General features: G+C 32.8%; 2 protein-coding genes across 3 annotated transcripts; one reads left to right on the top strand and one right to left on the bottom strand.

Annotated features, from left to right (window-relative positions):
* Positions 1-16602: 16602 nt before the first annotated feature.
* On the top strand, positions 16603-18159 carry LOC115874423 (salivary glue protein Sgs-3-like). The gene is made up of 3 exons (XM_030889588.1): positions 16603-16746; positions 16816-16866; positions 16929-18159. The coding sequence occupies exons 1-3, from the start codon at positions 16683-16685 to the stop codon at positions 18104-18106; spliced, it is 1293 nt and encodes a 430-aa protein (XP_030745448.1). The 5' UTR covers positions 16603-16682; the 3' UTR covers positions 18107-18159.
* A 4603-nt stretch (positions 18160-22762) lies between these two features.
* On the bottom strand, positions 22763-52624 carry LOC115874422 (cell surface glycoprotein 1-like). Of its 2 annotated transcripts, XM_030889587.1 has the most exons (8): positions 52342-52624; positions 44700-44918; positions 43774-43896; positions 42412-43377; positions 34600-34914; positions 29669-29860; positions 27564-27767; positions 22763-23469 (listed from the first exon to the last, which is right to left on the bottom strand). In XM_030889587.1, the coding sequence occupies exons 1-8, from the start codon at positions 52466-52468 to the stop codon at positions 22835-22837; spliced, it is 2781 nt and encodes a 926-aa protein (XP_030745447.1). In that variant the 5' UTR covers positions 52469-52624; the 3' UTR covers positions 22763-22834. The 2 variants fall into 2 exon arrangements, with proteins under 2 accessions (XP_030745447.1, XP_030745446.1); XM_030889586.1 differs by having other exon boundaries at positions 42412-43896.
* Positions 52625-72089: the final 19465 nt, after the last annotated feature.

Genomic DNA, 72089 nt, shown 5'->3' with positions numbered 1-72089 from the left:
TAATACGGAAATGTAAATTTTTAGTTTAGGTTGGTTTAGGTTCTTTTTTCGTAATTTACTGATAATATCAAAGAAACAGAATGACTAAGTTGATCGATTTCAAAGATAAACGATAAAATCTGACAACGGCGTATTTTATTTATTCTAACCTATGATTTTAGGACGCTAATCAGCTGTGCTAATCAGGCTTAAACATAAACAAATCTGATTAGTTGTTTTCTTGCATTTTTGCCTTTTTAAAGTGTGTGTTTCAGAGTTTTTCGATATATTATCGTTTTGAGAGTTTTTAAGGTTTAATTTTAGTATCGTTTTTGTTTTACTATGCGTATCAACCGTTTAGGCACAAAATCCCTGGAATTTTTACAATTTTGCGTAAAGTATGATATACATAATATAGTCGATTTTCCGAAATCAAATGTCGATTAGTGTTCACTAAAACTAGTTTTAGTTTAGTTTTTTCAATTTTGTCATGAAACAGTGACGTATCATTAATTCGCTCATTAATTTATGAATAATTAATTGTCGTGCTGGACAGCATTCATTGCAAACTTACCACCAGGTTCAGTATTGGTCTGGTTGTACCAAAGATGTCGAAGAATGGGGTTAGAAGAAAACAATAACAGGCATTACTTCAGCCACATCGTTGAAAGATCCAGCTCCAAAATCCCTATTGGCATTTTTATCCTGTAAATACAAAACCAACAACTATTGTAAAACCCGCGGATGCAGAAAAGCAGGATTAAAATGTTCAATGATTTGTGCATACTGCAATGGGAAATCCTGTGACAACGTCACTGAAGTGTCACGCGACGAATCCGATGAAGAGGAGTTGGACTTGCCTGTAGATATCCCTCTGGCAGCTGAAAATGAAGAGTTGGACGTGTTGAGAGACCACCCTGATGAGCCCAGCACAGCAGACACGATCGACATCAATGAGCCAGATCCGTCGGGCTTGTGCAGATAAGTTAAAGTTTTTAATTTTTCTAGTGGAGTAGGCCTCCGGTGAGACCACGTTAAAATAAACGCGCCATGTACTTTACCTCTTGGGTGGTGTGGAAACAAGTAAATATTTTCAATAATTAAAATTAATTATTCATAAATTAATGAGCGAATTAATGATACGCCACTGTTTTATGACAAAATTGAAGAAATTAAACTAAAACTAGTTTTAGTGAACCCTAATCGACATTCGATTTCGAAAAATCGACTATACATAATATATCATATTTTACGCGAAATTGTAAAATTTTCAGGGATTTTGTGTCTAAACGGTTGACTTGAGCGAAAATTTTCATAAAACCTTTTTTATAGAAAATTATTATTATTCTCTTTAATTTTGCTCTCCTCAAATTTTCGCGAAAAACGCATAGTTTTCGAGATATTCACAAAATACCGATTTTGGGCGCCATCTTGGCAAGATGGCGGCGCCGGCGGCAAGTCTGGAAATGTGCATTTTATAGATTTTAAGGTTAGGGACCCCAAAACCTATAAACCTGCAAAGTTGCAAAACTTCCGGACTTTTTTCCAAGCAAAAATCCCCAATGACTGAACTAATACTTCTATACTAAATTTAAAAAACATTCAAGAGTAACGATATAAGGAACCAAGCGAAGTTCATTAATTTGGTTTTAACATTGATGGCAAGTTCATTTCGCTCTTAAAAATTAACCAAGGTATGTATTGACATGATCCAAAAAATAAAATGCTCAGGTTCAGACATGGTTCTAACCGTAAAATTATATTTTAGAAAGATTTACACATGATGATTGCACAGGGTGTTGTAAAATTAGGGTAAAGAAACAATCCCTCGATTAACCCTGTATAATATGCCAAATACTAAAGTATATAAAAACTGAATTTACGAATTAAACTTGACGTAATTATATACAGTTTGCCAAAAAATTTATGAAAATAAGGCTAAAAATAACAATAATATAACACTTTAAATTTGACAAAAAATTCTCCGTTACGTTTTTTTTGCATATAATATAAAAAATTAATATAAATTTATTACAAAATACATTCTACTCCAAAATATATATAAAATATTACCTGTTAAATCTCTACAAAAAATATTTTTCATTATTATCGGGATTATCAGAAAAAGAATAATATACATCTATCTAATTTTCTTCCAACTAAAAATTACGTTAATATTTGTCTATCTAAAAAGATTTAGGTCTGACAGTTTTATAAGTATTATTATTCACTTTACGAAGGACTCGATATTCTCTTTGGACATTTTCCATATTTTGTCCTTAATTTTTTGTCCAGAATTTGATTAACAAAGATAATCTGTATTATGTCTTAACACGAACAGTATTAACACTGCAAACGCAGATGGGGGACTACACCACAAAGAAAAAATTCGAAAATCATTCTGAGCACGGAAGAATGGGGTCTACACTTAGTTACTCTACACTTCCTTTATTTTAATTTTACTTATTTACATTAAATTAATTACTTACTTCAAGTATTAAAATAGGCAGGACACATTCAAAAGAACCGGAACTAAAATTAACCCAAAAGGCCGAAGATCTCCGGGAGGCTACGTAAAAGATGGAGAAATAAAATCGAGAGCGATCTTAATACCATAGGCTATAAAATCTCATGGACCGTGCAGGTTGGAGCAACAGCTTATTGCAAGTCAGCTAAAACCCCCATGAAGGGTTCTACCTGTAGAGCTACCGAGTAAGTAAGTATTCCCGTCCACAAATAAGCTGGTCTGAAATATTTTTTGGAATTTCCCGAAAATATTTCCCATTGCAAAACACTTCAAAGCAAGTGGCTTAAGTGTTTCTAACAGAGTATGTTTCTGGATTTACCTTGCCATTATTCCCTGAAGTGACTAAAATTATACAGTGCAGCTATTTGCATTTTTTACTTTTGACAAAAGTCGCTAAGAAAACTTCACTAAGGCCCGTATTTATATGTAGTTGCGTCTCGAGACGCCAAGACGGTCTTGGGCTCTTGAGAGAGGAATCCACAGAATACACGAGCAAACGTCATTTTGGAGATTGCGATTTTCATTTTGGATAGTTTATGTGATCTGTGGATAGTTTCTTTTTAATCTAACTTTTTTAGTAAACAAAATAAATCCCTTGTAAATCCGTTTTGTCTGATTAAACAGTTTTGAATATGTTAGATGAGTTTGAGGATATTTTGGACCATGTGGAAGAAGAAAATCGTCTTCGAGTTGCAAAACAATACATAAGGGATGCAGGAAATCCAATAGAAATGTTTAGCGAGGGGGAATTTAAATACCGATATAGGTTTAGCAAGGCTACAATTACTCTTGTAATTGAAGACTTGCAAAAACCTACCAATCGTGGTTTACCTATTCCCCCCGTTATTCAATTATTAATTTGTTTACGGTTTTATGCGACTTCTAATTTTCAGATAGTAAGTGGAGACTTGCATGGTGTTAGCCAACCTACAATAAGACAGATTATCAAGAGGGTGTCCATTTTAATAGCTGAACATTTGAGTGAATTTGTGTGACACAACCATAAATGGTTGAACAGCATTATTATTCCAATGATACTGGCTTCGGCTTGTGCAGATGATGACAACAAATGGGATACATATATTAAGAATATAGAAAGAGCTATAAATACATCTGTGAATAAATTCACTGGCGAAAAAAAAACACCTGAATTATTATATGGATATATTCCGAGGATTGAAGATGGACAAGTGAGGTTATTGACAGTAGAGAATGAAAAGTACTCGATTACCTGAAAAATTGAGAGAAGAGGTCAAAGAACATATAGAAATGGAACAAAGGAAGTATAAAAGAAAATTTATAGGCTAGCAGACTAGCAAAAAAAAAGAAGAGAGAAGAATGTCATCTAGACGACAAGAAATAAGGAAGCAGTAAAAATGCAATAATCATAGAATGTGTATTGTGAAATTTTATTTGAAATAAAACTATAAAACATGGAGTATCGTCTTTATATAGAGTGGTCAACTCAATAAGAATACAGAATTTACACCAAGCAATAAAATCTTGAAAATTATAGGTATACGGTGTATACATCCAATATTGTATATTATGTGATATGATATTTATGTAAATATTCATGATGAAAATAAAAGACAATTTTTTTTAGTTTTAATGTATTAGTGGGAAAATTCTGTGTGACCAGTTAAAACAAGCACTTAGCTGTCTGGTCATAGTGAGCGTAAAACTACTAAGAAATCATATATTATTTAATTATAGAAAAACAGTATTTTTAAGATAACTAAAAAAAGACTATAAGGAATTACTTACAATTATGTTACATGTAAATATATAAATACTAACTTAACACTGATAGAAAAGTAAATAAAATTATTATATAGGTACTAGTTACCTTGGAACATTACTTAACATATTACATAATTACTAGATATACATATAATTAAATACATTAATTTGAAAAATGTTGAATAAGATTTCTTCAAAAATTTAACCCTCTTCCTTTTTATTTATAATTGGAATGTGTAAATTAGCATCTTCAAAATTATCTAAATTTTCCCTTAAACCAATATTATGAAGAACAGCTGTTGCACAAATAATAGCAACAGTTGTTTTGTAAACCTCGGAGACATGGAAGACGTTTTTTCCAAGTCCAAAGAGCCTTTCAACATTTTGCGTTCTTCTATGGGCAAAGTTATACCTGGTTTCTTGTTGATCCTACCTAGCTGTAGAACAGGAGTCAATAGAAATGGCCTACATCTATATGCATTGTCTCCAAGAAGTAAACCAGGAATATCACTCCTTTCCATTAGCATTCTTAAATTACTTGGATCGAATACAACACTATCATGACTTGACCCTGGATATCCAACTATAATATTCATAATTTCCCTTTTGGGACCTGAATATTTAGACTAAAAACTTTTGCAATTTTGAAATACTTCCACATTATTGTATTATTCTTGATTATCTGGCTTATTGTACGTTGGCTAACACTACGCAAGTCTCCATTTACCATCTGAAAATTACAAGTCGCATAAAACTGTAAACAAATTAGTAATTGAATAACGGGGAGAATGAGTAAACCACGATTGGTAGGTTTTTGCAAGTCTTCAATTTATAAGAGGTAAAATAGTTTCTGTAATTGTAGCCTTGTTAAACCTATATCGGCATAAATCCCCCCTCGCTAAACATTTCTATTGGATTTCCTGCATCCCGTATATATCTTTTTGGAACTCAAAGATGATTTTCTTCTTCCACATGGTCCAAAATATCCTCAAACTCTTCTAACATATTCAAAACTGTTTATCAGACAAAACGGATTTACAAGGGATTTACCATTTACTTTATTTACAAAAAAAGTTGGGTTAAGAAACTATCCACATCCACAGATCACATAAACTATCCAAAATGACAATCTCCAAAATGACGTTTGCTCGTGTATTCTGTGGATTCCGCTCTTAAGAGCCCAAGACCGTCTTGACGTCTCGAGACGCAACTATAAATACGGGCCTAAGTCCATTCTTTATCCAATAACTCCGATTAAAATAAAAAATTATAATCTTGTTGGGAATCCCACCGCTGCTACCAATGTTAGGCAATCCCACCGCTGCCACCAAAGTTAGCGAATCAAAACGATCAACGCTGGAGAATGTTGCTTAAATTATTGATAATATGAAGATTTTTTCTTTAATGTTGAGACCACTTATTGTCCCTTTGTTTTAATCATTGATGTTGCCTGCTGATGCCTTAAGAACTTTGGAACATTTTTTTCTCGGAGGAATCTCCCCACGAAACATGGCACATGTTTTTTGAAACACCCTGTATAACACTACATAAATCTTTTTGGAATATACCATTCTTCGGACAAGATATATATATTTTTTGACAATTGGTTCTTTTATTCTGCAGTATATTTTACTCAAATTTTGCGTATCGGATTTTGCGTTTATGGTATTGTTATTTTTTTGTATATATATATCATTTCTAAAAATAATAATTTGATGAATTAATTTATGTGAACCAAAATATTAATCCATTTTTTACAACAAAAGAACTATCGATTGTTTCATATCCATATCAATAGAGGATCACAGGGAGGAAAAAAAAATAAAAAAAAATGCACCAGTCGAGCAACCAAAGAAATATATTGGTGTGTCAGTCTATGTGTTTGTTTAATATTGAATAGATGTATTAGTAGTTGCTGTGTTAAAATGTAAATATATAAGTTGTTTTTATGACGTCCAAGTTTATAATGTAAGTTTTAAATCTTTCTATTTTTTGATGTTTACTAGTGATGTATTTTACTTTGTAGATGTTTTGATAAAGTTCTAATATAGATCGAAACGTAAACTTTGATAATGTGTTTCACTGCAGAATAAAAAAATAAACAAATTTATATACGGACCATAACCCCAAGAACCATTTGTCAAAAAACCAAAACCAAACCAAACCAAACCAAACACTACATAATTCGGCACATGACAATAATTATACAATTATATATTGTTTTTGTTACAAGAGGACATAATCTGAACAGAAATTTATATTATTATTATTTTCAGTTAATAATCAAGACCTATTTTGCCATTTATATAAATAATACATAATATAATATAAAACTTTAAAATCAAATAATAAACAGGCATTATACCTTTGATTATACTATGATATTTTTAAACATATATTTTTCTCAGACGAATACTACTTTTTACTTAAACTAATGTTAATTATAGCATTAATAAATGTGTACACTACCTTCCAAATCTAAAATAGATACATGTTATTGATATAAAATTAAAACATATTATATAATAAATATCTTACCCCAACGAGTAAAGCATAATTACAAGCCAGTTCATTAATAATAACAATCTTCTCCACTTTGGCGGACTTTTTTATCATCATAAGGAGAGTTCTGCAGTTATTTTTATTCCATGTATACCATAGTAAGCCACAGAGTTTATAATGGAATATTTCCCACTGTTAATATGCAATAAATGGGTAAACAAATTATCACAGCTAATTCAACCTACCTGATCTTCCGATGTCTGCCCATTCTTTAGGATAATAATTGAAAGGAAAACAACTATCAAGAATAAAATTATCATAAGAAATACATGCATAAAGGACTGAAAAAATGATCTAATACTATAAATGTTCACATAAGTTATAACTTTTACAACCTTACTTTTAGAAACAGATAGAATCCAATACTGTAGAAGAACAATATATATGTCTCATACTTAATATAGGCAACAAAAAGAAATTTGCCATAAAATTGATAGAATCTGCAAAATAAATTCAAATACTATAACTAAACGTTCTCCAACCTAGTGTGAGTACATATCAATGTAAAATCTCTGACGAGGGGTAGGGGACTCAAAAAACTCGCAATCTTTTAGGATGTTTATTTCAAAATTTAATTTGATTTAAAATTGGGGCGATATGTTTCGGGATTCAATAGTTAGGAGGAACTAAAAAAGTTCTCGAAAGGATTTTTCCAACCTTTTATGAGAATTGTTTTTTAGTTACGCCTCTTGCAGAAACCTAAATTGAGTATTATTGCCCTTTCTGATTGTAATTTAGTTGTTTAATTTCCAACTAAGCTTACCATAAGATGTCTGTGATTAAGTAATTGCGATAAAAATAATTTTTAACCATTTTTTAACAATTTTTTTTAACCTTTTGAATTTGTTTGAGATTGTATTTTACAACCTGACCTCTGTACGACTCTATCAGAATAGTTTAACTATACTGATTGTAATTTGATTATTTTAGCTTTCTGGACCTGAGGATGGGAATTAAATGAATCCTGAAACATGTCGCCCCAATTTTAAATCAAATTAAATTTTGAAATAAACATCCTAAATTGTGAGTGTTTTGATTCCCCTACCCCTCGTCAGAGGTTTTACATCAAATACTATATGTTTAATAAAAAAAATAAAGCCATGTGAATTAAATATAATATATAGTTGGATATCAAATTGTTTAAATAGTTAAATAAATGAGGCGTCAAGTTGCAAAACCTGCCTTATCCATTTTTTAAATGACCTAATGACACGTATTAATAGTGGACTCTAAAATCTACATAAAAATAATCCCGAACTGCAGTAAAAGTGGCCTGTATAAAACTCACTAGAAATTACGTTACTGCAGCAAAATCCGTCTTATCCACTTAAATTTGCTTTTTATTCTCATTATTGTTACAAATCGCGCGCATTTTTTCATAAGCTTTTTGCAGAAGTACACTATTACTACTGATGTCTTTTCAAATCCTTACTTACTTTTATTAAAATAGTATATTTTAAAAATCATGTTGGGATGCATACACCGGATGATCGAAAAAATGGCGTCCAGTTGGCTAGGAAATGACCATCGATGACATTCCCCATAAAAATTTACATATAAAATGACAGAGTTCTTCATTCCATAGCCAATATCTATCATACTGCTACAAAACCCGCCTTATCCGAATTATTTTTGTATTTTTTTCTGTCTATTAATTTAAATATTAACTATTTATTAATTTGTTAATCAGTGTAGTTATTAATGATATACAAAACAATGATTCCACTCAATGGACAAGTTATTCTGTAAATTAACGCTTCAAACATTTGCTAAAACAGTTTTTGCTTATTATCTCGAAACAACGTTTGTGGAATAACGCTTTGTCCTACGTGGGAGCAAAAAGGGCGCGATTCGGGCGGTGCGAGCGACGCGTATTTATCAAACAACGTTTTCTTACGAAGCTGTCCTAGGTAGGAGATTTGCGTGACTGAAGCGGCATCGCAGACGATTGAAATATGTCGCGCGAGTCGAGCTCATCGCCCTCAGTTGTCGCACGCGTCGCTTGCTCGCTTTTGTCGCCCACGTAGGACGAAGCGTAAGCCCACGGCCACACAGAAAGCGTTTTTTTGCGTTTTAAGCGTGAAGCGTCTTTAGCTACTAAAACAAAATAACAGGATTATATAGGAGTGGCCACACCAAAAGCGTGTAACGTTCGGCGTGTCTCGCAAAAAACGCAAATGAAAACAAATCAGTTTGTTTTCTGTAGCGTCTTTAGCGTTTTCTAAGATGAGACCCCGTCATAGGCGGACATTATATTTAATAATACAATAAAAATAAATTAAATAGTATGCATTTTCTTTTCATTTTAGGGTATTATCTAAAAATATTTTTATAAAGAACATCCACTGTTTACGAAGATTCTATTAAATTCAAAAATTTGAAGGAAATGTTTGAAAAAGTGTAGCTTGAAATCTTGAAAAAGTAATAAATTAAATATTTTCTTACGCGTAAAAAATAGTTTTTTATGCGTAAAAGTGTTTTTTCTGCGTAAAAATTTTTTTTTAACAGAAACAAATAGTTTTTGACACGTAACAAATAGTTTTTTTTAACGTAATTTTTTTTTGGGTAAAAAAGTTTGACAGGTAAAAATTAGTTTTTTACGTGTAACAAATAGTTCTTTACACGTAATTTTTTTTGCCTATCAAGAGTTTTTTTACCAGAAACAATAAGTTCTTGACGCGTAAAAATTAGTTTTTTACGTGTAACAAATAGTGTTTTACACGTAAAAAATATTTTTTTGTTTGGGTAAAAAAGTTCTTTTACCAGAAACCCAGAAACAATAAGTTTATGACGCGTAAAAAAATATTTTTTTTTGCGTAAGAAAGTTTTTCTACCAGAAATAAGTTTTTGACGCGTAAAAAAATAGTTTTTTACGTGTAACAAATATATTTTTACACGTAACAAATAGTTTTATATGCGTAACAAATAGTTTTATACGCGTAAAAAATAATTTTTTACCAGTAACAAATAGTTTTATACGCGTAAAAAATAGTTTATTACGTGTAACAGTTTTATTCGCGTAAAATAATAAAAATAGTTTTTTATGCGTAACAAATGTTTTTTTACGCGTAATTTTGATTCACTTTTACAAAATTTGTATTATATTTTTGATAAACACGTGTACTGATCACAAATACACGTCGCGTCACTACGTATTTCTAAACCGTTAACACGTTTCGTTACAATAACGAGCTCGTGTGTCAAAGCCGTCTCACTAGCTCGTACGTCACGGCCTTGAATTTTTACTCCCAGAGCGCGTAAAGAAGTTTTACTCCAAAATGTTTCATAAATCATGACCTAAAATTGCATTAGCAACTAGAAATATTTACTATTGTATTATATAATTATAATTATTTATTATATTATATTATAATTATGACAAGTACTAACCACAACACTAAAATATAAAAAAAACTATACACATATAAACTAAAATTCGTAATATAAATGGTTTGTCTACGAATATATGCCCCGGCCCGTCCACAATTCAATCCCAGCATCTTTTATCTTCGTCTTTTCAACGCTAACGGCGCCGATCTCGCCTATCTCTTTCTCACAGGATTGATTGTTGGACGGGCCGGGAATCCAAGAGCTTGCGACGTTACTAATTGACATCTTGATAGAAACTGCAAACCTGCCGCGTCTTTTGCGTGTTTTTAATGGACACAAATCGATAAAAACGCTTAAAACGGTAAAATCGCAAAAAACGCTTGAGACGCAAAACGCTAAAAACGCTTTCTGTGTGGCCGTGGGCTTAGGATTATATAAAGTGATCTGGAAGGAAGCCAAAAATGAAATAACATACAGGGTGTTCCATTTAAAAAAAATCATACCGATCCACTCACACATTTTTGAGCCGAAAACGAATATAGAAGTTAAAATATTTTCCTGAAATACATCTTAGTACATACTTTAGGTTTGCACATAAATAAAATTCCTAAGTTTTTTATTCTAGGAGCTACAGATGCCCGACGCCCTTTTGCCGAATCCTCTTTATATGAAGTATAGGCGAAATCAACAGAAAAATTAAGTTAGCATGGAGCAAGAACAGTTAACCTAATAGGACTGCTCATTCAGCTGAGAGTGTCTGCCAGGTGCATACGTAAATTCTTAGCTTTGTGACGTCATTGTAGTCCTTGTCATGATGAATTTATTTAGTTTATTTATTTAAACACCTTATATGTATGCAGCATAGAAAATTAACTGTATAAATCATATAGTCTATCCAACGAGAAGATCCTTGACAGTGATAGATGTGTCTGTCATTTTAATTTCAAAGTAGTTTATTTTATTTTACAAAGAAATAAGCTGGTACAACTGGAACGCATAGCAGGAAATATTTAAAATTTGATTGACAAGATGACAAGTGATTACTTCAAAATATTGTGAAGAAAACTGTATAAAACTGAAAAAATGTAATCGAGTTATTTTATTTAATAAAAACGGTATGTGTTAATACAAAACAAACAAGAACAAGACACTATATACCAAAAAAATATAAACAAGAACTATTATTTACTTTCAAGCTTTATGAAACTACCCGCATTTTGTAATATTCCACAGGAATAAATAAAACAACATAGGTAAATAAAACAAACTATTTTATTAATAATAACACCTACCAAATTTTATACCTTAAAGGTTGATTAATTAACTTTAATCTTAATTATTTTAAACCAGTACCTTTTGACATTATTTTTCTGCAGTACTAAAATCCATTATTTACCTATCGTGTGATGTCGATATTTTACAGCAACTCCAGTTTTTAGTATGTGTTTAGTTTGATCCTTCTACCATATACGAGATGCACTTACATATCTACGACGAAATGGTATACAAACTTTATCGATGGCAACTTCATTGGTGTATGAAACTTTCTGCCTGGGCAGCGAGTATTAACCATAAACTGTGCTCTGGGTCTACAGTTAATTTTCACTCGATTTTTCCTCCACTTGACTTCAAAAGACACAAAACACACGTAATAATACGAATCAAAATGCATCATCTTCCAAAACGCAGGGTATTTAACAAAAGTTGACACAAAATTATAACCTATAATTTATAATTTGGCAAGACTTTGACAAGCGTCAAAAATGACAAAAATCTTAAGGCGAATTCATACGCATCGGCGTCCGTTTGTCGTTCATCGTTCCGTCAAACCAATAAAATTGAAATACGATCTGTCATTTTTTAAATAAACCAATAAAACTGGTTAAAAACAAGACACGACGCATGACGGATTTATATTTAAACCCAAACCAAACCAAACTTTTTTTAGTAAAATAAATAGATTGGTATGGGACGTCATCTGCTTTTCTTCTGTCATCGTCTGTCGAAATCTTACCTGAGAAAAAAAACAGAGTATATTAAATATTCGCATAATGCATTTATAAGAACAGCAGTTCCCAGGATCACCTTTTTCAGGCATTCTTTTTAGAGTACTTCCATATATCCTTTAAAATGATTAATAAAAAATATCGTAGGCACTTACTAAACACTTAGACACAATCCACAACACAAAATGAACGTATTTATAAACTCTATAGCTCTAAAAACTTTAAAAACACCTTTTTCACATTTAAAATCGACAAAATAATTAACTCAAAATTTCTCAGCTGTTATTTTTGTTAGTTTACCATAGGCAACCAATAATACACAGTATCATGACAAGGACTACAATGACGTCACAATTGTCAGCTGAAGAGGCGAACGTACACGTCTTATGAGGATGAGCAATTCTATTAGTTTACCGTTTTTGAGCATGGAGTACCTATGGAAGAAAGTTAATCATATTTAAATGTAGAATACCACATTATCTAAAGAAAAAAACATTCGACCAATGTATACTACCAGTCATGGCTATGCATGCGAAACCTGGACATTTAAAACGGACATTATAAGGAAACTACAGATCGCACAACGCCCAGTGGAACGAAATATGCTGGGAATAGCCAAGAAAGGCCGTAAAAGAATAGAGTGGATACCAGCAAAGACCCAAGTAATATATATGCAAACTCAACAGAATCAAATCAAGTGGCAATGGACGGGACACCTGACAAGAAGGATGGACAACATATGGACCACAAAAATTACAGCTTGGTACCCTCGAGAAATGAAGAGACCCAGAAGAAGACTAAACCTGAGATAGGACCATGATATTAGGAAATTAGCAGGAATAACTTGGGCCCGCATAGCCAACAATAGACACCAATAAGCCCAACAACAAGTATCTCCCAAGTAACATTTTAAGTTCCTTTAGGTTATATATTCTCAAGGTTAGTTATATAAAGGTTTAATAAATGTCTCATTGGTATCTTACAATGTTTTGATTTATACATATAAGTGTAGCGTTGGTTACTTATCACTAATAGTAACCTTGAAATGTTGTTTATCACTTTCCTTATAAAACTAGAAGTTCTTGTTACTAAAGGTTTCATAATAAGGTTTTATAAAGGTGTACACATCTATTTTATATAACGTCTGGTATTAGGTGTTATAAAGATACGCAAGATATACACTATATAATTAAAGGCGTTATTAAGAACCATTATGTAACCAATAATACTATAAGTTATATAATTGTTCCCTCAAATCGTTTTTTTGCACCTTTCAAATGTTTGCATGCTTTATATAACCTGTAGTTACCGAATATCAAACCTAATAACATAACCTCAAATTTTTAATATAATCAAAACAAATAATATATTAGCAAGCAAAGCAATTCGGTATTATAATGAATAATAAAAAAATAAACTGGACAAAACACAAAAATACATCTACGTTCAAAAGAAAGGTTCTTCAGAATTTTAAAAAATAGGAATAATCCAAACCTCATTCAAACTACATCTACCAATATTGAAAGCCAACATGCAAATTTACCATCCACAAGCAGAGATCAGGATCAACCTGAGATATTTCCAACAGAAAGTTGCCAAAACGAGCAGGAACAGGAAGATGCCTGGTTAAGGCCAGGTGGATGACACTTCTTATGGGAGAACTGGCAATGGTTGAAAACTTGACTACAAGCGATTTTCTAGGAATCTTCCTTACCGATAAATTATTGACAAGAGTGACAGATAAAGCCTTGACGTTCTTTCAGTATTCGAGTTCATCTCTTTTTCTTTCTAAAGTGTGCGTTGAAAGGAGACAAAAACAATTTTGGGTGACCCATAATTTGTTATTCGAATACCACTTTTCTCCTTGTCGGGTCGTTGACGTTGACTTGTCGCCATTTTATTTCTTTTGTTTACATGCTGCATTTTGCTTTGCAAATTTAATACATAAATTATTTAGGCAAATATAGGTTTTTAATAAAACTCCTCGGACTAACGTGTAGGTAAGTGTTGATAATTTTTTTTTCATCTTAACATGCTCATTGTCGTTCTCCTGATTTTAGGTGACAGAAAAGGATCATCAAATCAAATTGAATTTTATATTTTCCTTCCTATTTATCCTTCCTAAATATCAACGAGATGAGCCATCGGAAGAAAGGGACCATAGTACAAAACAGAAAGGTGATCTTTTTTCTTTCCACTTCGGATATTGAAATTATTATATACTGTAGTCGTGTTCGGCATTATGCTCTGAGAAATATAGATAAACAAAGAACAACAGATATAAAGCATCCCAGAGGAAAAGAGAGGCAATACCTGTATGTACTCTCTCTGATATTTGTGAAAGTTACAGCAAAGTATTGTTGTAAATGTCATCTTTTTGATCGACCTGAAAACTTCGAGCAAAAAGATGACACTTTCAACAATACCCTGACAGATATCAGAGACGATACAGGTTTTTCCTCTCTTTTCCCCTGGAATACTTTTAATTTATTATTCTTTGTTTATCTAGATTTCTCAGAGCACTATGAACGAACTCAGCTTGTATGTTTGAAATAATCGTCCAGTTGGCTTAAAAATGATGATCGAAGACATTTCCCATATAATTTTACTTTCAAAATTATGATATATCTTTTATTTCTAAGCCATCTATGACGCCATTTTTTTCAGTTTTGTTATAATTAATTTTGTCTCTTGATCTACTTGTAACATTATTCTTTTAATTTTATTAATTTATTGTGGTGAAATTAATTTCTGTTGTATATTTGATATTGATATTAAACATATTTTTAAAAAATGGTGTATTTTTTGTGTTTTTGTGTATGTAATAATTAAAAATAAATGAAGAAATAAATTTTTTTATTTTTTTAAACTTCCCGCCATGCGTGACAATTTAGTCCGTAGTTCCTACAAGCGAAATTGGGGGCGCTAGTAGCAGTAGAGTTGTCAACAGTGTCAAATTTAAACGTCAATTTCACTTTCCAATATTTAGCAAGGCGCTCGCACTTCTTCTTGTGTATGTGTTTTGTGGTTAAGGCATTCTCTACCATAAGAGAATGAGCTTTGCGCTTTAACATTACACATTCTGCACTTTTTTCTATAGTCAATTCATTCATAACTGTTCTACCAAAGTACCAAGGGACCCTATAGGACTCTTTTGCAAACTCCTACCACTTTAAATATAGATCAAATTGAACCAAAACAGTATTATTTCAATTTTATGAGGTTATGTTTTGTTTTCTGCACATTTTCTGTCAAATTGCTGTAATGTCAAACTTCGTTCGCAGGGAGTCGCTACAATCGACACCACGGGTTACATAAAGATTTCTGGGTGACTAAAAGTAGCTATAAACACCCCGGCATTTATAATGGTGATTTGTATCACCTTTAATCGTATAAAACACTAAAATTGGTGTTTTAAATAACCCAAACTCATTTACGCAACCTCAAGTAACCAAATTTATATAATGGTTGATGAGTATGTTATAGACCCTAAAGTAATATATTATAGCACTCTAAATATAATGGAGGCCATTATTAATGATGTCTTCATTTTTGGCTACAATGAGTATTTCTAAGATAACGTTGAAAAGTGGTACAAAACTATATTTTGGCCAGTTGCCAGTTATTTCTATATATTAAAAAAGTCGTATGTTCTATTATTTATATTAATAAATTTGACTTTCATTACAAAAATTTTACCATATTTTTTTGTTTATAAAAAAATATATTAAATAATTCTGATTTTGGGGGCGCATATGTTTTTTGGAGGTAAAATTGATTTTCACACAGTAAATTTAATATCGCATATGTATTTAGTACTCTGGCTAGGCACAAGAGATTTTATCAAGCCAGTAATTTCTATAAAGTCATTTGCATAACGCGAACGCTTTTGTAGGCTATGACAGGGATGGCATCATTTTGTCTCTTGTGTCTGGTCTGGATTATCTGCGTAGGACAACTTGGAGCAATAAGATCATATCTGCTTTTTATGTTAAAAAAAGAGGCAAATATTAAAGTAGTTAATTAGAAAGAACCAAGTTTATTTTCAAAAAACGCGCATGCACGATATTTCTATGGAGGTAATTTCTGGGAACCTTCTCAACACAACTATATAACTATTATATACCCTTTTTCAGTTTTATAGCGGTAACTCGATAGGATATATAAAGGTGTTGAGAAAGTTTTCAGGACTTTGGGAAGTTTCCTAACACACTTATAAAACAAAAAATGTTTCTTGGGCTAACTATGTGAGGCATCAGGTACACCATTATTAAAAATGGTTGAATAAGCTAAAAATGATGATGATTTCAAGTTCTGTATTTAAACGTGGAGATAAACATTATTTTTATGAAAAATTTCTCCATTGTCATACTGATGCTTAGAACTATATTTTTTTTCTAAAATTAGTTTTATCTATAAATAACAAACAAATATTTTATCAAAACACTTAAACTGCAGATAATCACAAATTCATAAATGCATTTAACAAAGACACTTCTATTTATTTTACATATTTCGGCCTAATAATAACTAAAATGTACGTTACTAAATTTCTGATAGTGTTTGTCTTGGGATTCTTCATAGGGCCAGTCAGCTTAGGTAATGCATACTACATTACAATTAATAAATTATATATTTTTATATTGTATCTATTTATATGTTTTGTAGGTATTATTCCAGATTATCTATTGGCTGAGGGCGACGACTATGAACCAGTCCGTAAGTAAATAACTCCAATGAGTAAATATATAGGTAAAACATTTTAATTTTTATATTTTTAGCTACATGTCCAGCTCATGACAACGGCACATCAATCTATTTTGCTGCAGTAAATTGCTCAAAATTCTGGGAGTGTTCTAACGGTGTACCAAATTTAATACCTTGTCCTACAGGGCTTATATTTGATGATGTTTTAAATGTCTGTAATTATCCTTATCTTTCCCACTGTACCGGAGAAGGGTGGTCTACAACTAATAGTCCGACGTCACAACCAATTACATCCAGTACTCCTACAAAGCCTACAACTACCACTCCTAGAAGTACTTTTCCAACAACGGTTACGAGTACTATAGTTACTACTCCATCTACAGCAAGACCTACTACATCTACTCATAGAACTTCGAGTACAACAAGTAAATTACCAGTTACTTCTACTTCTTCAACATCAACAACACCTAAAACTTCTCCTACAACTAAATTAACTTCTACTACACCTTCTACTACTACACCTTCCACTACAATACCTTCTACTACTACACCTTCTACAACAACACTTTCTACTACTACACCTTCTACTACAATACCTTCTACTACTACACCTTCTACTACACTACCTTCCACTACAACACCTACTACAACACCTTCTACAACAACACTTTCTACTACTACACCTTCTACTACAATACCTTCTACTACTACACCTTCTACAGCAACACCTTCTACTACAATACCTTCCACTACAGTACCTACTACTACAACACCTTCTACAACCGAAACTCCTAAAACCAGTACCACAAAAACTCCTAAAACTACTACCACAAAGCATCCTAAAACTACAACCACAAAGCATCCTAAGACAACTACAACAAAGCATCCTAAGACAACTACAACAAAAACTCCTAAAACTACCACAACCAAGCGTCCGAAAACAACAAAAGAACCTAATAGTTCAGATAGCTGCAACTCATCAAGTAGTTCCAGTAGTTCTAGCAGCTCAAGCAATTCTAATAAGTCTAGCAAATCGAGCAAGTCTCACAGTTCTAGTTCAAGTAGTTCGAGCGAATCTTGTAGTAATAGTTCAAGTAGTTCATCAAGTGAATCCCATTCGTCTAACGATGAAATCCAAGCTAACTCGGATGAAATTGATTTTGCTGGAAATGGAAACAATGCACCTGTAAATGATACTGTAGATATTGAAGGCTTTTATAAGAAATTGTTTATGAAACAAAATATATTTTAAAATGCCTATATAATATGGCTTGTTTTAAATAAAATATTTTTCACCAATCGTTCAAAATAAACTTATATTATTTACTTAATTTACACTATACTCTGTTTTTTTTTTTCTCTCTCAGGTAAGAATTCGACAGACGATGACAGAAGAAAAGCAGATGACGTCCCATACCAATCTATTTATTTTACTAAAAAAAGTTTCTAATAATTTTTAAGTTAACTATGGATGGGTTTAAATATAAATCCGTCATGCGTCGTCTCTTGTTGTTTTTAACCAGTTTTATTGGTTTATTTCAAAAATGGCAGATCGTATTTCAATTTTATTGGTTTGACGGAACGATGAATGACAAACGGACGCCGATGCGTATGAACTCGCTTTTAGATTTTTGACGATTGTCAAAGTCTTGCCAAATGATAGGTTATAATTTTGTGTCAACTTTTGTCAGTTTTGTCAAATACCCTGCGTTTTGGAAGATGATGCATTTTGATTTGTGTTATTACGTGTGTTTTGTGTCTTTTGAAGTCAAGTGGAGGAAAAATCGAGTGAAAATTAACTGTAGACCCAGAGCACAGTTTATGGTTAATACTCGCTGCCTAGGCAAAAAGTCTTATACACCAATAAAATTACCATCGTTAAAGTTCGTATACCATCTCGTCGTAGATAAGTGCATCTCGAATATGGTAGAAGTACCATAGTAAACACATACTAAAAACTGGAGTAGCTGTAAAATATCGACATCACACGATACGTAAATAATGGGTTTTAGTACTGCACAAGAAAAATAATGCCAAAGGTACTGGTTTAAAAAATTAAGATTAAATTAATTAATCAACCTTTAAGGTACCTATAAAATTTGGTAAGTGTTATTAATAATAAAATAGTTTGTTTTATTTATGTTGTTTTATTTATTCCTGCGGAATATTACAAATTTGTATTTGTACATAAGTTATATTGATAAATATAATCATAAATGCGGGAAGTTTCATAAAGCTTGAACGAAAATAAGTAAGAAATGGTTCTTTTTTATATTTTTTTGGTATGTGGTCTTGTTCTTGATTGTTTTGTATTAACACATACCGTTTTTTATTAAATTAAATAACTCGATTACATTTTTTCAGTTTTATACAGTTTTTTTTCACAATATTTTGAAGTAATCATTTGTCAGTCAAATTTTAAATATATAATTTCTTGCTATGCGTTCCAGTTGTACCAACTTATTTCTTTGTAAAATAAAATAAACTACTTTGAAATTAAAATGACAGACACATCTCTCCCTGTCAAGGATCTTCTTGTTAGACAGACTATACTACCTTCTAGACTCGTATCAGTAAACTTTGATTATTATTTAAAATAAACGTACTCGCATGTTTAATTCATAGAATTAATGAAGTGTTTTTGTGATCGATAGTACTTGAAGATTACTATATCGAGAATACAAAAACTTTGCCCTTTTAATCAGATTTTAACTATTATAATCTAATGTTTTATCCAACTTATGACTGTAGTGACTCATCCTTAAGCGCAGTTCACACGCAACGATTTATCGTACGATTTGCTTGCGGCGACAAAACGTTGCAGGTAAAACGTACAGACCAAGTTGTAGGCACATTATACAACAACATACTATCGAGAAAAACGGCGTTTATTAAGTACAATATAAATAAAAGAAGAATTAAATAATAAAAATAAACTATTTCCGTTATACTTGACACAAAGTGGGTTTCTATATTAAAAGAGCAAACATTTTGACTTTTAAGTGGTCTCCAGATATTCCCAGAAATTCGAAAAAAAAACACATTTTTTAAATACCTAAACTACACACTTTTTACATATCTTTAAATTATACTACACTTGTTATATATTCTTGGCTTTGCGTAGATTAGGTAATACTATAATACTGTAACGTTTTTAGTTCGTTACATGTCTTTTTTATATATAATATATGATGTCTGGCATATCGTCACCCGATTCCGTATCGTTAGGGCCTGATGATTTATTTGACGAATTTTTACGTTCTCTAGTCCACAACCCTGTTTTCGTTTGACACAACCCTGTTATCGCTCTGTGGAGGCGCGCGCTGTCAACATCGCTTCTGTCAACTCTCTGTGATTTAACTTCACTTTTGGTTAGACTGTTTTGGCCTGTCAGACGCCATTAGTCCCAGTTTTTAAGAAATGGTGATTATTTAAATCTTGCTGTGTAATCTGAATCAGCTGCTATTTCGAAGCTACAGGTAAAGATGAGATATTATCCTTTTAGATTCGTTACTATTACTGCGTATTTTTAGGGTAGAGTTGCGGATGCCCCAACCTAACTTGTAATTGTATTTTGCTGGCACGTTGGCGTCCCTTTTCTTTTGTCCTCCAGAATGTCACATGGAAGGAAGGACAGGTTCTTTATTATTTAGTGAGCCCTCGGAAGTAATTCGAGGTAGGTTCATTTTGTTTATAAGATCTTGTTTGGTTTTAAACAAGAGTTTCATATTTTTAGGGTCCAAGGTACGGATAGTGTCTTATGTACAGACATTATCTTATGTACAGATGTCCTGTGGACGAGTGTCCCCAGTAAGAATGATTTTTTTCTTACATATAAGTGCCACAGCGTGGATGTAGCTTGAGTCCCATGCTGCTTCACTCCCATTTCTAAGCCTAGTCAGTAGCTACGGCTGTAGTGATTCACGGTGTCCTCAATCTGGCCCCTTTTGTTGTTTTGGCCAACAGGATGGCCGACAGACAGTACAGAGATGCTGGACCACCTCACGCTGCTACTGTTTGAAGCAAGGTTACATAAAAGAACAGCTAAGTGTATATTTAAGTTCTAGTTTTACATTTAACATCTAAAATATTTTCAGTCTTAAACAGTAACGTACATTTTAAATAATATCGTACAGACTATATTTAGTGGTTAGATTATTAAGAACATTTATGTCGATTTAGTAGTTACAATATGATTTAGATTTTAGGTTTCATTATATTACGCCTTGTAATAGTATTACTTTCTATAGATATTATTATTGCGCTATATTAACAGATGAATAACGAGACATAGATTCTAGAATCTACAGGTTGCAACATATCAGATTTAACACCGCATAAAATTTAACAATTTAAATAAAGTAATGCTACTTTTCTTATATTTTCTATAACGTTACACGCATTGTATTTTTTCATAGTCTTTTCATAGAACATATTTAATATTATTTACATACATAGTTTTACTCAACAAATAACCACTATAATAATTATTAAAATTGTACAATGCTATTTACCATCAGAATTCATCATGAATAAATATAGTCATCAGTTTTAAGTATTATACAACTGTGTTTTCTTTCTCTGTACACGCCTGGCGCCCAATATCTATTTTTTTGTTTATTGTTCTTAATTAGTTTTCTTTCCAGTGAAATACCTTATCCACGACTGCTCTCCGATGAAAAGCTGCCGTTCGCAGTGGTAGTTGTTTAAAAAACACTACAATACTATGGGTGCTCTATCTTCCATCTCACGAGGTTTACTCTCGTAGGGCAGTTTCTAGTGACGACACCAATTATGCGTACTAGGTTCTTTTTGTGCTCTAATAGTTGTTTTGTCTTTTTGCTATCTACCACCGGCCACAATCTTCGAGCTGTAGCGCAGTCCTCACGGTGTTGCCACGTCTCTTGCTGTTTAGCCTGAATGGTAATTCCTATAGCTTCCTTCAGTGTGTTTCCTGTCCTCTGGCTCCCTCTTTGGCGAGTCTGTCCGCTTCCTGGTTGCCCACCACATTGCTGTGGCCTGGCAACCAGCAAAGAGTGGTCCCGCCCAGTCCCGCCATGACGCAGCCAGGACAGTGCTTCTCGGCAATCCATCACACTTTTTGATCTCACTGATTACGCACACAAACTTTTTTTGTCGAAAAATAAAATTCGAAGAAAACATAATAAATCCAAGACACCTCCCATATCGGATCGCAGAGTGAGTCTTACATAAGTGCAAATATTTTTATTTCGACCCCAGAAACACGATTCTGGCGTTTGGCGAAAATAAAATTGAAAATTTGGAATTTTTTGATTTTTAGTTTTTTAGATAGATAAAAAATATAATTTCTCAATGATATGACAACATAGGTAGTAAATTAAATATACAAGAAAGAAAACTCAGAAAAGATCCAGGGGTTCTCAAAATTTAAGCAAAAAATCATTTGTTTTTTGGAAATTTTCAAAGTAAGATAACTTGGTTATTTTGGACTTTGATTATTGGAAAAACAGTGAAGAGTAAATATGTTTCTTTTATCGAGTCCTACTAGCCCTGAAAATGTTTGTACTTTATACGACTATGATTTTGTCGTTTACTGGTCAAATAGAAACTAACTGCATCAAAACCTTCGACTTTCTAATTGAGAGGGTGATTGCAATAACCAAGCAGCTCCACTTTTTTTAGAAAATAAGATTTCTACTCAATTACCCATTAATAATAGCCTAATCGTTCTCTGCAACAATCAGATATCTCCATTTAACAATACATAAATGACAACGTTATTTGGAGCTGCCCTGCTTTCAGTTCTCAGCAAACAAAATTTCTTAAAATGGAGCTGCCAGGTTATTGCAGCCACAATTATTTAAATTCTTTCATCAAATTTCAACTAAAGTTACTGGGATAAATAGAAGAAATTAAAACAAACATCGAAACTCCAAAACGTATATATTAATTTATAATAAAGCTTCACATATTTATTATTAGTATAAAAATAAAAAATTTACCCTCCAAAACTGTACGAATACGAATACGAATTATGGAACGATTGCCCAGTATTCCCCAATCTAAAACTACTCATCATAGGCGGCTGATACCGAAGTTTCTCGAACGTCTTCGGAACCGAAGGATCCCAATTACACTTAAAGTAGTTCCCAGCTATCGGGTGTCCCAAACTATACTGCTTTGCAAAGTTCCTCATCGAAAACCCTTGCCTAGCCGGCAGAGAATAAGCAGGTATACGAGGTTGATTGAAGTTAATCTGTCTGGCTTGTTTGTAGATCATGTAGGTGTATCTGTGGGGTCCACTGCCTTTCTGTGGACACGTTGGCATGTACTCTGCCAGAGTCTGACCTTGACGTATGTTATTCCCGGGAATATTCCCCACGAGCCAGTGGTTCCAGCCTCCGGGTCCCGATTCTTTGGATTTGGGTGCGTCCGGGTCCATCATGCAAAGGGTGTAGAGGGAGTTCTTGTCGGCTTCCCAGTAGATGCTGGGTGGGTTCTTGGTTTGGGAAGGTGTGAGCTCTTTGCCGAGGTCGACTTGACCACCGCTGGGGAAAGCGACTTCTGCGAGTTTTTCGGGACATCTGTCTACAACGTCTGGAACTATTTTGTCGCCTTTCATGGTTTTGAAAACTGAAACGGTACTAAATATTAATACTATTTATATTTTTCTTTTATTATTTTTTTTGTTGATGCTTTAAAAATGCCTTTGATACCCTATAATATACGGGGGAGTCTTAAATAAGTATATTTCGATCCCTACAACATAGGTTTATGACCATAGACTTAAAATAAAATATAGACTACACTATTTACATCTCAACGCGGACAAACAACCTTTTTTGTACACATGTTTACTTCTGGGTACAGTCGACCGAGCCTTCCTCATCCAGCCTATGTTGTCACGTCTTTAATATTATCAATATTTTTTTTCTTGTTATACACATATATTGAGATATTAATACTACAGTTTAATAAAGTAGGTTTTAATATTCCATAGATGTATTAAATAGTCCTTATACTACTAAATTTATACTGTTTAATAAGGATAAGTTCTTTACAATATGACAACACCGATTAGAGGCGAGGGAGCCTATTCATTCATTTATTACCTTGCAGTACGCGTCGCACGTGTGCGGTAAAGCTTTGTTGCCGCTATCTCCCCGGCTGTATTAACGCATTTTCTTAGCTTGTAGTCCTTAAGTGTTTATTTTATTGACTTTTTCTGTTCAAAAACTATAAAATATGGTTCGCCAGGGCCAAATTTGCAAGAAATTTGACTTAAATAATCCATTTAAGTCTTGAAACGACTTTTGACCAGTAGGCAACTCTCAATTTACCCATTGGGAGTCAGTGGCGTTGTTGTAGAAAGGCGCTTATTTAGATAATATTTTAGTAAAATGTAAAATCTGAATTTTTTCTTTTACATTACATTATTTACTTACTTACATTGTAACAAAATCATAATTATAACCCTGTTAATAATTATTAATGTTTTTATTAAAAATATATTCCGGTTTATTCTAAAATTATCTTCAGAATCTAAAATAACATACAAGAATTTTAAAATGATATTACATTATGAAACAATATTTTTTAATATACCGGGTCGTCTCAAAAGTGGCTCACCCCTATAACTTTTTTTATTTTTTCAGATAAAAAAACAGATTTGTATATTAGTAGGTATAAGATATAAATTAGGATTTATTGACGTATTCAGTTGTTTTTGGTCTCTTCCTGTTTCACCGAAATGATTACATCTTTTGATTTTTAAAGGCACCTTCGGTATATTGCTACTTTATTCGATAAAAAATGACACTCTGAATAGAATGACATATCATATGTCAACTTTTGACATTGTCACTTAAAAACATATCCTATTTTAAATTTCAATCCAGTTTTTTTCAATCCACTAAGTTTTAATCAAGGAGCCTTGGAAAAATAGTTTTGATCGTCTAATAGGTTTCGTGTCTTGTCTAGGCCGGTTAAAAGATGTACAAATCGTATTTTTAATCATACATATGTCAATTTTTTCAAATGGAACAAGGGTGACTCATTAGCATATTTGGAAAAAGCATTTTTTATGAATATATTGATACCACACACTTGGTATTTCGAGTCAAATTGTCGTTATGAACCGCGTGTTACAATTACAATTAAACCATATGCGAAAATGTCAAAAGTTGACATATGGTATGTCATTCTATTCAGAGTGTCATTTTCTATCGAATAAAGTAGAAATATACCGAGGGTGCCGTTTAAAAATTAAAAGTTAGAGTCATTTCCGGTGAAACAGGAAGTGACCAAAAACAATTGAATGCGTCAATCAATCCTAATTTATTTCATATACTAACATACTAAATCTTGTTTTTTTATTTGAAAATATAAAAAAATTATGGGGATGAGCCACTTTTGAGACGCACCCGGTATAATAAAGACAGTACCGAGTTAAATAAATGTAGTTTTTATTTTATCCACTTTCTATCACCTTCCTTGCTTTAATGGAACAGATTTATGTTTTCTCTAATTTACATAATAAGACATCACTTAACCAGAAAAAAAATTACAACAATCATATTTTTTTTTCTCTCCCTGTCGCCGATTCTATTATATCTGTGGAATAGATCCTGTTTTGATTAATATTAGGGTTTGTAAATATTTGACTAAAATTAATAATTTATTATTAATTTCAAAAATTACCTAATTTCGATTATAAAATTTCTTCTATAACGTGTATTTTATTATTTTTATCCTTTTGGACTCTAAGTTGTTTTTTCTAAACTTTTATTTAAAAACCTGTCCTAAATCTTAATAAAATATAAAAAGTTTAAATACGATATATTTTTAATTTAATTATAGCTTCATTAAAATAAAAAAATTACCCGGCTATGATACGGAGAGTTCAGGTGTACTTGAGAAACGAAAGACAGTGTTGTGTTTCTCGGCAGAGTCGTCAGGGAACGACCGTTACGACAGAGACAACCTATCTATCGCTCGTGTCGCACTCGTTATAACGTAAAACAATAACACAACAATAACAAGACAGTGTCTGACCGCATGTTCCAACTATTTATGAATGAGATGTTCAGTCTATATTTTATTTTAAGTCTATGTTTATGACATTTTTTGCGTAACATTTTATTGAAAATTTTGTCTTTTGCGAAAAGTTTTTTAGATTATTTTTAATTTTCAGTTAATGGCAACTACTGGGTACTATAAGCGTTACCAAATAAAAATTTAGTTGCGTCATCGATGGCGCGATTGTTAAATTCATTGTTGCCAACCATGGACATATTCGGCGCCGGACTAAGTAACTGGAATTTAAATTTCCCGCTGCGGATTCAGGTGGTAGCCCTGCTGTAAAAAATCTCAAATTGTCACATTTATTTATTTATTTCCTGACATTGTCATTCATTTTGACACTTTAGTTTTGTGTTACGAGTTTTTGGTTTAAGTGAAGTGTGTTGTGATACTTACTTTAGCTTAAAAATTTTTTACTGGCAAATCCTTGCAGTCGAAAATTGTTCTTTTTAGGACCGCTTTTAGTCTGAAGTGAACAAGATGCCGAAGCAGCATAACAGCCGTTGTAAAAGACTCATCGCAACATTATTAGAATAATTTGAACGGGAAAGCGTTGTGCCGGTCAAGCTTAATCAGGTGACTAAAACTTTATTTGGTATTATCTATATATTAAATTTAAAAGAATAAAAACCCAGAAAAAATACAGTGGTTCTGCAAACTTAAGCAAAAAATCTGAAAATATGAGCACTTATTTAAAACTCGCCCTGTATATTATTAACCCAATATTATCTTAGACAGCTAGGATGCATACAGAAAGAGTAACAGTTATAGGCAAAGACGTTTTTGATAAAAACTGTTTCCACGTGATGGCTCAATGCAAATTAAATGTACTATAGCCGTGGTCCAACATAGCTGGACGCTAATATGATGGATGAATTATTTTAAGCAAATACCCCCGTGAATAGGCGAATAATATTCTCAACTCACTAATTCTTTTGTAGATCATCATACCCATTTAGAAAAAAATAACCAATCTTTCAAAGCCACACACATTCTTGTAGTAAATGTTGATATCGAATTTGACAATGACAAAGTCATATTTATCCACGACTCGTCTATAATTTGATTATTATACATGAGTTAATAAAATAATAATAATATTCATTATTCACAGGTGAATAATGGTTTCATTATTCACCGTTTCCACGGATATCTCGATCCAAACTCCAAACAAGAGCTGTGCTCGATCCAAGCCAGCTTGGAATGCGATTGTACGCACAAAATAAAAAACAAAGACTTACTCGTTATACTCGTTCAATATTTTTTTGACATTAAAAATATAAACTTATATTAATATTATCTAATTTTTTTGGATAGTCCTGGATAAAGTATAGTATTCTACTCGCATATAATGGTTGTTATTCACTTGGATGATTTAAATAAACTTCATCCGCGTGAATAACAGCCACCATTATATGCTCGTTGAATAATGTACTATTTTGGTATTTTATTTGTAACTTTTTCTGGCCCGCAATGAAAGCTAGATTCTAGACGAAGGTACAACTTTAAAGCCTCTTCAAAAAAGCCTAGTACAACTTTTGCTGGGAATCATCTGGGGAGATAATATTTGACCTTTTTAAAATTTACATGAGATTTCCTATGTCTCGTGTTCTTGTGCATCACACGGTATATGATTAAAAACTTACTCTTGTCCCTTGTTTTGGCTCCAGGACTGATACAATACTTCGAAGGCCAATCGCACACCATCTTCATGGGGTGGAAGTTCAGTCCCAAAGGACACTGGAGTTCCAGAGGTCCCGATTTGGAACAGGCGTAGAATTTGCTGCAATCGGACGGATTGGGGAACAGACCTTTTTTATATTTGGTTATGCATTCCTTCAGGGTCAACTCTGAAAAACAAATAGCAGAATATTTCTATGTTCACCGATTATTGGGAGACACTGAGTATATTATAGTTATTTATGTATCAGGGAAATTATAAGGACAAATTTTTCTTGCCCAAGGTTATTAACACTTTGTAATTCCCGTGGCACATAGAAAATTTTATTTCTTACTGAATTTAAAGCCTTGGAAAAATTATGCCTTGCGGAAGGTTTTCGATGGGCCACCCTGTATATGACATTAATGATGTAAATAAATTATTAGAGTAGTTAGATAAGTGTCCATTTTCATTTTATATTATTACTGAAAATCTCTATTGTATTTCATTGTTGTTACCTTCAAAAGCCCAAGTAGCATTTTCACGACTTGCGACCACATGTTTACTAAACACAACGTTGGATTAGTTACAAAAAATAGTTAGCTCCCTACCTTGGGTATTAAAATAAATTTAAACGTTTTTATAACGTTGTGCCGACGTTGGACTAGTACTACAGCAAAGTAGAAGCTTTTGCGACGTCGAATAAACGTTGTCTTGTAACCTTTTTTGCTTAAGTGATCTTTAGGTGATTCGGACAACGTAGTTACAACGTTGAACAATATAGAGTTTTCCGACGTCAGTTTCAGGACCTATTCCAACGTTATGCAAACGTCGTCTGTTTATCTAATTCCAACGTTGTTTAGATTTCCTTATTCTTACGTTGGTAGGACGTCGAGTCACTACCTTTTTGCAACTGTATTGAACCATAACCTTAAATCTTAAATTTTCACTTCATTGTTCTGTTCAGTCAGACAGTTCAGTGCTGTTTTTGTTTTTATAAAAAAAAAACTTAATTAAAATGGGACATAAGAAAGGTACATATAAAACTAAATTTAAATATACATCGACATATATTACCGATAGTTTGTCCACTCCTTCGTTTATTTAGATTATACAAGGCGGCACAAGCTAGATTCTAGGATGACTAAATTAGGCAATCTTGCGACTAGTATACTACCTGTTAAGGCCGAACTGCGACTTTATTAGTCGAGTATGCGACTACTCGAACTACTCCATCTTAATCTCCCAAAACAACAAAGTGAAAGCCGCCATGTTGTTAAATAAGAAAATGTTTCGTTCCTAAAATAGCAATTCCTGCTTTTTGAATACATTAACTTGAAATATTTGACCCTAAATATTACTCGGAAACTCGTACGGTATAATTTTTTCGACTGCGAATAAATTATTCTCATTTTACTAAAAAAAAAAATTCAAGAAAATTTTTAAAACTTCTTTAATTTTAAGGCCCATTAGTATTTTTCAAAGTAGAAACAATACATTTATCAATAAAGTTGTTTGCGTTTAACTTTTTTGCCTTGGGTAACGAGTTACAGAGTCGGTTAAAGTGTTTCAATAATTATGATCTTCAAACATCCTCCACACTTAAATACTTTTGTTTTGTCTTCCTTCACTGCCATCTGACATATGTCTCTACCTAAATCATAAAAATAATATTTTTACTATAATTATCCCAATTTAGGATAAAACGCGACTTAGACGCCATATTAGTTTTGTATTTCTGTGAATTAGGATTTTAAACAACGTTGCAGTTTGTACTAAATTAGGCTTCTAGCCAACGTCGGTATCCAACGTCGTTTCGACCCAAAAATTATTCTCCAAACTAGTGCAGACTAGGGTTGGCACGAGGTTGTGCCGACGTTGCGCCCCGACGTTTGGTCGCATGACAGAACGTTGTCCCGACGTCCAAATGCTGCTTGGGAGGTAGAGGGAAGTATGACAGCTTAATTCTCGTTAATAATGTCCCAAGGGAGATATGACTCTGGTGATATGATAGTTAGCGTGACCAAGACGATATAAGCTTGTATTAATTCAGTAAGAAATAAATAGTATTTAAATATGACTAGTTGATACCTGGTGGTGGTGGTGGAGGTGTAGGTTTAGGCCTGTTGCATCCAAAGGAGCTCTGGTCAAATTCCAACCCTTTAGGACATGTCATCAATCGTGGAACGGTCTTGGTACAGATGTAGAACTGCGTTGGATCAGATGGATTGGGGAAGATGCCGAATTTGTACTTCGTGATGCATTGTTTAAAGTTGAGACTTTCTAAAAAGAAACAATAGATAATACCAACTGAATCAACTGTGTAACGTTTTTAGTTCGTTACATGTCTTTTTTACATATAATATATGATGTCTGGCCTATCGTCACCGGATTCCCTCTCGTTCAGGCCTGATCATTTTGTTGGTACGCTTGGCTTAATTTTTACGTTCCCTAGTCGCCAACCCTGCTATCGGTTCACTATTCTGCAGTGTTACCAACTCCGGGATTTTATCCCTAAATTTGGGGAGAAAAAATCTATATGGGGATTTTTTTAGGGAGTAAAATTTTTTGGGGGTATTTTTAGGGATAAAATTTCAATGGAATTTTACCGCTACCAAAGAGGAGATAAGACCGCTACTGCTATTTTTGAAAATTAATAGGAAAGTATCAATAAAACAAAATAATTTATTTATTTTAATCACCGAATCTTGGAGAACAGTTGTGGGGATTTTAGTTGTTTGGATTTAAGAAGGTTTGATATTGCTTTAATCTGCTTTAATGGAAAGTTTCGAACAGTTGGCTACGTTGCTGTGATCAGACGTTTCAGGGTGCAGCCACACTATCCTAAAAACGGCGTATCGGCATAACGGCGTAATGACCTTGAATAGATTTCCAGTAATTCTATTGGCTGAAACATTCATCTGTCAGAAATTTTATCTGTCAAAAATTTCAGCCGATACGCCGTTTTTATGATAGTGTGGCTGCACCCTCAAGGTCAACCACTTAAAACACAACAAATTGTTTATTTATTATTATTTATATTTTAGGGTTTTTTCGGGATATTTTTTTAGGTTTTTAGGGATATTTTGGGGATTTTTGATGCGAGTGTTTAGATTTTTTGGGAGATAAATTTTTGAGAGTTGGAAACACTGCTTTTCTGTGGAGGCGCTCGCTGTCAACATCGCTTCTGTCAACTCTCTGTGATTTAACGGCACTTTTGGTTTGACCCAAGGTTTGACCGTTTGGCCCTTTGAATAAGAAGACTAAGGAAGGAGCATATCAAAAATCTTAGGTACACCGCGATGGGCCTCAAATATGGCCGACTTAAATTCCGGTTTATCAGTGTCGTTCTAATTTTATTTAAAAAATGTAAAACTATGATGTAGGGTAGACGTGGGGTAGACTCAATAATTTGTTGTTTTATTTTACGTTGTGAATAAACTGGTAGTTATTAAAATTGTTATAAAAATATATAATTCTAATAAAAATAGATAAGTTATAATAAGTATTTATTAACACAAACATCGATACGCTACTGAAGCAGGTAAGTCAAATTAACGTATCTAAATTCTTTGACATCTAATCTTTGACAAGTAATAAATAAAAAGCTAAAATGCAAGAAAAATATATAATTTTAGTTAATTTAAGTGAATTTCATAAATGATCAGTTTACTACACGTATGTATATTATATAGTCACTTACTAGCGAAAAGTTGTTCCATTATTTCACTCAATTTTTGCCGAGATCTACCGCACGCTACACAACCAACTATTTTAGAGTCTTTTTCGATAAATCGCGATAGTCTCACTGTTAATTTAAGTTCTGCCACAATTTTCATCTAGATTTACTACCTTTTTACAACTATGAGTAGTAGAATAAATAATAAATAACATAAAATAAGCTCCGTAAAGACTGACAAATCCACAAAATTTCAAATCAAATTCAAATGTGTCAAATGGATCGTCAAACAGAACTGTCAAGGATCCCCACCCTAGAGAGCTTTTATGGTGGCTTTTCCGCCCACCATGCATGAATACATGGATAGCATTATGCTCCTTCCTTAGTCTTCTTATTCAAAGGTTTGGCCTGTCAGACGCCATTAGTCCCAGTTTTTTTAGAAATGGTGATTATTTAAATCTTGCTGTATTATCTGAATCAGCTGCTATTTCATGGCTACAGGTAAATATGAGTTTGGTTTGGTTTGGTAGGGTAGAGTTACGGATGTCCCAACTTGTATTTGTATTTTGCTGGCACGTTGGCGTCCCTTTTCTTTTGTCCTCCAGAATGTCACATGGAAGAAAGGACAGGTTGTTTATTATTTATTGAGCCCTCGGAAGTATTTCGAGGTAGGTTTATTTTGTTTATTAGACCTTGTTCGGTTTTTAAACAAGAGTTTCATATTTTTTAGGGTCCAAGGTACGGGTAGTGTCTTATGTACGGACATTATCTTTATGTACGGATGTCCTGTGGACGAGTGTCCCCAGTAAGAATGATTTTTCTTACATATAAGTTGCCACAGCGTGGATGTAGCTTGAGTCCCATGCTGCTTCGTTCCCCAGCTATAAGCTAGTTAGTTACGGCTGTATCAATTCATGGTGTCCTCATTCTGGCCCCTTTGGTTGTGTTGGATGGCTGAGTACAGAGATGCGAGACCACCTCACGCTGTTACTGTTTAAAGCAAGATTACATAAAGAACAGCTAAGTGTAGATTTAAGTTCTAGTTTTACATTTAACATTTAAAACATTTACAGTCTTAAAACATTACAAGCAATAACGTACATCTTAACTAATATCGTACAGACTATGTTTAGTGGTTAGATTGTTAAGAACATTTATGTCGATTTAATATTTAATATAATAATTAATACTAAATATAATTTAGATCTTAGGTTTCATTGCATTACATCTTGTAATGGTATTACTTTTATAGATATTATTATCGCACTATTTTAACAGATGAATAACCAAACATAGATTCTAGAATCTACAGGTTGCAACATCTTCGATTTAGCATCATATGGAATATATCAAATTAATTAAAGTAATGCTACATTTCATATATTCTCTTAAACTTAACATGTTTTGTATTTTATCGTAGTTGTTTTCATTGATATTTAGTACGACTCTTACCACCACTTTCTTTGACATATAACCACTATATATTTATTAGAACTCTACAATGTCATGTATCATCTAAGAACATCATGAATAAATATAGTCATTAGTTTTAAGTAATATACAACTGTGTTTTCTTTCTCTGTACATGCCTGGCGCCCAATATTTATAATTTCGAGTTATTATTGTTAATTAGTTTCTTTCCAGTGAAATACCTTATCCACGACTGCTCTACCAACGAAAAGCTACGATAATGTTTTAAAAAAACGCTACAACTGAGTAATAATAAAATCAATCACTATATTCTAAAATACCTTGGCAGATCAGCAAATGATTATAAACTCTCTCAGTTTATAATCATCTGCTGATGATGCTAGCATGGTTAGCGAAACGCGCGTCCAGTGTAAAAGTAAATGTGTTTTGGTGTATTGTGGTGATTTAGTGTTTTATTTTGCTGTGTAACACCAAAGGTTCCAATCCTCAACTGTAATGATTTGATTTTCTTTTCAAGAAGGGGGGCATATGTGATAACTAATAATGAAAGTACGAGGCATGTTTTTTAAGTAAGTACCGTTTTGCGATTCCGCCGCCGCAGCGCTACGGTCGGCGTTCCGCGCATGCGCGCTGGTGGATCTCTTGTCTATGCACAGACGCCAGTACAGTCTGATTCTTCATTGTATACGTTGTTTATTGAGTGTTTAAGATGCCTCCGACAATCGTAAGCCCCGCCGATTGTGAAGTACGGGCTGTCATACGATTTCTTAGTGCTAAAGGCGTAAAACCGATCGATATTCATCGTGAGATCTGTGAAGTTTACGGACAAACCATTATGCGTGATGGAATGGTAAGGAAATGGGTGAAGCATTTAAAGATGGCCGCACAAATGTGCATGATGAAGAACAGGAGGGCGTCCTTCGGTCGTTAATGAAGATTTGGTGCGAAAGTGGACGAAAAGGTGAAAGAAACCAGACGCTTTACAATTTCATCATTGTGCGACTACTTTCCTCAATGTTCTCGTAGTGTTTTGTATCGCATTGTGACCGTGAACTTGAATTACCGGGAAATTAGTGTTCACGTTGGGTTCCGAAAATGTTGACGGATTTGCACAAAACCCAACGTTTAGGCAGTGCATTGACTTTCCTTGAGCAGTACCACAATGAAGGTGAAGATTTTTTAGACAAAATTGTTACTGGTGACGAAACATGGGTGGCCTACGTCACACCAGAATCGAAACAACGCAGTCCATGGAATGGCGACATTCATCATCACCCAAAACAGTGAAGTTTAAGCAAACAATTTCTGCCCGGAAAATCATGTGCAGTTTTTTGGGACAGAAAAGGAGTATTGCTAGTGGAGTTTCTGCCTCGTAATGAAGGACAAATCGGCTGCAGCATCTTATTGTGAGACATTGAACGAATCTGCGCCGTGCAATCCAAAACAAAACCAGACAGGTGGCAAGTTGAGGTAAGGGTATTGCTTTGCTGCATGATAATGCTACCGTCCACATGTGGCTAATCGGACCAAAGATCTCATCAAATCTTTTAAAATGGGAAACTCTAGATCATCCTCCATACAGCCCTGATCTGGCGCTCAGTGACTAACATTTCTATTCCTGCACTTGAAGAAACACCTGGGCGGTCATCAAGGCTTCAAGACGATAACGAAGTCAAAACAGTTGTGATACAGTGGTTAACCAGTCAGGCGGCAGAATTTTATGAGGAGGGTATTGAAAAACTGGTGCCACGTTATGACAAGTGCCTCAATATTCACGGAAATTATGTAGAAAAGTAGATTAAGGTACAGGCTTTCATGTAAAAATAAAATTATTGCGATATCTTTGCACGTTTTTTTTTTAATTCCAAAACGGTACTTACTTAAAAAACATGCCTCGTATTTTCTATATTACCTGGTCCAGGTTGTGTAACTGGTTCCTTATCAGTGTCTGGAGGTGCACTGGTTTCTTCCTTAAATCTGCTTTCCAATGTTGCCGGAGACTCTTGTTTAGGACTAGGAGCCTCAGTTTCAAGTCCCGGTTCCGTCGGTTCTTCCGGTGATGGTTGCTTGGGTTCCTCGGGCGCTTTGGTGACCAATCCCGGTTCGGTTGGTTCCGATGGTACTTCGGCACATTGCGGGTCTTTACTAGGATCGCAGGGCGGTTTTTCAGTTGCTGGGGGTTGAACGCATTCGCTTTGATCAGGCGATGTTGGTGTGCAGACTGGTTCTAAGAAATAATTTTATTATACAGGGTGCTACAAATTCGAGGTACGAGCATTGGTATCCCGGAAACCGTAATAGATACGAAAATGGTTAAATTGCGGCAAAGTTGCTCCTTGGGATGTTCACGAAGATGCCATAAAAAAAGGTTTTAAAAATATCAGGGATTGAAAACGGATTTTTTTTCAAAATCAATTTTATTTTTTTCTGTCGTTACTTTTAAAAAAATCAAAAAACTAATTGCACATTTTCATAACCACTTTATTAGAGCTATCTGGCAGTATTTTTAGATTTTGAAATTAGCTGATAATTTGTGAGATACAGAGGCCAACTTAATTTTTTTAAATACGGACCTGCATTTTTTATTTCAGATTTTGAAAGAACTCCGTCTCCTACAATGTGAAATGACATGCCACAATTTATTTTTTTTTTGGTTTGGGTACCTTAACAACAACAAAACTATTTAATTATTATTTAAAATAATTTTAAGTCCGACTCTGGTTTTTAAATGATTTAATCTGATTATATTAATTGCAACAATATTGATCAGCTAAATGAATAAGGATAATCGAGCCAATTAAAAGATTGAAATAAATAATATACAGGTCAACAATTTAAAGATATTATTTTTAATTTTTTTAGCCGACCATACCAATAGGTATGGTAGGCTATTAGGATTGGCAAAAAAAAGTTTTTCTAATTTCACTCAAAATGAATTATTTGGGTCATAAATGACCTAAATACAAAATATTTTCGTGGTGTCTGTCTGTCTGTCTGTCCGTCCGTCTGTAACACTATGGCCCGGTTGTACAAACGGAGTTAATCCTGAGTTCACGATGATCTTAGGATCAACGGGTAAAAGACGTTGTACGTTATGGGTTCAGGTGCTGAACGTCCGAATTTGGGCGTTCGAGGCCAGTTCAAGTCGTTTTAAATGATTATTATTGGGTTTGCTGGTAAGCAAAATGTAAATAAATAAATAAATAAATTAATTTATTGCAATCAAACATAATGGATCATCTGTGGGAAGATATTACGGACGACGAAGATTTTTTGGAATTGGTTCATCATGTTGTACATCCTCGAGCCCCACAAGTCTACAGAGATCGACCAGATCATTTCAACATTTGGAATGATACAGAATTTAAAGCAAGATTTAGGTTGGAGAAACAAGTTGTTAGATTTATAATGGATGAATTATCTGAACAAATCTCATCTGTTACAGACAGGTACAGTTTGTTACTAACCTGCCAAGTTTTAAGATGGACATAATTTATTTGTTACTCCTTTAGAAACCAAGCAGTAACCCCTACAGAAATGGTATGCACTGCTTTGCGTTTTTTAGCCACTGGGAGTTTTTTACAAGTTGTTGGAGATTTCGGGGGCATCCATAAATCAACAGCCAGCCGAAAAATATATATGGTTCTAGAAGCAATTGCTCAGTTGGCACAACACTTTGTAAGAATGCCAAGAACTGAAGCTGAAGTAACTAATGTTAGAAAAGGATTCTTTAATATTGCTAAATTACCAAGATGTGTTGGCGCTTTGGACTGCACTCACGTAAAAATTCAGTCGCCTGGGGGGATAGATGCTGAAAGTTACAGAAACAGAAAAGGATTTTTTTCATATAATGTTCAGGCTATTTGCAGCTCTGATCTCAAATTTCAGGACATAGTGTGTCGCTGGCCAGGCTCTGCCCATGATTCCAACATATTTAGGAATAGCAGAGTCAGAAATGACTTTGAAAATGGAGTGTATGGTGACAACTTACTTGTAGCTGATAGTGGTTATACAATAAAACCATACGTTATAACACCTCTATTAAATCCTCATACACGAGCAGAACATCTATTTAATGAGGCACAAATACGAACAAGGAATCCTATTGAGAGATCGTTTGGAGTTTTAAAAAGGCGATTCCCGATACTTTCTTTAGGAATACGCTTGAAGCAGGAAAAGGTAGAGGCTGTTGTTATCTCTACAGTGGTCCTTCACAATATAGCATTATCAATGGGAGATGTGGAGCCTCCAGAAATCAATGAAGAAATTGCAGCTGCAATAGAACTGACAAATAATGTCAATAATGACATGGTTGGACATGTACAAAGAGGAATCAACTGGGAATCAACAATAGTGTTCGTTACACATTAATAAATACCTACTTTCAAAATTTGTTGTAGATATTTTCTAAAAAATGCTATATAGGAATGTACAAATATAAAATTTATCCTGTGGTAGATTACCAAAAATAAACATCATTGAAAATACAAATCTTGATTGAGAACAAAATAAGCTTAATTAATTAATTAAATCTTGCTCCTAAACAGAAAATCTGAAAAAAAATATTTTTTAATTGTTTTTATATTTACTCAGTTTGAAGGTTATGCTGTTGGTTTTTTCTTTGTAAACTCTAGTTCATGAAAACGGGAACTGGAACAACACTTGAGACTCTGAACTACGTTCAACGGTGAACTATAGATCACTGCAGTTCAAGAAAACTTCTGTTGAACCAGTCGTTGTACAACCGGCCCTATAACTCAAAAACCGCTGAACCGATTTTAACCAAATTTGGCACAAAAATACTGTGGCACCCGAGAATCTGGCCATTAGTTTTTGGTGGGGATGGGGGGTTGGTAGGGGGTATAGGAGGGGGTTAAAAATTTAAAAAAATCGTAACTCCAAAATATGGAGTGTAGAGGTAAGGAGAAACAACTCTTACGGGACTTTTATTGAAAAAGTGGTAACAAAATGGGAAGAATAAGGGTTCGCCCAATGACCACAGTGGCGCTAAAAACGCATGAATCTAAAAAATGAAAAGTAACCATAGATAACCAAACATTACCCAAAAAAAGTTTTGTTTTGATTTTTTAGACAGAGTTTTTGAATATAAAATAATTATTGTTTATCAATATTTTGTGATTTATTTATTATTTAACAATGGTTAAAGTGTGTGTGGTGCGAAGTTGATTGAATAGCTGATGGAAAAATAAAGAGCAAAGGCAAAACATTATCTAACCCAAGTAGCATTTTCACGACTTGCGACCACATGTTTACTAAACACAACGTTGGATTAGTTACAAAAAATAGTTAGCTCCCTACCTTAGGTATTAAAATAAATTTAAACGTTTTTATAACGTTGTGCCGACGTTGGACTTGTACTACAGCAAAGTAGAAGCTTTTGCGACGTCGAATAAACGTTGTCTTCTAACCTTTTTTGCTTAAGTGATCTTTAGGTGATTCGGGCAACGTAGCTACAACGTTGGAAAATATAGAGTTTTCCGACGTCAGTTTCAGGACCTATTCCAACGTTATGCAAACGTCGTCTGTTTTACTAATTCCAACGTTGTTTAGATTTCCTTATTCTTACGTTGGTAGGACGTTGGGTCACTACCTTTTTGCAACTGTATTGAACCATAACCTAAATTTTCACTTCATTGTTCTGTTCAGTCAGACAGTTCAGTGCTGTTTTTGTTTTTATAAAAAAAACTTAATTAAAATGGGACATAAGAAAGGTACGTATAAAACAAAATTTAAATATACATCGACATATATTACCGATAGTTTATCCACTCCCTCGTTTATTTAGATTATAGAGGGCGGCACAAGCTAGACTCTAGGATGACTAAATTAGGCAATCTTGCGACTAGTATACTACTTGTTAAGGCCGAACTGCGACTTTATTAGTCCAGTATGCGACTACTCGAACTACTCCATCTTAATCTCCAAAACAACAAAGTGCAAGCCGCCATGTTGTTAAATAAGAAAATGTTTCGTTTCTAAAATAGCAATTCCTGCTTTTTGAATACATTAACTTGAAATATTTGACCCTAAAAAACACGCAGAAACAATTTTTTCGACTGCGAATGAATTATTCTCATTTTACTAAAAAAAAATTCAAAAATTTTTTTAAAACTTCTTTAATTTTAAGGCCCATTAGTATTTTTCAAAGTAGAAACAATACATTTATCAATAAAGTTGTTTGCGTTTAACTTTTTTGCCTTGGGTAACGAGTTACAGAGTCGGCTAAAGTGTTTCAATAATTATGATCTTCAAACATCTTCCACACTTAAATACTTTTGTTTTGTTTTCCTTCACTGCCATCTGACATATATCTCTAACTAAACCATAAAAATAATATTTTTACTATAATTATTCCAATTTAGGATAAAACACGACTTAGACGCCATATTAGTTTTGTATTTCTGTGAATTAGGATTTTAAACAACGTTGCAGTTTGTACTAAATTAGGCTTCTAGCCAACGTCGGTATCCAACGTCGTTTCGACCCAAAAATTATTCTCCAAACTAGTGCAGACTAGGGTTGGCACGAGGTTGTGCCGACGTTGCGCCCCGACGTTTGGTCGCGTGACACAACGTTGTCCCGACGTCCAAATGCTGCTTGGGAATATAGTATGTATAAACTCTTTGCATCTTTTATTCAATGTTGTAATGAATTAACAAATTGCAGGTAATTTATTCTTATAACGAAAAAAAAAACTATGCATCAAAGAATATTTTCTTCTGATGAGGTTTATGAATATTAAAATCTGTTGAAGTTTGGCCATTATGTGTTGGTATACAATTTATTTATGATGTTACAGTAGTTAAACCATCCGAGTACAAAATATGTTTAAAATCCACTATTCTTAATGAATGACAACTACCAACTTGAGAGGAAGCTAAGAGAAAGGTTCTATTGTGTGGACTACAAGGAAAAGGGACATATACATGAGGATCTGGAAGGGCTATAACATTACGTCTCAAGCCATGGGACAATAGGAAACGAAATTCAAAGGAAAATATTACAATACGTGGGATGCAAATTATACTGCAAAGAATTGAGAAAAAGAATTATTAAAAGTAGTTATTGTTACGATAGTTAAACTATCCGACTACCAAATATATTTAAAATCCACTATTCAGAATGAATAGCAACTACCAACTTGGGAGGAAGCTGCGAGAACGATTCTATTGGGTGAACTACAAGGAAGACATGAGCATCTGGAAGGGCTATAAAATTATATTATTTCACGTTTCAAGCCATGTTGGAATAGCTGGGAGTGAAAAAGAAGATAATACTGCACACCATTCTTGTCTAGAAGTAGTTGATATTAAGGTAGTTAAACCATCCTACTATCGAACATTTAAAATCCACTATTCTGAATGAATGGCAACTACGATGGGGCAAAACGTAAATAAATACTTGTACAGTATAAAATTATATTATATTGGCTTAATTTTTATACTAAATAAAGTGTGTTACGTTATTTTAGACCTGCATTATATTTATTTAAATCCCATATCATCAATTAAACTTTTAATAAAGTTTTCCTAATTATAATTAACATTAATTTTAAACTAAAGCTTTTTCATCTTGAATGAAATTTACGAAATAACTTATGAGAAACAATAAAAAAGAGGCTCAGTCTATTGCTTCTGAATAATCGATAATAAAACCACATATTGACTTACTTTTATACTAAATAAATGTAGGTATGGAGTTATTTTAAAGCTGCATTATATTTATTTTAAACCCATCACCGATTATTACTTTAAATAACATTTTTTTTAATTATAATTACCATTAATTTTAAGCTAAAACGATCAGAATATTTTTTCGTCGTCTTGAATGACATTTGCGAAATAACTTATGAGAAACAATAAAAAAAGCCTAGTCTATTGCTGCTGAATAAAAATCTGTAATTTATTTCATGCAACATGAAAATAAAATTGTATTTTTTTGAAACCCGCGGCTTCGCGTTTGCTTCACGTCAAATATTTATGTCTTGAATCATCTGTTCTAAAATGTTCGGCGCATGTCTTAAATTTTAGGATCTTGCTACAGCAGCGCCATCCTAATTCTTCCCGTTTTTTGACATTTTTTAATGCACGGAGTTATTTCTCCTTACCTCTACACTCCATACTCCAAAATTACAGTAGCTAAGATTAGGAATAATATTTGCAACAAAATTTGTAATAACATCAAAATCAGTCAAAGTCGCAGTTTTCGAGATATTAACATATTTTAGTATGGACGGCCATACGTGCCTCCCGGCGCCATTTTTTTATTTTTTAATTTGAAATCTCAGTGTACGATCTAATAATATGCATAACATTAATCGTAGTTATTATAAATAAATCGACTTCTACAAACTAGTTTCTAATGCTCTACATGTTCGAAAGGGTTACCACCTTCCCTATTACACAGCAACCCTTGAAATTTTAAAACTCTTTTGATTGCATGTTGATGAACATCCTAAATCGCAATTTTACCCCAATTTAATCATGGTCTGCAACCTCGAATTTGTAGCATCCTATATAGAAAAATCAATAAAATTTTACGTAATTTTAATTAATCAAAATATTTGACGACATAGATAAAAAAATAAACTTAGATTGGAATTATCGGCTTCTCCGAAGGAAAACACAAAATAAAATTGAAAACAACAAATGTTAGATTAGAAAAAATTAATAAAAATGCAAATATCAAATTTACAAAAAATCTCATAAAAATCGCCAACATTTGTCACTACTACTCCACTACTAAATTCCTCACATAAAAATAATATTTTTCATATCAACAAAGGTCCGATTCTGCTTTGTTTCATATTACAGGGTGTTAAAGTCATAATATTTTTTCGATTTATTATGAATTTCTTTCAAGTACTTCTAGCATTTCGAATAAAATTTTGAGGGTAAAAGTTACCATAAACGTGACATATTTTAAAGCTAAAATCCAGGGACGTGCATATGGGTTACCACTTGAATAATTTTCTAAAAAAAACATGTACGCCACTGACTTTTTTCTCTATTTAGCGAAATAGAATAAGAAATGTAATGCCAATTAAAAGTTGTCTCTTGATATTTTGTCGATTTCGACCTCCTTGATGAGATAAACGCAATTTTATTAATTTGCCTTGGTCCAAGTCTAATAGCAAAAAAGTACCTATAAACATGGATATGGAAATGCATAGTTTTAGAGAGTTATAAGATGTTAAAACTTTTTAAATATAGGTTTTTTGTAATTATCTTAAATACCATAATTTTTTATTTCAAATTATTGTAGGATGTACTAATAGTAATAATAACTAACAGTAATAATATTTAATAATAAATTAGGTAAAATATATAATTTATTAATTTTACTTTAATTTTATTAATTGCGATTAATAAATTTGCATTTATCTCATACTAAAGTACTTGGAAGAAAATTATAATAAATCGAAAGATTGATTATTAAGAGTTTAACACCCTGTTTAACACCACGAAACATTGCAGAATCGGACCTATGTTAATATGAAAAATAAATCTTATTTTTACGTGAGGAATCTCCCCACGAGAGATGGCACATGTTTTTTGAAACACCTTGTATAATTCTATACGATGAGGACTTTTTCTGTGACACTGTATGTTAATTAATAGAAAAATTCTCTTAATAAAAATTAACAATTATTTTAAAAATATTATTAACAAAAAGCCTATCTTTTGTGTGACCTGTATATTACCTGTTTTTTCAAGATCACTAGGTGTACTGAGTTCAGAAGGTTTGGGTGTAGATTCACCAGGACTTGCTGGTTGGGAGCTTTCGCTAGGAGTCGCTTCTGTAGGCTTAGAAGATTCACTAGGCGTGCTTTCTTTAGGCGTCGATTCTTCAGGCGATGTAGGTTTAGAACTCTCGCTTGGAGTACTTGCTTCTGAAGGTTTAGGCGAAGATTCTTGTGAAGGCTCTGTTGGCTCAGAAGATTCACTAGGTGTGCTTCCTTTAGGCGTTGATTCTTCAGGCGATGTAGGTTTGGAACTATCGCTAGGCGTACTCGCTTCTGAAGGTTTAGGCGAAGATTCTTGTGAAGGCTCTGTTGGCTCAGAAGATTCACTAGGTGTGCTTTCTTTAGGTGTTGATTCGTCAGGCGATGTAGGTTTGGAACTATCGCTAGGCGTACTCGCTTCTGAAGGTTTAGGCGAAGATTCTTGTGAAGGCTCTGTTGGCTCAGAAGATTCACTAGGCGTGCTTTCTTTAGGCGTTGATTCTTCAGGCGATGTAGGTTTGGATCTATCGCTAGGCGTACTCGCTTCTGAAGGTTTAGGCGAAGATTCTTGTGAAGGCTCAGTTGGCTCAGAAGATTCACTAGGTGTGCTTTCTTTAGGTGTCAATGCTTCAGGTGAAGTTGCTTCTGTAGGTTGAGGTGAAGATTCTGGAGATTCCGTCGGTTTAGAAGTTTCACTTGGTGTACTTTCTTTAGGCGAAGATTGCTCTGGTTGTGTCGGTTCAGAAGACTCACTAGGAGTGGTAGATTTATCAGTTGGTTTTGATTCTTCTGGTGTACTTGCTCCCGGAGATGTTTCCTCTGATGGTTTGGTTGGTTCAGACGAATCTTTCGGTGTACTTTGATCAGTTGATTCTGGTGTTGAAGGCTTGGATGTGTCACTAGGAGTGCTCTCGTCGGTTGGCTTAGGCGATGACTCCTGTGGCTCTGTTGGTTTAGAAGTTTCGTTAGGAGTACTTTCTACCGGTGACTCTGAAGTAGGTTCTCCTGGTGTAGTACTAGCTTTAGAGCTCTCAGGAGACGTACTTTGTGGTTCTTGTGATTCTAAAGGTTCACTAGGCGTGCTTTGATCAGATGATGGAGGTGTAGATGCTGATGAATCGGTGGGTTTAGATGTGTCCGACTGTGTACTCGAGTCAGATGGTTTAGTGATGTCACTAGGTGTGCTCGGTTCTGATGATTCAGGTGTCGGTTTTGTACTGTCACTAAGCACACTCGACTCAGATGGATTAGGAGTAGTTTTTTGTGGTTCTGTGGGGTTGGAGGATTGATCTAATGGCGTACTTTGAGGTGCTTCGGAAGGATTTAGTGAGGGAGACTCACTTGTTTTATCCGGTGTATCAGATGCATCCTCGGGTGGACTTGAAGTGTTCTTTGGTTCGCTGGGTTCGGATGGTGGTGCATCGGTGGAATCTTTTGGAGTAGGTGGTTTTGGACTTTCTGTACCTAATTTTTGTTTAAAATACATTATTTCTGTTTATTTTACTTGTATTTATTGTGTACGAAAAAGTTTGTAATAAACGGAAAAATATTACTGAATTATAGAAAATGGTTATGCGGTGATCTATATTATGCGGTGATATACCGGGTGCGTCTCAAAAGTGACTCACCTCTGTAACTTTTTTATTTTTTCAGATAAAAAACGAGATTTGGTATGTTAGTATATGACATAAATTAGGATTGATCGATTCAAGTGTTTTTGGACACTTTCTGTTTCATCGGACTTCACTACAACTTTTGATTTTTAAATGTTCCCTCGGTATTTTTTTACTTTATTTGATAGTAAATGACACTCTGAATAGAATGACATATAATATATTTACTTTTGACATTTTCGCTTTTTTTTGTTTTTTAAACAATAATTAGCATAACACAAGCAGCATCCACCATAGGCATAGGCAAAACTTTTTTGAAAAATATAAATAAATACTGATTATTCATAACTAAATAAGTCTCGTAATTCGGAACCATTCTGGTTCCATTTAACTAATTTTGTGGTTAGCTAAAAAATTGAATAATCCATTTTATTATGAAAGGTAGATATGTAAAAAATTAAATTAAAAAAAGCGAATAATAATTTCCAAATGAATCAATTAAAATTGCAGTTTTTATTTAATTCTGCATTATTTGCATATTATTAACCCTTAGGCACGGCACTGTTTGGTGTCAACTGGTAACAATTTGGTGTTATTGGTCCTTGCATTCTTTAGTTATTGACTAGTACCAACTAAAAAATCATGTTCACTTACTTTCTGGTAGTTCTGGAGTTTGATCTGGATTGGGCGTGGTCACTTTCATACAACCGGCATCCGCTGGCCAATCACATACCGAAGATGTTGGATTAAAATGAAGTCCAGCTGGGCAATCGATGGGGTCAGTGGTGGCACATGACAGAAATTTAGTACAATCCGATGGATGAGGGTATATGCCTCGTTCGTATTTATCGAAACATTCTTCTAATGTCAATTCTAAAATATTTTCGATTAATCCAGTTGATCTTACAGGGTGTCGTAATATTCCGTGGACATAAAACTAATAGGTATATACTGAGTTTTGAAATCACAATAAGTTAAATAATGTCTATACCTTTGTGGCGGTTTCATTTCTTGAAAAGAATTCTGTTTTTTGGCCGCTAAAATAAAAAAAATTAAAAATCACTGCGCTGAATTCCAACGGGAACCAATTTGTCAGTGGTATTTTACTAGTAAAACTTTTAGTCTAAGAGTAAAACCAATTTATCTAACCGACAAAATATATGCTTAACGTTTCAGGAGGTATATCTCCTCACACAATTCTTCGGACGCACAAAAAGCACAAAGAAAAAAAAACGCGATTTGAAATGGCTAAATACTACTATTCAAAACCATTATAGTTTTTAGCACTTCGTTGATTCATTATAAACCGTTGACATTTTGTTAAAATGACATTAAGTGAAGCCAAACTTCAAATTAACATTTACTAACTAATTACTATTATTATTATTATTATTAATAATATTTTTTTTTGCTCAGCTTAAAGCCGGTTTTAGCGACTAAGTCGGGATAATTCTTATCAACGACCTAATCCGTAACCACCCTAATAACAAGGCCGTACAGCTTATTCGTGACGTCATCATCTGGAGGCCTAAACTTTGATTGCATTTGATACACTTTATACGTATATAATGGATATAAACTTTAATTGCACCGAATTTTTAATAAATAATAATTAAACATAAAATTTGAAAAACATCAAATTGATATCCCATCTCACATTATCCATCGACATTGTATTTACTTATGCTGTAAGTGTGTCTAAGTTTCTTTTATTTCCTTTTCCAAGTCTATCATTATTTTTTAACAACAGTAGTTTTTCAGACGTGTATTTTTAATAGAATTTATGACAATTTTTACAATAACATAGCATTATAAATAGTACATTGCGGAAATTTTAATAATGGTGTTATTACTTTTAATGTAATCCAAAGATATTTGTGATAAAAATATTTTTTATTGTGAATTTTGAGAAACTCCTCATAGCTTTGCAATACTTTGTTAAGAATTATATATTCAAATAAAACTATATTAGTTATTTCATTTTTTAGAAACCCAAGACTGCCTTTAGTAAGGTTTTTTATAAGTGAATTTTGTTCAATATCAGTGTTGTCTGAAAATGTTAAATTATTTTTAGGGACATTAAAGACTGAATCTTAAGTTTCTTTTCGTCTTCATATAAATGTCGAACACAAATACTGTACTGACTCCCAGCTATCTGTCTATATTTTCCAAAACTACTTTCAAGAGGATCAGTTTGCAAGTTCTCTAGTAAAATATACCTCATATTTTACTCATTAAAACAATATTTTATTACTTCAAGCTCAACCTGTTACTCAACTCAAGTTAATAACTTTAATATTGAACACAGATAAAAGTTAGAATTTTTTTATTATTTTCATCGCATTTTACAGAATTTATTAAATAACAAGCATGACTAATAATTTGATCAGTATTACTATCAGGGTTCGGAAAACTACATGTTACTCTTAAAAACGACATAAACTACATTACATGTAGTTAATCGATGTAGAGGGTGTAGTTTATGTAGCTTTCAAATATGAAAGGTTTGAGGTGAGGTAAAAGATAAGTAAAAGCTTTAGAAAATACATATAAATATATTTGAGAAAACAGAAGAAATATAGCTTTAAAAATAATATTCACATCTTATTATTTAGACATTATAAGGCATTATACCTTTTAAATCGTATAATTGCACACACTTATAATCACTTTATAGTTTAAACACCTCTTTTTACAGATTTATAACTTTTTTCACCCTTCTATTATCGATGCGGCAATACCACTCCGCTAAGCGCTACGACAGGCGCCGCCGCGCCGGCGCCGTCGCCACGGAGCAGGGGGCCTGAAATATCGATAAAATACATAACATATACTATAAAATATATCTATTTTTTTATTGTTTTTTTTTTCATATTATACACTATTGTGAACTTAAAACATTCCTTTATTAAATTTGATTGATAAAAAGTGAGAGATAAACATTTATTGACTGGTATGATTTTTTCCGTATGCTATTAAAACTATTTTTATATACTATAATATTTTTAAAAACTCGGAAAAGACATTTTAAAACTTTGAAATATATCTGGCGAGTGAAAAAAGATCCACAATTTGAACTTTTATCGGGTAATTATCAACGCTGCTAAATAGAGTTGAGCCTCCAGTTGGTGACGTCACGAGATTTTTACGGCACAACTGTCTGGCCTTGTTACTACGGTGGTTACGCCTAATCGCGGTTCAACACAGTGCGAACGATAGAACAGGTAGAAATAATTGTGGACTTCTGCATGGTAGAGATGATTCTTTGCGGGTTGTGAAGTTGGAGTTTTTTAAGGCTTTGAACAAGGTTTACGTCTACTAGGCCTAATAATAATTATTAGTATTATTTACTTTTTTTTAACTTTGTATCGTGCTGTTGTCGAAAAAAAGGCAAAAGTGTAAAATCTACTGACACACACTACTCATTCGATTTAGACACTTGCCAAGTCGGTAGGCCATTGACCATGATATGGCCGAGGACCGCGGTTCAGATTCCGCGTAAACAAAGTAGGCCCCGTCCAGATTACCCCTGGCAGCAACAAGGAGACGTTAACTGAAATCTTTACTTTTTTTAACATTTACTACCTGATAACAATTACTATGAGGTAAAACTATGGTAACCCCAAAAACCTTTAACCTCTGTATACAGGGTGGTCCGAATTATATTTGGAAAACTTCGGCAACATATTCTGCAGATAAAAATCTGCAAGAAAGTTCGTATAAATTTATGTCCTAAAATACTTACAGAGTGTAGAAATTTAATTTTTAATTTAAAAATTAAATTAATTTTTAGTTACCATAAGTCTGGTACTGCGCATCACATCTGTATATGGTATCCTATTTTCGTGTGTTTTATGGGATTTTTCGTTTATGAATAGAGATACTGTAACGTTTTTAGTTTGTTACATGTCTTTTTTATATATGATATATGATGTCTGGCGTATCGTCACCCGATTCCGTATCGTTCAGGCCGGATACTTTATTTGACGCGCTTGGCGTAATTTTTACGTTCTCTAGTCCACAACCCTGTTATCGTTTGACACAACCCTGTTATCGCTCTGTGGAGGCTCTGTCAACATCGCTTCTGTCAACTCTCTGTGCTGTAGACTCACTTTTGCTTTTAGCGCTCTGTAGCCTAACCTAACCATCCCGGCTTTTAGAAATGGTGATTATTTAAATCTTGCTGTATAATCTGAATCAGCTGCTATTTCAAAGCAACAGGTAAAGATGAAATATTATCCTTTTAGATTTGATATTATTACTGCATATTTTTAGGGTAGAGTTTTGGATGTACCAACTTAACTTGTATTTGTATTTTGGTGGCACGTTGGCGTCCCTTTTCTTTTGTCCTCCAGAATGTTACATGGAAGAAAGGACAGTTTCTTTGATTATTATTGAGCCCTCGATAGTATTTCGAAGTAGGTTTATTTTGTTTATTAGATCTTGTTTGGTTCTAAACAAGAGTTTCGTATTTTTAGGGTTAACAAGGTATTTTTAGGGTTAACAAGGTACGGACTATTTACAAGGTACGGGCATTATCCAAGGTCCTAGTAGTATCCAAGGTACGGGTAGTGTTCCCCTGTACCGTTGTCTTATGGACGGACTGTGTCCAAGGTTATGGTCCAAGCTACGGACATTATCCAAGGTCCTAGTAGTGTTCCAAGGTACGGGTAGTGTCCCCATGTTGCCACAGTATGGATACAGCGTAAGCCCCATGCTGCTTCGCTCCCATTTCTAAGCCTAGTCAGTAGCTACGGCTGTATTGATTCACGGTGTCCTCATTCTGGCCCCTTTTGTTGTTTTGGCCAACAGGATCGCCGACAGACAGTACAGAGATATGAGCCTACCTCACGCTGCTACTCTTCGAAACAGGATTGCCTCAAGAACAGCTAAGTGTAGATTTAGGTTCTGATTTTCAGTCTTAACGTACATTTTAAATAATATCGTACAGACTATATTTAGTGGTTAGATTATTAAGAACATTTATGTCGATTTAGTATTTAAAATATGATTTAGATCTTAGGTTTCATTACATTATGTCTTGTAATGGTATTACTTTTATAGATATTTAGTACAACTCTTAACACCACTTTCTTTGACATATAACCACTATATATTCACTAGAACTCTACAATGTCATGTATCAGCAAAGAACATCATGAATAAATATAGTCATTAGTTTTAAGTAATATACAACTGTGTTTTCTTTCTCTGTACATGCCTGGCGCTCAAATCTGTATTTTTTTGTTTATTGTTATTGATTGGTTTTCTCTCTTGTGAAATACCTTATCCACGACTGCTCTCCGATGAAAAGCTGCCGTTCGCAGTGGTAATGTTTTATAAAAAACGCTACAATACAATGATGCGATTTTCACGTTACTTTGCTACGTTTTTACGAAACTAAATATGCTACACATATGTTTGTCCTAGCCTCCTTAGTTCCTGAAATACAGGGCGAATTTGTGATGCACAGTAGTGAACAGATGTTAAGTACAGATATAATGCGCAGTAGTGAACGCAACGCCTACCGGTAGCCAGACGTCCGCCCTCTGTTCAGGAGAGCATAAAAAAGATATATTAAATAACTTAGCTTTCTTAGGACAAGTTTTCTTAAAATTCCCTGCCGAAAACGTTGCTAGCTCTTAGAGTATTAGTAAAACAGCAAATTTGTTATAGAAATAAAAATATAAGACACCCATCACAGTCAAATCGTACATAAAAATGCAATAAATTTAAAAACTGCGTAATTTTCTAACCAATTGAAGTCTTTAAATTCAACCAATAAAATTAATATCGTATCGTCGGATATCGGATGCATGAAAATCAAGCTTAATGGTGAAAAATCTAGAATTCTTTTCAACCCGCCACAAAAGTATACAGGGTTTTTCACCACATACGACACGGAGTATTGTAGCTAAACGATGAGATTTTTACAAATTGTAAGTTTTGGGTTCGATGAAGGACTATTAGAGGTAGAATTTAAAAATAATTTTACAAGATACAGAATGTCCCAAATAAGTAAAAAATATCAAAGTTGTATTTTTTTAAATGGAACACCCTGTATATTATTACATTTTTAGTTTCTACGATTAAAATAAAGGTAAATTTGATTAAGGTTTATTATACTTAAACCTTACCGTTTTTGAAATATTTTCAATTTTGTGAAATTGCAGTAAAAATTTTAAGGCTTCATTTCTCCAAGGGTATCAAAGTTTTTAATACTAAATATTTACTGGAGTTTATTTACTGATCAGTTATTGTGTTGCAATAATAAAAATAATACTACCTTATACAGAGTGTCTAAAAATTTATTTTAAATAATTATTAGCTTCAAACAGCAATAACTTGTTTAATTTAAATGGAACGCCCTGTATATTTTACGAGAATCAGATGCACAATTTAATTGTCTATCAAATTATATTATACCATTTTTTACCTATCTCTTTAAGTTTCCGTAGAAAATTTATTTTCTTGTAATTTAGAACTTATTTATCAATATATCCATGGACTATTGACATTTTAGATTATTTTTAAAGATGTATCAAATTTTTAAAGAGTACAGATACTAATATTGTCGATATAATTCGTTTATTTCATTAAAAAATAAAAAAAAACTGTTCAAATATTTGTTAAAGAGGACCAATTAATATGATCCAGTATTCAAACTACATTAACTGACTGTTTGCATTGATTAATAATAATTGCTCCAAATACAAAAAACTGAATTTTGTATGGGCATTAGACAGTGTGATAAAAAGTAACACCTTAAAAATGAAATTTCATTTTTCATAAATACTTATTTATAACAACAGAGACTTTAATTTGATAACTTATTATTATATTGATTTCTGACTCAAATCCACATTTATTTATAATAATTTATTAACGAACACAATTAAGTATGTAATTAATTAGTATATGGGCGGAAATAATGGTGTTATATTTAATTAATGGTATACTCTTTGATAAAGATTTAAATAGTTTTCTTTTTGCATACAAATGGGCTAGTAATATTATCGTTTTGCTAAAAACGATAATATTACTAGTCTGTACATTTTGTACATTTGCTGCTTTAAAAACAATCTAAAATGTCAATATTCCATGGATATATTGATAAATGAAGTCTAAATTATAAGAAAATGCATTTTCTACGAAAACTTGAAGGGATAGATAAAAAATGGCATAATACAATTTGATAGACAATTTAATTGTGCATCTGATTCTCCTAAAATATACAGGGCATTCCGTTTAAATTAAAGAAGTTATTGCCGTTTGAAGCTAATAATTATTTTAAATAAATTTTTAGACACTCTGTATAAGGTAGTATTATTTTTGTATTATTGCAACACAATAACTGATCAATAAATAAACTTCATTAAATATTTAGTATTAAAACATTGATACCCTTGGAGAACTGAAGCTTTAAAATTTTTACTGCAATTTCACAAAAATTGAAAATATTTCAAAAACGGTAAGGTTTAAGTATAATAAACCTTAATCAAATTTACCTTTATTTTAATCGTAGAAACTAAAAATGTAATAATATACAGGGTGTTCCTTTTAAAAAAATACAACTTTGATATTTTTTATTTATTTGGGACACTCTGTATCTTGTAAAAATATTTTTAAATTGTAGCTCTAATAGTCCTTCAACGAACCCCAAACTTACAATTTCTAAAAATCTAATCGTTTAGCTACAATACTCTGTGTCGTATGTGGTGAACAACCCTGTATATGTATAATAAAAAAATTGAAAAATTTATAAAACGTATAGTAAAAAATTGCTCTATCTCTATTACTATTTATTTTAGAAAAAAGAACGATTGAAGGCAAAATATTCTAAATTTAAGAATAGAAGAAAAAAAGGAGATATTTGAAAAAAAAAACAAAAAATCCAAGATGGCGCCTGTTTTTTTCAAACTTCCTCCACTGGGACCGAATGGGACTTTTGAGGGGTTAAATTGGAGCTCATTATCTACACATTCCCGTTGAGATCGGTTGGTTACTAATTTTTTCCACCTCAACCTCCAGATTGACTGGCCTATAAAGACGCTACAGAAATCAAACTGATTTGTTTTCTTTTGCGTCTTTTGCGAGACATGCCGAACACTACACGCTTTTGGTCGGGCCACTCTTATATAACCCTGTTATTTTGTTTTAGTCGCAAAAGACGCTTCACAGAACAACCGCCAAAATCGCTAAAAGAAAGTTATTAATGTCATCAGACGGATATGGAATATTATGTCCACGGAATATTGCTCCCAAAACCAGTATATTTAAGCTTGACTCTACTTACGCTCAATTTCATCGTCTTGACAATTTGCTACTTGACTCAGAGCCAGTAACGCGACCACACAAATAATTGAAATCATCGGAAAAACCGAACAGAAACAGATTTTAAAGCACTGAAAGAATCTTCGCATAAAGTCTAATATTTTATTTGCACACTAGAATAGAACTTGGACTGGTTTAACTACGTATTGGAGTTAATTCGAGAGATATGCACATTTTTCTATGAAGCCAAACTACTTCCTCTATGCAATATCGTGATACAGACGCCTACAGATCCACCGGCGCAACTAAACAAGAGATCGAACATTGCAAAAATTTATTTATAATTATTTTTCTAGTTCCGTTAACATTGATTGATGTAACAATGGGAGTTTATTAAGAACTCGCTGGGTCCTGAGAACCACCCATGAAGCACCGATGTGGTACTCTTCAGTAGATTAGAATAAGAATTAACGTCATATTGATTGAATACATTTGTTGATTGTCATAGTTAATATACAGGATGCTACAGTATTAACTACTATACAGTACAGGGTGAGTCAACGATAGAGTAAAGTCCATTATCTCATTTATTTCGAGGTTTACAAAAAAATATTAAATATAAAAGTTATAGAGATGGTAAAGATACACATTTTAAAATTATTATACAGTATACAGGGTGCTTCAAAAAAGTGTGGCGAATATAACATATGTTTTTTTAAACGTAACACCCTATTTTTTATTTTATTTTTAGATTCTGTGTAAAATTCCATAACTTTTTTATGTATAATGTTATATACCTGAAATTAATAGTTTTTGTTATATTTAAATTTGTTTACACAAATGTTAGATTGCAGTGGGTTAAAAAATTGTCAATGCTGGCATTGATTCTGAAGTTAGTTGGACAAATAAAATTTGGTAGGAGTATTTTATAAAGATATAGAAAAAGACCTATGTAAAGATATCTTAGTTAGATGTTACAGGGTGTTCAAAATATATTTAGGAATTTCAACTACTTAAAATTAAGGAATTTCAATTTTTTTAAATGGTACACCCTATATATTATCATTTTTTCTGATAGATTTTACCAAACTCTATTATATTATTATACCTATTTTTATTAGTTTGCGCTTTCTTCCATTTTTTTCTATTTTTACCCATATTTTTAATACAATTTCGCTATAACATCATAGTTGCCATGACAAAAAGTAATAATTATCACAATTTCATGTCTGTTAAGCAAGTTAAGAACAAAATTTGAATTTTAGTTTAATTTGTTGTAATAAGTATAAATGGTAGAGATAATAGTTACAGATGTTCTTGAAATGAATTAGTCAATGTGATTGATATACACGCACAAGCTTAGAAAACCACATTTTTTGGTTCAGTACTATATATTATATAGTACTTGCTAACTACTATAAGGATAGATGTAAGTATGTATATTATTTTATCTTCCCCTAGGAGACGCAAGACCTTGTCGTTGGTGGGGAAGCTCCTGGTCAGGTGCTGGAGGGAATCCCCTCTAGCACTTGGCTTGGTCTAAGAAACATCTCACTCATCGTCTTGTCCCTGACTGGAGTGTCATGGCCAGGGAATTGCACCAAGACATATAACGATACCGGGCGGGGCTACGGACAGCTTAAACCTTGGGGCACCGGGGGGCACCCCATTGTATTTTACCCCTTACTTCTATATGCGGGGCTCTGTAGAAGTGGACCGACTGTCTCTAGCGACTCATAGGAACACTATGAGATCTAATAATAATAATAATAATAACATCACCGGTGAAGCTGTGAGGAAACCCCCTAGCGACACTGGGAACAGTAACAATGAAAGTTCCAAGGGGCCAAACCCAAAGAGAACTACAGGAGAGGTGGCTGACACTTGCGTGAGACCATCCTCCGCAAGTGGCATACAAGCTACCACCTCCTCCAAGGGTCAGGGAGCCTACCTCCTACCTCTAAACCCAACAGGCGACACAAGCTACCGTTTCGTCTACCCGGCCTGGGTCGTAGCTCCTCGACTGTGAGGGACACGGGTCTCCGTAGGAAGTCCTGGAACTGTATGATGAGTTATAACTCAAGAAAGGGGGACACAATAGATCTCTAAGGTCGCAGAGAGATTAACCCCCCTCCCACTTATTCTAATTCTAATGTATATTATCTAGAAAACATCTTCAGTGTGTAATGAGACGGTTTCGCGGCAGTAGTAATATTGGCTTTACCAAATGAATTATAAACCAGAATTACTACGAGAAAAAACTTTACTGTATGTCGAAGAAAATTCATATATCAGTAGTCTTCAGCAATTAGGTAATCTAGTATTACCTTAATCTGTGGCTATTCGCCCCGACGAAAAATCCCAAGTGTCATCTTTCATAATATAGAAATACACCAAAAAATTCACTACTGCGATTTAGTTTATTTGAGTAAAGTTAATTAATTTTACAATACCAGCAATTGTAACTATTTTTAATACCAGCAATTGTAACTAATTATGAAGCTACTTGTTAAAGGTAAGTAACAAATAGTTTTGTTTTGTCATGGCAACTATGATTTTATAGGGTAATTGTATTAAAAATATGGGTAAAAATAGAAAAAATGGAAATAAATCGCAAACTATCAAAAATAGGGATATGACATACTTAATAAAAGTTGAAGAGTGTTGTCAAATCTACCAGAAAAAATGATAATATATAGGGTGTCCCATTTAAAAAATTTGAGATTTTTTTTAATTTTAAATAGTTGAAATTCATAAATATATTTTGAACACCCTGTATCATTTAACTAAAATATCTTTACATATATCTTTTTTTCATCTCTCTATAAAACTCTCCTACCAAATTTTTGTACTGCAACTTCAGAAACAATGGCACCACTGACAATTTTTTACCACACTGCAATTTAACATTTGTTTAAATAAATTGAAATATTACAAGAACTATTAATTTTAGGTATATAACATTATATATAAAAAAGTTATGGAATTTTACGCAGAATCTAAAAATAAAATAAAAAATAGGGTGTTGCATTTAAAAAAAACATATGTTATAGCCGCCACACTTTTTTGAAGCACCTTGTATACTCTATAATAATTTTAAAATGTGTATCTTAACCATCCCTATAACTTTTATATTAAATTTTTTTTTGTAAACCTTGAAATAAATGAGATAATGGACTTTACTCTATTGTTGACTCACCCTGTACAGGGTGGCACCTCTCATACGCCTGAGGCTCCAAGGAGAACGGCAGTTTTTATTGAAATGAAATTTTGTAAATATACGTAGGTTAATTCAGAGCACTTTTTAAAAATATAGAGATTTCTACAGGGTGTCCCCCAAAAAAGTTACATATCAAAGTTGTGTTTTTTGTAATGGAACACCCTATATATTAATTGATTTTCGGATTCTGGGAGAAAAATAAAGGTAAGTTTTATAAGAGAAGTATATGACTAAAGTGTAAGGCTTTTGATATATTTAACATTTTCTAGAAATACAGAACAATTGTTTAAATTACAATAAAAGCTACCTAAATTGGAATTTATCCGGTATAGCCTAATATGTAGTTAAATTAAGTATTGTACTTTAAATCAAATTAAAACTTGATCCAAAAAGTTATACAGGGTGAGACAAAATTAATACTGAACATTGGTCACATTTAAAAGCATGTTACTCTCTTACTTTAAATGGAACACCCAGTATATTGTTTCGATATTCAATGGAGAATGCATATCTCTTCAAACTACTATTAAGGTTGCCTACCCTTCAAACAAAGATTTTCCTAGATATTTTCATTTATATGATTTGATCTAAGTAGATCTTTATTATTTGATAAAATCTAGGTGGCTGTGATATGTCTGACGTTACTTCAACATAGCTGTCTAATTAGTCCAACTTTAACAACTAGTTATCATTTTGTGTCAGTTAAAACAAAAAAAAATTCTCAGAAATTTGCCGAAAATGCAAACTTATCCTACATCAGAAAGAATTGATGTGATTCTATTAGTTGCACACTGCATTCACCAATTAATGTTCATAATTTTATCTAGTCTGTTTTTTTTACGGGGATATGTTAGAGACGGTGTTTACAAAACTCGACCAACTATTGTCGACAACATGAGAGAAATTATTGTAGCTGCTTTTCGAGGTAGAACTCCACATAAGCCTTTTAAAATGAAAAGATACTTTTGAAAAGACAATCATTTTATGCAGTTAACAGGAAAGGAAGCATTTTGAGCATTTGATTTAATCTAGCTAATTTTTGTCGCATAATTATAGGTTTATATCCAGTTTTAATTCTGTAATAATTAAAATATGTTTTAAACGTGTATCTTTTTATTACCCTTGAGTATTTTACTCTACAATCTTAATTTTTTGTTAAATTAACAAAAAGTATATCACACAGCCACCTAGATTTTTTCAAATAATAAAGATTTACTGACGCAAAATCATAAAAATTAAAATATCTGGGAAAGTCTTTGTCTGAGGGGTAGGCAACCTTAATAAAATTTTGAAGATACACAAATTCCCCATTGAACACCGGAAGAATATACTGGGTGTTCCATTTAAAATAACGGAGAAACTTGCTTTTAAAAGTGACTAATGTTCGATATTAATTTTGTCTGACCCTGTATAACTTTTCGGGTCAAATTTCAATTTGGTTTAACATACAATGGTTACTGTAATTAGATATCAGGCTATACAAGGTCAACTAAAATTTAGGTAGCTGTTATCGAAATTTAAAATTTTCTCTTCATTTTGAGAAAATGTGAAATATGTCAAAATCCTATAAAACTCACCTTTATTTTTTTTCTAGAATCAGAAAATCAATTAATATAGTCTGTAAAACGAATAACTTTGAATTTGACAGTTACCGCGGGCTTTTCTAGTGTTAATTTTATTAGGTTAGCAACTTGCGGCCATGCTGACGCAATGCCGTCTCTAATAGAACAACCATGGAGCGAGATTTATGACGTCACGCTAGTTAGATACTACGGATTCATAAATATGTTGTAGAATACATGGAAAACATAATTATTCCTCGTATTTTTGGTTTATATTTTAAAAATGATATAGTGTACATGAAATATACATAATATACAATTAATAAATACAATATATATACCTATTTATAGTAATAAATCTTTTGGCAAATAAACTATGAACCATACAAATGCAACAAATGTTTTACAATATGGCTGAAATCGTACTCCATAATCAATGTAGATAGTTTTAGTGTTAAGAATAATAATTTCAAAAAAAAATATGTGGTCATCTTTTGACAAGTTTATATTAGTTTATTAATTGCAGTAAACATTATGTGGTGTGTGGTGTGAATATTTGATGTGTAATTTTTTGGATTATATTCGACACTATTTTTTTCATATGACACAACACTGATGAAGGCTATAATGTTAGCCGAAACGTTTTTTTTTAAACCAAATAAAAATAATGAAAAACCAAATGAAAACTTAATCAGCGTTTTTCCCGAACCCAATCCCATATTGCAAAATATACATATAAATTTTGTGAATGCAAATAATAATACATCGCTATTAGTAGATATCGAATGTTTTTTGTTAAATTAGATCGATTTTCAAACCCCAAAATTTAAAATATATTTTACATTTTACCCATTTTATCTTATGTACCACCTATTCATTATTTGTATATTGTAAAACATTTGCTGCATTTGTATGGTTCATAGTTTATTTGCCAAAGTATTTATTACTATAAATAGGTATATATTATATTGTATTTATTAACTGTGTATTATGTATATTTCATGTAAACTATATCATTTTTAAAATACAAACCAAAAATACGAGGAATAATTATGTTTTCTATGTATTCTACAACATATTTATTAATCCGTAGTATCTAACTAGCGTGACGTCATAAATCTCGTTCTGTGGCTGTTCTATTAGAGACGGCATTGGTCTGATATTTAGAAATGTAAAAAGCTGATGACATTTTACTTTTGTCAATTATGACATTTCGTGTTGATTTTTGCAAGAAGAGGAAGAACTGTCACTTGTTTTATTATTTTCCTTTTCTATTTCACGAAAGTAAAAAGAGTTACCTATCTGATTCGTTTAGGCACTCAATTTAAAGAATATCAGTAACTTTTTTGACAGGGATTTTATATTTGCCATGTTGGTAAAAAATAACGGTCAAAATTCAAAGTTATTTATTTTATAGACTATATATAGGGTATCCCATTAGAAAAAACATAACTTTGATGTGTAACTTTTTTGGGACATCCTGTATAATTCTATATATTTTTATAAAATGGTTTCAGTTAACCTACATATGCTGCCAAAATTTCATTTCGATCCGCAGCATTCGCGGCGTATGAGAGGCGCACACCCTGTATTTATAATTACCTAATTCATTTTTATTTTCTAAAATATTTTGATTAAAAGAAAATATGTAAAAATGGGCAACGCTGTGCCGGTCAAGCTTAATCACGTGACTTAAATTTTATTTGATATGAACTATATTTAAATACTATATTACTTTTAAAAATATTATTAAATAAATATAACAACTATTAAGCAAACGATTCCATATATACAAGTCACTTCGAAACATTAATAGCATTTTTTTTAATTCGGCTGATTTTAATCCTTTTATAAGGTATCACTCTCTAGGAGGTTGATAAAATTTTCCACCAATCGGTAATAAATAAATACAACTAAATACAATCAAATCATAAATAATAAATTAAAAAAAAATAACGCGCTTCCACTTAATCAAGGACACTTATAGTGATCCTCATTATAAGTAGATACACTTATTTAAGCTATTGCGTTACGTGTTATCAAATTGTACATTTAATTATGTTTTTTGGTTATTTCCTTAATTTTTAATTGATTTAAATTTATCACTAGGTGATGCTCGCGTGGTTGTTCGTATATAGCTTTTTATATTTTTTAGTGCGAATTAACAATTTCCACTCGTTACCTATCGTCCGCAACTGAAGTTACTCCTTTTCTAGACATTAATGAGAAATTACTTTAACATTTTTCTTTACATATATTTTTTATTGTTTGTTATTTATGCTTTTGTGAACAATAATATACAGGGAGTCCTCGGCAGAGCTTACATTAGTACAATTTCTAGATCGGAGATTTTTTGTACAAGGAGTGTCAAATTCGACGCTTTTAAATTGAAACACCCTTTTCTATAGGAGATAGACGAAAACTAATATCGGTGTCTGGAGCTCAATTTTCATCAAAAACATGATGGTGAAAACCGCACATCAATATCTGTTACCGTTTCAGAATTACGGGGTGTTTTTCAAAAATGTGCATTTTTAACAAATCGCTGTAACTTTTTTACTATGGAAAATTTTGTATTTCTATGAAAACATTTCCAAAGCACCTTTTTACGTAGAATTTAATGTTTTAAAATATTTTTTTTAAATTTAATAATTTAATAGTTATCAACAGAAAAATTGATTTCTTATTTGGAACAGCCTCTATATTTTTAATTAACTGAAAAGAATTTAAAATTACCTTTCCAAAAATATAACACACTTGATATTTTTTAATAATCCCCTTCGAAATACAGAATTTTTAAAAGTTCGCCACTTCTAACTGGTAGGCTTTGGACCCCTTATTGATGATATGCCCTTAATGGAACTCGAAAACATATTTTTCCAGTAAGACGACGCACCGCCTCTGAACGCTGAAGTTATCAGCAAATTTTTGCAGCCAATTTCAAGAATAATTGAATAGCCAACTAAGATCCCAGCTCTTGGCCGTCGAGGCCGCCTGACTTAGTACCCGCATGAATCTAATCCTATGGATATATTTGCGGAAGAATAAAGGTTCCTTATTTTTCCGTATAATCTAGACAAGAATTAGAAATACTTAGCAGTTATGAGAGGGTATCTTTCACCCCTACTGAGTTAATGAATTCCGGGAGAAAGTAATTTTAAATTCTTTTCAATAAATTAAAAATATACAGGGTATCCCATATAGAAAATAAATTTTCTGTTGATAATTCTTAAATTATTAATTGAAAAAAAATTATACTTAAACCATTAAATTCTACGTAAAAAGGTGCTTTGGAAATGTTTTCATAAAAATACAAAATTTTCCATAGCAAAAAAGTTGCAGCGATTTGTTAAAAATGCATATTTTTAAAAAACACCCCGTAACTCCGAAACGGTAACAGATATCGATATGCGGTTTTCACCATCATGTTTTTGACAAAAATTGAGCTACAGACACCGATATTAGTTTTTGTCTATCTCCTATAGACAAGGGTGTTTCCATTTAAAAGCGTCGAATTTGACCCACCCTGTACATCATTGCTTCAGAACGAGATCTATCGATTAAAAATATTTTCAATATGGCAGAAGTTCCTAAAATAGCGGCATTAGACAGCAACTGACTTATTTTAAACGAATACCTCCATTTTTTTATTATACTCTTAAATTCTGTGTAAATTTTGATGTCAAACACTCTATACGTAAAATATTTAAAATTTTTAGAAGAAAAATATGCCTGTCAAAGAAAGTCCTATAGCCTAAACGTCAAATTTAGTGATTACCCCGGGCATTGTGACATAAAGAAAAGGCATGGGGCTATCTATTTCAAAAATAAAAAATTTCAAATGTCATATAACCTAGTACTGATTATTTTCGCTTTTTCGGTATTTTCGCTTTTAGGGATATCTACAGTACGTCTGTCCGTTCTGTAGCTACGGGGTATCCGTGAGAGGGGAAACGATATTCTCTCCATGTTTTTCGTAAAAAATTAGACGACGCGTCCCATCAATAAAAATTCGACAAAATTGCAAGTAGCCAATAAAATGAGTGGGCGGAGCGATTTGCGGTGACGTACTCGTTAAGTCGACGTATAAAATATATTGTTTTTTATTTAAATGTTTTTCGTCCTCATTCCTTTCATAGACACAGATCCAGCAGACGTACTGTAATAATAAATTGATGTTATTAATAACATACCGTGTGATCGAAAAAAAAATTGGCGCAAAGTTAGCATACATAGACTTAAAATAAAATATAGACTAAGCATCTCATTCATAAATAGCTGGAACATGCGGTCAGACACTGTCTTGTTATTGTTGTGTTATTGTTTTAGGTTATAACGAGTGCGACACGAGCGATAGATAGGTTGTCTCTGTCGTAACGGTCGTTCCCTGACGACTCTGCCGAGAAACACAACACTGTCTTTCATTTCTCAAGTACACCTGAACTCTCCGTATCATAGCCGGGTAATTTTTTTATTTTAATGAAGCTATAATTAAATTAAAAATATATCGTATTTAAACTTTTTTATATTTTAGTAAGATATTTTCAAATAAAAAAACAGGATTTAGTATGTTAGTATATGACATAAATTAGGATTGATTGCGCATTCAATTGTTTTTGGTCACTTCCTGTTTCACCGGAAATGTCTATAACTTTTAATTTTTAAACGGCACCCTCGGTATATTTCTACTTTATTCGATAGAAAATGACACTCTGGATAGAATGACATATCATATGTCAACTTTTGACATTTTCGCATATGGTTTAATTGTAATTGTAACACGCGGTTCATAACGACAATTTGACCCGAAATACCAAGCGTGTGGTATCAATATATCATAAAAAAATGCTTTTTCCAAATATGCTAATGAGTCACCCTTATTCCATTTAAGAAAATTGATATATGTATGATTAAAAATACGATTTGTACATCTTTTAACCGGCCTAGAAAAGACACGAAACCCATTAGACGATCAAAACTATTTTTCCAAGGCTCCTTGATTAAAACTTAGTGTTTTTAACAACACTATGGCACCCTGGATTGAAATTTAAAATACGATTTGTTTTTAAGCGACAATGTCAAAAGTTGACATATGATATGTTATTCTATTCAGAGTGTCATTTTTTATCGAATAAAGTAGCAATATACCGAGGGTGCCTTTAAAAACCAAAAGATGTAATCATTTCGGTGAAACAGGAAAAGACCAAAAACAATTGAATACGTCAATAAATCCTAATTTATGTCATATACCTACTAACATACAAATCTGTTTTTTTATCTGAAAAAATAAAAAAGTTATAGGGGGTGAGCCACTTTTGAGACCACCCGGTATATTAAAAAATATTGTTTCATCATGTAATATCATTTTAAAATTCTTGTATGTTATTTTAGATTCTGAAGATAATTTTAGAATAAACCGGAATATATTTTTAATTAAAACATTATTAATTATTAACAGGGTTATAATTATGATTTTGTTACAATGTAAGTAAGTAAATAATGTAATGTAAGAGAAAAAATTCAGATTTTACATTTTACTAAAATATTATCTAAATAAGCGCCTTTCTACAACAACGCCACTGATTCCTAATGGGTAAATTGAGAGTTGCCTACCGGTCAAAAGTCGTTTCAAGACTTAAATGGATTATTTAAGTCAAATTTCTTGCAAATTTGGCACTGGCGAACCATATTTTATAGTTCTTGAACAGAAAAAGTCAATAAAATAAACACTTAAGGACTACAAGCTAAGAAAATGCGTTAATACAGCCGGGGAGATAGCGGCAACAAAGCTTTACCGCACACGTGCGACACGTACTACAAGGTAATAAATGAATGAATAGGCTCCCTCGCCTCTAATCGGTGTTGTCATATTGTAAAGAACTTATCCTTTTTAAACAGTATCCGACTTATAATTTAGTAGTATAAGGACTATTTAATACATCTCTGGAATATTAAAACCTACTTTATTAAACTGTAGTATTAATATCTCAATATATGTGTATAACAAGAAAAAAAATATTGATAATATTAAAGACGTGACAACATAGGCTGGATGATGAAGGCTCGGTCGACTGTACCCAGAATTAAACATGTGTACAAAAAATATTGTCTGTCCGCGTTGAGATGTAAATAGTGTAGTCTATATTTTATTTTAAGTCTATGTTAGCATAGCATAGTGATGTGAAAATCATATAAAAGACGAACCCCATAAAACATGTAAAAATAGCATACCCTGTATATACAGACCTTCTGATGTCTATTTAAATTCTATTGCATATATCACTTAAATCTAATTAATTATAAAGAGTACCACCGTTTTATAAATAAGGTAATCTACTACTAAACAATTTAGACTAATAATATACAGCAAAATCATAACAGATTGATGTGCAGTTTGATTGATTTTCTGCAAATATGTTAAAATAGATTAAAATTCAATTAATCATTGAAACGTAAAACCTTAAGGACAGAGAGAGACAAATATTAATGAATATTAATTTATTCAAGACTTAATTTTACAAAAATGTTATTGAAAATGCGTTATATTATTTTCATACTTTCTTAGCCACATATTTTAACAATATAATTACCGTATGATAGAAAAAAAACGGCGTCAACGATGGCTATAAAATGAAAACCGTCATTTCCAAGCCAACTGGATGCCGTTTTTTTACCCATTAGAAAAGTTTTATATTATTGTTCGATAGTATATTCTGTAAAATATGATTTTTTATGAGCCTAGAACTCTTCTAGGCGCGCGGCGTGGCAAAAGCAATTTCAAGAATGGCCAGAAACCGGTGGATGGGCAACAAATCTCTAGAGTAAGGCAGAAATTCACCAGGGCAGAGGCAGGCAAAAAAGTTCATAGTAGAACATTGGCCAAAATTTACCTGATTACCAAGACCTGATGAGCAAATTTCTGTCTTTGCAGGGTTGCTAAAAGCTACACAATTGTGTACTTTGCTACACAATTGCTTTAATGATTGCACAGCTACACCACAATCGTGTGATCTACACATTTTGAGAATTTACATATTTCGTATAAAAAAATCGCTTTTAAGTTATCTAAATTAGTAGGTACATCAAAAGAGGTCGCAAGTGGACTTTAAATTTTGAATTGACAAATATAACTTTCCATCATCAGTGTTCAGGTGTTCAATAAAATGTCAGAGTATGAACTGGGTCATGAGTCAAGGACCAATAGACAATTTTAGTTATGTTGCTGTGAATTATGAACACATAAATAAATATTACTTATTAGTACGAGGGCTAGCAACGTCGGAAAAACAAGTATTTTAAGACGCTCTTTGTATATAATTTACTATGCTCTCTAGAACAGCATGCGGCCCGTCTGGCTGCCGGCAAACGTTGCGTTCCCTACTGCGCATTGAAAGAAGATCCTATATTTTTATTAGTCCTTTAAATTCTAGTATTGAATATTAATCGAACATGTCTCCCTAGCGCAGTGCGTAGAGTTCCCGACCATGAACCGATGATTCAGAGTTCGAATCCGGGTCAGAGCAAAGATTTTTTTATTTTATTTTCGTTTATATTCTGATAGTAAAGTATTAAATATATTTTTTTAAATTACCATAATTATTTAATACTTTACTATCAGAATATAAACGAAAATAAAATAAAAAAGTCTTTGCCCTGACCTGGATTCGAACTCTGAATCATCGGTTCGTTTTCGGAAACTCTACGCACTGCGCTATGGAGACATGTTCGATTTATATTTAATACTAAAATTGATAGGACTAAATTAATAAAAAAATATAGGATCTTCTTCCGATGCGCAGTAGTGAACGCAACGGGTATCGGCAGCCAGACGGGCCGCATGCTGTCCCAAAGAGCATAGTAAAAGATATATCAAAGAGCCAGACGTCTTAAAATACTTTCTCGAAAACGTTGTTAGGTCTTAGACTATACATATGTATATACCAATAGATAAAATTATAGATATAGATATAGTCTATGGAAGAATATATTTCTTTAGTGTTGATTTTAAATCACCTGTAACAATAGAAATAATGGTAGTACTTAATTCACCCATTAAAAGTCTTGGCTAATTAACAATCTCAATTAACAATCCTATTAAAATCTATTTTTTTAACTACCATTAGAAAATCGTGACTCGATATCCTGTACCCGTACGAGGATGCTCTTGGTGTTTATTTGAGATCATTGTTCTAGGTAAATAAGAATATACGTGTCGATTTCATGGACGTTAAAAGATATAGATTGCATGTGCTTATTGTATCTAAAAGCGATATAGATTGTCGATATCTAAAAAAAGTTGTTTTATTTGCGGATCTTTCTCAGGTAGAACTTTTTGTCAACTGGATAGTCAGTTGCCAGTAGCGGCTAGACATCTAACTTCTAAAGGATGATTCACGGTACACCGTGACGGGCCGGAGCCGTGCGACGGTGAAGGCACGGCCAAACATTGTCAAATGTTATTTATACTTATACATTCATGCTAAGCCGAGCACGGTCCGTGCTTCGCCGGAACGCGTCCGTGCCCCGTCCAAGAAATGTCGGTGTACATTTTTCCTCGGATCCGCTACGTTCCGGCCCCGTTGCGGCAAACATAAATTAGCCGCCGCGGCTAAATACTTCTTTCGTCTACGGGCCTATAGCGATTGTTTTCTAGCAGTGTTGCCGCACCCAACTTTTAGCGCGTACCACATTATAAACTAAAAATGTACCACTTTGGTACAATTTTTTAAAGCACAACAAAATACATCTGCAAATGACTTTAACCGGTTTGGTCGTTGTGAATTTCTTCATAAATTTCTACATAAAAAAACTTCCTGGAGAAAGGACACAAATCGAGACGAAAAAACATGAAATAGAATTCAGAAAACCCAATTATAAGTATGTATAGGTTGAAGAAATGTAAGTAATTCTAATAGTACACACGATACTTGGAAAACTTAAATTTTATTAAAAAAAACGCAAATATAGAAGCATGTTAGAAACAGCAAATTTTTAAGTTTTTTCTTCGGGTTATTTATTATAGGCAACCCTATAGACATTACAACGTGTATAATACGTCGTTAATTAATGCGGATTGTCTCCGAATGGTATCGGTAAGCGCGTTTAATGCAATATCAACGACGATAATTATTAAATATCTATTCATTTTCGATGCGCGTGGGAAATAATTATTGTACCGAATCATCCTGGATTTGAAAATGTAGTACCACTGTACCAAATAGAATTAAAAGTATCAAATTTGGTACAAATGTACCACTGCGGCAACACTGTTTTCTAGAATATAATCGGCACGGACATGATCCCCGTTGTCCACTCGGTGTTGCATATATTGAAGGCCCGGACGTGGCTCGGTGTCTACTTTACGGAACGTGCCCGGCTCGGGTACGGTCCGATGTACCGTGAATCATCCTTAATGCGTAATAAGTTTTGTTATAAGCTTAAAGCTACCTAAAATTCAACATTTGAAGTTTGTGAAACTAAAAGACTTACTTTAGAATGTTGATAATCGGTCAGTAAGTCACTATAGATGTTGAAATATAGAAACTTGACAAGCGATAATTCATAAAATATCAGGTAATTACTAGATATACTGGCAATATATCCAGCTATATAGGGTGTTTCAAAAAACATGTGCCATCTCTCGTGGGGAGATTCCTTATGTAAAAATAATATTTATTTTTCATATCAACATAGGCCCGATTCCGCTTTGTTTCGTAGCTACAGGGTGTTTGCGATTTATTATAATTTTCTTCCATGTACTTTTAGTGATTCTAATGAAATTTTGAGGGTAAAAGTTACTATAAGTGTATATTTTAATGCTAAAAAAGTGTCGATAAATTCATCAGGGACGTGCATATGGGTTATCACTGGAATATTTAAAAAACAAACATGTGCGCCACTGACTTTCTTCTTTTTATATAAAAATTGTCTAGGCCGTTTTATACCAATTAAAAGTTATGTCTTGATTTTTTGTCGAATTCGCCCTCCTTCATGAGATAAACGCAATTTTATTAATTACAATTAATAAAATTAAAATAAAAATAAAATTAATAAATTATATATTTTACCTAACTTATTATTAAATATTATTACTATTACTATGAGTCCAACCTACAGCAATTTCAAATAAAAAAATAATGGTATTTAAGATAATTACAAAAAACACAATTTAAAAAGTTTTAACATCCTCTAACTCTAAAACTATGCACTTCCATATCCATGTTTATAGAAATTTTTTCATATTTTTTAAAGGTTATTATTAGACTTCGATCAAGGCAAATTAATAAAAATGCGTTTATCTCATCAAGGAATCCGAAATCGACAAAATAAGAAGAGACAACTTTTAATCGGCATTAAACTGCTTAAACTATTTCGCTAACAAGAGAAAAATAAGTCAGTAACGTACAGAGTGGGTCAAATTCGACGCTTTTAAATTGAAACACCATTTTCTATAGGAGATTGACGAAAACTAATATCGGTGTCTGGAGCTCAATTTTCATCAAAAACATGATGGTGAAAACCGCACATCAATATCTGTTACCGTTTCGGAGTTACGGGGTGTTTTTCAAAAATGTGCATTTTTAACAAATCGCTGTAACTTTTTTGCTACGGAAAATTTTGTATTTCTATGAAAACATTTCCAAAGCACCTTTTTACGAAGAATTTAATTGTTTTAGTATAATTTTTTTAAAATTAATAATTTAAGAGTTATCAACAGAAAAATTGATTTTTTATATGGGACACACTGTATATTTTTAATTAACTGAAAAGAATTTAAAATTAACTTTCCAAAAATATAGCATACTTGATATTTTGTTATAATCCCCTTCGAAATACAGAATTTTTAAAAATTTGCCACTTTTAACTAGTAGGCTTTGGACCCCTTACTGATGATATGCCCTTAATGGAACTGGAAAACATATTTTTCCAGCAAGACGACGCACCACCTCTGAACGCTGAAGTTATCAGCAAATTTTTGCAGCCAATTTCAAGAATAATTGAATAGCTAACCAAGATCCCAGCCGTTGGCCCTCGAGGCCGCCTTACTTAGTGCCCATGGATCTAATTCTATGGATATATTTACGGAAGAATAAAGGTTCCTTATTCTTCCGTATAATCTAGACAAGAATTAGCAATACTTAGCAGTTATGAGAGGGTATCTTTCACCCCCACTGAGTTGAATTCCGCGAGAAATGTTCAAAAACTGTCCCCTCTGTCCATAACAAAAGACGGTTGATATGTCGAACACCTGTAGTAAAATCTCATGTTGCCTGTCAACACCCTGTAGCTACGAAACAAAGCAGAATCGGACCTATGTTGATATGGAAAATAAATCTTGGAAGCACATGTTTTTGAAACACCCTGTAGGATGTGCTCTTGATTAGTAAAAATTAATATTCTTGCTTTATCCACAACGAAGTTACAGGGGGGTCAAAAGTGCCGGCTGTGTTCGACTTAGGCAGATATACCAATTGATTTGTATCTATTAGTTATAATATCTATGATACAATTTTACGAAGACGGAATCAGCTTATGGTTATTACGTAGAAGGGTCGATGTAAATAAAAATATGAAACGAAAAAAACAACATTCACGCCTTGTATGATATGAATGGACATCAAGGATTTAATGTGTTCATTGATTGACTGGTTCCGAATCATCCTCGTTCAAGTTCAAGGCTGAGCTTTAGTCAGGTTTTCCTATAAACGGTTAATGGTATTTTGAGTGTATTTTAAACGTTTGAGAGATATTGTTTTTTTTATAATTATATTTGACAGATAGACTAAGTATTTAAAATTTTAAAAAATGACTGGAACTATTAGAGACAGAGTTTACCAAAAATGCTTTTTATAACTACTAGTGGGTAAATGAATTTCTAGATATATTACGAATTTTTTTGGAACTTTAGTTTCGGAGATATTAATTTAATCGGACCTTTTTAAAAAAATTAATTTTATTTTTCAGAAACTATTTGGGGCAGAGTTTACCAAATATGCTTTTTATATCTACTAGTGGGTAAATGAATTTGTAGATATATTACGACATTTCTTGGAACTTTAGTTTCGGAGATATTAATTTAATCGGACCTTTTTAAAAAAATTAATTTTATTTTTCAGAAACTATTAGAGATAGAGTTTACCAAAAATGCTTTTTATAACTACTAGTGGGTAAATGAATTTCTAGATATATTACGAATTTTTTGGAACTTTAGTTTCGGAGATATTAATTTAATCGGACCTTTTTAAAAAATTAATTTTAATTTTTCAGAAACTATTAGAGATAGAGTTTACCAAAAATGCTTTTTATAACTACTAGTGGGTAAATGAATTTCTAGATATATTACGATTTTTTTTGGAACTTTAGTTTCGGAGATATTAATTTAATCGGACCTTTTTAAGAAAATTAATTTTATTTTTCAGAAACTATTAGAGACAGAGTTTACCAAAAATGCTTTTTATATCTACTAGTGGGTAAATGAATTTGTAGATATATTACGACATTTCTTGGAACTTTAGTTTCGGAGATATTAATTTAATCGGACCTTTTTAAGAAAATTAATTTTATTTTTCAGAAACTATTAGAGACAGAGTTTACCAAAAATGCTTTTTATATCTACTAGTGGGTAAATGAATTTGTAGATATATTACGACATTTCTTGGAACTTTAGTTTCGGAGATATTAATTTAATCGGACCTTTTCAAGAAAATTAATTTTATTTTTCAGAAACTATTAGAGATAGAGTTTACCAAAAATGCTTTTTATAACTACTAGTGGGTAAATGAATTTCTAGATATATTACGAATTTTTTTGGAACTTTAGTTTCGGACTCGAATATGTACGTGAATCGGTCCTTTTTTAAAAAAATTAATTTTATTTTTCAGACACTATTAAATAGAGTTTACCAAAAATGCTTTTTTATAACCTACTAATTAGTGCAAATGAATTTCTAGATATATTGCAATTTTTTGGAACTTTGGTTTCGAGTGTTAATTTAATCCGGACCTTTTAAGAAAATTAATTTTGGTAAACTGTTAGAGACGAGTTTACCAAAAATGCTTTTTACATATCTACTAATTGGGTAAATGAATTTGTAGATATATTACGACATTTCTTGGAACTTTAGTTTCGGAGATATTAATTTAATCGGACCTTTTAAGAAAATTAATTTTATTTTCGAAACTGTTAGAGGTAGAGTTTACCAAAAATACTTTTATATCTACTAGTGGGTAAATGAATTTGTAGATATATTGACATTTCTTGGAACTTTAGTTTCGGAATATTAATTTAATCGGACCTTTAAGAAATTATTTTACTTTCAGAAACTATTAGAGACAGAGTTTACCAAAAATGCTTTTTATAACTACTAGTGGGTAAATGAATTTGTAGATATATTACGACATTTCTTGGAACTTTAGTTTCGGAGATATTAATTTAATCGGACCTTTTTAAGAAAATTAATTTTATTTTTCAGAAACTATTAGAGATAGAGTTTACCAAAAATGCTTTTTATATCTACTAGTGGGTAAATGAATTTGTAGATATATTACATTTCTTGGAACTTTAGTTTCGGAGATATTAATTTAATCGGACCTTTTTAAAAAAATTAATTTTATTTTTCAGAAACTATTAGAGACAGAGTTTACCAAAAATGCTTTTTATAACTACTAGTGGGTAAATGAATTTCTAGATATATTACGAATTTTTTTGGAACTTTAGTTTCGGACTCGAATATGTACGTGATATTGGACCTTACAGTGGAAAAAACGACTGTAATAACAAACATAATACCATACGATCGAGAAAAAAAAAACGGCGTCAAGGAGGGTTGACAATCGATGGTAATCTTGACGCGGTCAAGCCCTAGACGCAGTGATGTCAACTCGTTGGAAATCTCCCGATTCGTTGGAAATTTTGAGATCCAGATGGAAGAGGGAAAGTTTAACTCAAAACACCATAAAAACATCATCATCATCATTTTCAGCTTATTCAACCATTTCCAATGATGTCGTACCCGCTCACATACTCTCTTTGTAGTTTGGTCCATTGTTGGCTATGCAGGCCCAAATTATCACTGCTAATTTCCTAATATCATTGTCCCATCACAGCTTCAGTGTTCTGCTAGGTCTCTTAGTTCCTCGTGGGTACCATGCTGTATTTTTTTCCCATGGTGACTCCCAACATGATTCTTTCCATGGCTCTTTGTGTAAAAAATAAAATTAATAGATGTCGTTAAAAGAGTGGCAAGTCTGAAGTGGCAATGGATAGGACATGTGGCAAGACAGGATCCAGACCGATGGCCCCAAAAAGCAATCCTATGGAGACCTAAAGGAACAACAAGAAGTGTGGGCCGACCAAAAAAGAGATGGGTCGATGACGTCAGGGCAGTGGCGGGAAGACAATGGATAAGATTGGCTAGAGACCGCAAAGCATGAAAAAACCTAGAAGAGGCCTATATCCAACACTGGATGCTGTAATTTTTGTTTGGCCATCTGTTGTCTACCCTTCTTGCCAGTTGTCCTGGCCATTGCCACTTGAAAGATTTGCTTCTGTGGATGACATCTATTACCTGGGTCTTTTGTCGTATCCACTCTATTCTTTTACGGTCTTTCTTGGTTATTCCCAGCATATTTCGTTCCAAGGATTTGCTTCTGTGGATGACATATATTACCTGGGTATTTTGTCGTATCCACTCTATTCTTTTACGGTCTTTCTTGGTTATTCCCAGCATATTTCGTTCCATTGAGCGTTGTGCGACCTGCAGTTTCCTTATAGTGTCCGTTTTAAGTCTCCAGATTTCGCACGCATAGGTCATGACTGGTAGTACACATTGGTCGAATGTTTTCTTCTTTAGATAGAGTAGTATAAATCTCTCACTCGGTAAAAATATAGTTTTGCCCAATGGTTCTCATAGAGCACTCTCCATCAGAGTTGTTAAACTGCACGTAGTAATTAATAAACTACATTTACTACATGTCACAAGTAGTTTCT

Source organism: Sitophilus oryzae, unplaced genomic scaffold, assembly GCF_002938485.1.
Source record: "Sitophilus oryzae breed Bouriz unplaced genomic scaffold, Soryzae_2.0 scaffold_127_pilon_pilon, whole genome shotgun sequence".
Lineage (NCBI taxonomy): Eukaryota > Metazoa > Arthropoda > Insecta > Coleoptera > Curculionidae > Sitophilus > Sitophilus oryzae.
Note: the sequence above shows the minus strand (reverse complement) of the source record. Positions and strands in the feature narration are given on the sequence as shown.

What these genes read in the sequence shown, in the direction of transcription:
- LOC115874423 (XM_030889588.1), top strand. Translation starts at nt 16,683, where the DNA reads ATGTACGTTACTAAATTTCTGATAGTGTTTGTCTTGGGATTCTTCATA. An exon ending in CATAGGGCCAGTCAGCTTAG is followed by an intron (nt 16,747 to 16,815) that starts GTAATGCATACT and finishes TATGTTTTGTAG; the next exon opens with GTATTATTCCAGATTATCTA. An exon ending in CGACGACTATGAACCAGTCC is followed by an intron (nt 16,867 to 16,928) that starts GTAAGTAAATAA and finishes TTATATTTTTAG; the next exon opens with CTACATGTCCAGCTCATGAC.
- LOC115874422 (XM_030889586.1), bottom strand. Translation starts at nt 52,468, where the DNA reads ATGCGAAGATTCTTTCAGTGCTTTAAAATCTGTTTCTGTTCGGTTTTT. An exon ending in ACCTCCACCACCACCACCAG is followed by an intron (nt 27,768 to 29,668) that starts GTATCAACTAGT and finishes TTTGTTTTTCAG; the next exon opens with AGTTGACCCTGAAGGAATGC. An exon ending in AGCCAAAACAAGGGACAAGA is followed by an intron (nt 23,470 to 27,563) that starts GTAAGTTTTTAA and finishes GTACCGTTTCAG; the next exon opens with TTTTCAAAACCATGAAAGGC.